General features: G+C 35.0%; 6 protein-coding genes and 1 long non-coding RNA gene across 15 annotated transcripts in view; all 7 read right to left on the bottom strand.

Annotated features, from left to right (window-relative positions):
* Positions 1–718: 718 nt before the first annotated feature.
* Positions 719–2,464, bottom strand: LOC123889026 (putative F-box protein PP2-B12). Its single transcript, XM_045938203.1, has 4 exons — positions 2,195–2,464; positions 1,989–2,101; positions 1,022–1,271; positions 719–973 (listed from the first exon to the last, which is right to left on the bottom strand). Exons 1-4 carry the CDS (start codon positions 2,462–2,464, stop codon positions 719–721), a joined length of 888 nt encoding a protein of 295 aa, XP_045794159.1.
* A 1,227-nt stretch (positions 2,465–3,691) lies between these two features.
* Positions 3,692–6,463, bottom strand: LOC123889016 (putative F-box protein PP2-B12). Its single transcript, XM_045938193.1, has 5 exons — positions 6,164–6,463; positions 5,793–5,914; positions 4,881–5,098; positions 4,542–4,835; positions 3,692–3,717 (listed from the first exon to the last, which is right to left on the bottom strand). Exons 1-5 carry the CDS (start codon positions 6,461–6,463, stop codon positions 3,692–3,694), a joined length of 960 nt encoding a protein of 319 aa, XP_045794149.1.
* A 4,881-nt stretch (positions 6,464–11,344) lies between these two features.
* On the bottom strand, positions 11,345–14,978 carry LOC123881372. Of its 3 annotated transcripts, none has more exons than XR_006808421.1 (7): positions 14,606–14,835; positions 13,836–13,956; positions 13,216–13,302; positions 12,981–13,124; positions 12,200–12,568; positions 11,922–12,040; positions 11,345–11,690 (listed from the first exon to the last, which is right to left on the bottom strand). It is a non-coding gene; the product is annotated as an uncharacterized LOC123881372 (long non-coding RNA). The 3 variants fall into 3 exon arrangements; XR_006807762.1 differs by having other exon boundaries at positions 11,346–11,690; positions 13,836–13,942; positions 14,606–14,978; XR_006809563.1 differs by having other exon boundaries at positions 11,346–11,683; positions 13,836–13,942.
* Positions 14,979–20,727: 5,749 nt separating this feature from the next.
* On the bottom strand, positions 20,728–30,742 carry LOC123902997 (putative F-box protein PP2-B12). The gene is made up of 4 exons (XM_045952846.1): positions 30,435–30,742; positions 30,225–30,349; positions 29,306–29,476; positions 20,728–21,130 (listed from the first exon to the last, which is right to left on the bottom strand). The coding sequence occupies exons 1-3, from the start codon at positions 30,726–30,728 to the stop codon at positions 29,308–29,310; spliced, it is 588 nt and encodes a 195-aa protein (XP_045808802.1). The 5' UTR covers positions 30,729–30,742; the 3' UTR covers positions 20,728–21,130; positions 29,306–29,307.
* Positions 30,743–31,084: 342 nt separating this feature from the next.
* Positions 31,085–32,069, bottom strand: LOC123889008. Its single transcript, XM_045938181.1, has 2 exons — positions 32,030–32,069; positions 31,085–31,800 (listed from the first exon to the last, which is right to left on the bottom strand). Exons 1-2 carry the CDS (start codon positions 32,067–32,069, stop codon positions 31,085–31,087), a joined length of 756 nt encoding a protein of 251 aa, XP_045794137.1.
* Positions 32,070–32,808: 739 nt separating this feature from the next.
* On the bottom strand, positions 32,809–36,396 carry LOC123902695. Of its 5 annotated transcripts, none has more exons than XR_006807701.1 (7): positions 35,848–36,396; positions 35,672–35,747; positions 35,335–35,450; positions 35,208–35,255; positions 34,998–35,103; positions 34,129–34,866; positions 32,809–33,922 (listed from the first exon to the last, which is right to left on the bottom strand). XR_006807701.1 is itself a non-coding variant. In XM_045952478.1 (7 exons), exons 1-5 carry the CDS (start codon positions 36,050–36,052, stop codon positions 34,999–35,001), a joined length of 558 nt encoding a protein of 185 aa, XP_045808434.1. In that variant the 5' UTR covers positions 36,053–36,381; the 3' UTR covers positions 32,809–33,922; positions 34,129–34,866; position 34,998. The 5 variants fall into 5 exon arrangements, 4 of the variants coding, with proteins under 4 accessions (XP_045808434.1, XP_045808436.1, XP_045808438.1 ...); XM_045952478.1 differs by having other exon boundaries at positions 35,335–35,458; positions 35,848–36,381; XM_045952480.1 differs by having other exon boundaries at positions 32,809–33,282; positions 35,335–35,458; positions 35,848–36,381.
* Positions 36,397–43,005: 6,609 nt separating this feature from the next.
* Positions 43,006–60,948, bottom strand: part of LOC123903203 (F-box protein PP2-B10-like) — a 23,778-nt gene continuing 5,835 nt past the window's right edge. Inside the window, exons 3-4 of one of the 3 annotated variants that reach the window (XM_045953130.1) lie at positions 43,926–44,115; positions 43,006–43,713 (exon numbers count right to left, since the gene is read on the bottom strand). In XM_045953130.1, coding sequence (XP_045809086.1) covers positions 43,311–43,713; positions 43,926–44,023 — 501 coding nt within the window. In that variant the 5' untranslated portion in view covers positions 44,024–44,115 and the 3' untranslated portion in view covers positions 43,006–43,310. The remainder of the gene's footprint in view (positions 43,714–43,925; positions 44,116–60,948) is intronic. The other 2 variants (XM_045953132.1, XM_045953129.1) reach the window with 2 other exon arrangements.

Raw genomic sequence — 60,948 nt, 5'->3', positions numbered from 1 at the left:
AAAAGGATGAGGCGAAACCTGCTTTGTTCCTTGATGTCTACATGTAAACAGCAGAAACACAAGAATACAAGAGCTTGTATAGTTCGGTGAATATTGTTGGTTTAATTACAATTTTAGTTCCTCTATTATATTTTGTGCTTGTATCTGATGTATTATTTTAATTTGAATTTGAATGAATGAATATTTTGTTTTAATAAAAAAATAAAATAAAGTGGTCTTCCTATCAATTTCCACCGGTTTTAGTTCCTCTCACATAATTATGATCACATGTGTCATATTTTTAATGATATGACAAAGAACTCGCAGACGTGTAAGTCCACGTGTACTAACTTTTACAATGTCACTAATTGCATATTTTGTAGAGCCGTGTATTGTAATCCGAACCTGTCTGAAGTTGGTGAGTCGTATGATAGGTAACTATCTCTTGCGGTTCGGAGAGGACTCAAGTGATAGTTAGTACCCCTTTCGGGGTGGACCTTTCACTCTATTTTTGTTTTGGTTAGGACCTTTCACTCTATTTTATTATATACGCTTAGCGAAAATAATATTTTTTGATACACCTAAGACATGGATTTTACATGAACCAATGGATCGTGACAAGTCGTTTTTTTTAATTTGTAAAAACACCAGAATAAAACTCAAAATTAAAATAACAAAATATGAATTATTATAAAAACAAAAATAAAATAGAAAAATTTGATTTAAACCTAATTTAGGGCTAAATTAGGAAGAAATCCCAAATCTTCTCCTTCTCCCTCAACATACTATGTGACATATATGCTTCTTTAGGCCTAACTTCTATTCCTTCAAGAAAGAAATTTTCCATCTTTCCATGACCCTTTTTCTGGATAACACTCATCCGTACTACTTTATCTTCAAGACTTGAATTGAAGAATTTTCCCATCTCAATCTCAAACCACCCATCACTTCTCACACTAGGACGTTGCAATCCAACTACTTTAGGCGTCGGCCGCTTCCCGCATTTGCATTTTTTATTTAGGACACAACCGCCGTAAATTACCGAAGCACGATGGGGGCGATGATTTGTTTCGTAGAGGAAGTATGGATCCAAACAAACAAATTTAGTGATGCAACGGCCATCTTCAACACCAACGGATAACTCCGCAGGTTCATTCTCAAATCCATGGGCACCGTTCATCTTGAACACGAGATAAGCCGCATAGTGAGTATTTGGGGACAAGGAGAGACTGTTAATAGTCCCACGAATCTCAAACCACGAAACATTACAAAGCTCGGCAACTTTAGGGAACCTGTCAAAATTAGTGCAAGAAGTTGCAAAGATAAGAATATAGGAACTGAGAAAAAATTGATGTCTTGATATGACTTTGTATAGATATAATATCTATTTTGTAACATTATAAATTTGTTTCATCAAATTTGATGTGTTTGATAATACTCATAATCTTTTTTGACTGTCTTATAGTTTTTTTCAGATGTTTTTTTAATTCCAATTCTAACCTTATTATTTTAATTTTATTATTTATTTCTTTATTTATTTTTTAACATGATCATGAGCGAATTTATTGATGTTGCACCCACAAAGAGGAAAACAATCATAAAAAATAAGATCGCTAACTAGGGGAAATATAACAACTAGTATGAAAGGGAAGCATTCGAAAATAGTTGCCCGCTCCCATCGATTAACATATATTTTTATGTCATTTTATACTTACAACAATTAAATTTACTAAATATTTAATTTCATTCTATTAGCTTTTCAACTATCATCGAAAAGCTAGCTTATCAGCTATTATAATTTAATTTTACAAAACATAGCCATAAACGAGAATGTTCCAAAGGTAACATAACCTTCTAATTAAACTCTGAAAAAATCGAACAGAAGAAAAAAATTAAAATAAGCATCAAAATCACTCCTTCACAAAAACAGTTCATATAACCAACGAAAAGAATATTGTTACGATAAAGAATTTAAGACATAAACTGAATAGAACTTAAGAGCTAATAACCTGGAATTAAGCTTAGTATTCCATTTTTTCACACGGGCACTGCAAGCAATGGTGAGTGATCTAGCAGAAAGCATGTAAAACATTTTTCCACTCTTTTTATCTAATTGAAAGCTCTACATATATAAACACATACAAAACTTAATTAACATTCTGAACTAATTAAACATCTTAAAAAATCAATGATAAGCCCTAATAAAGAAGAATACCTTTTTGCCGTTGTCGATGATTATAGGGGGATTAGGGAGAGCGAGAAACATAGCCTTTTTAGAAGGAAGGTTGGCAAGGTAAGGATACCATGAGAAGATAGCGTCGATGAGATTGGAATCGGAAGGGAGAAATCGATTCCAGACGTCATCGGAATTGGAGGCAGAATGGAATGTTTTAGAAACGACGGAGAGCCTACAAGTATCAATGGGAGTCGTATGAGAGAGTATTGTAGCGATACATGATTCTGGTAATTCTTCAAATTCTACCATTCTTTTGCTTTTCTTTGCCATTTTTTTTGCTGTTTCTTTTTTCCAGCTTAAGACTAATTGTCAATGTTGGTATTGGAGTATTTATACCAATGTTTTAAGAACCGGACCGGAGGTCGAACCGTTGTGACAACTGGTTCAAGGGTCAACCGGTCGGATCGGTTCAACCGTTATTGAACCGTTTATATTGAACCGTTCATATAATTTTTTCACGTGTTTGAGTCTATGGTTGGAAAGGAAAGATTTTTGATTTTTTAACCTTTCAATTTCAATCCATCGTGTTGTCAAAATAAAAAACCTTTCAATCCATCGTTTTTTTTTATTAAAAAATCAGTTTTTTTTTTTTTTTTTAAGTGAGAGAAAAACCGGCCGGTTTTTCCGGTTCACCGGTTCACCGGTTCACACCGGTTCACACCGGTTCATACCGGTTCTTGACCGGTTCCACTGACTAGCGGTTCTTGCTAGTCGTCCGGACCGCCGAGGGCACCGGTTCGCGGCCGAACCGGTCGGACCGGCCGGTCCGGTTCGGTTTTTAAAACATTGATTTATACTACGGGTTTAGATTTTCTTTTTTTACAAACATTAGGGTTTAGTTTTTTTTTTTTTTGACAAACTAAGGTTTAGATTTTTAAAACGAGTAAATTAATATATTATTTAGAGGAGAGCTTGTATAGATATTTCCTCATTAGCGGAGCAAATTATATACTTTTCGTGGTACTGGTTTATTGGCCGTATAGAGAACAATGTTAATTTGGTGTTCTCTAATTGGTGTAACAATCTTTTAGCCTGTTTACAATGTATCTAAGCTGACTTTTCCTGAATTGTAAGAGTTTAGTACCTTTGTACTCCTTATAATCCACTTTTTTGCTTATAAAAAATGATTTTTTTTACAAACATCAGGTTTTTTATTTTGTTACAAGAGAGAAAACAAAAATTTGGCGCGAGATTTTATCTCTGGCCTCACGAATACTCTATCCCTAATACTTTATTAAAATAATATTTATAAACGTATATTTATAAAAGTACATATATTTCTACACACTGCAACTATATATAGATTCGTCCATGACGGTTCTAGTCCCCTCCCAATTGCAATTACGGAGGATCGAATTATATTCCTCCCAACCAAGTTCAGTGTCAATCATCATAATCGAAATTAAATTGAGGTCTTCACGATTGGTTGTTGAGAACTTCTAAATAAATAGTCAAATCAATGAAATTTAATATTTATCACGAGTTGTTAAGTGGAGCAAACTCTGCACAAAAACACATCTAGAATAAGTTGACCCCTCTTCAAAAATAAAAGGTTAACCATATTTGGGTTAATAACGCTTTGTATAATATAATACAAGCTAATGCTACTGTACTAGAGTTCCACCGAGGTCAAGTAATTAAAACTATTATAACAAATGCAAATGTTACAAAATTTATTGTTATATTGAAAGTTCATATTATATAGATCATTCATAAGAAAATTTAGAAAAATTAAAAATCATTTAATATATTATTAACACCTATTAAAATTAAGTTATTTAAATAAAAACGTTAATAGTTTGCATAACTTATATGGTGGCAACATTTAGTATGCTGAAGTGAACAATTTGTTAATCATGGTCAAGTTGATTTTTGACCTTTAGATCAAATATAGAACACATTTTTATTAGTAGATTTTTTTAACCCATCTCCTTCTTTACTCAAACCCGAAACTCAAGATTCACATCACATTTTTCATGTTCAAACTCAAACTTATCTTTCCCAAAGTTGACCATCCTATTCATGTTTACTTAAGCTAATATTCCCCAAATTTCAGCATAAGTTAATTAATAATCAAATATGAAATAAAAAAAATTCTCTGTTCCAAATAACAACCACCAAAAGATTGTACCAAAAAAAAAAAAACACAACCACCAAAATAAATCATTAAATCTAAAAGAATTGGGAAATTGCTAGGAGAGTTTGATGGAAACGATAGAAAGCATGAAACCTAAATCTAACCATCAAGTAATAAACTAATCCATATCATCATCATCATCGTCGTCCTCATCATCATCATCATCATCATCATCATCATCATCATCGCCGTCGTTGTCATCGTCATCGTCATCGTCATCGTCGTCATCATCATCATCATCATCATCATCTTTAGGTCTAACTTCTATTCCTTCAAGAAAGAAACTTTCCATCTTTCCATCACCCTTTTTCTGGATAACACTCATCCGAACTTCTTTATTTTGGAGATTTGAATTGAAGAATATTCCCATCTCAATCTCGAACCACCTATCACTTCTCACACAAGGACGTTGCAATCCAACTACTTCGGGCGGCCTCAAAGAAATGCATTTGCAGTGTGTTTGCCTTCGACGGCCGTAACCACCTGAGACATGGCGATGATGATTGACATAACGGAAGTGCGCGCTACTGAGTATTTGGGGATCCAAACAAACAGATTTAGTTTTGTAACGGCCACCTTCAACACTAACGGATAACTTTGCAGGTTCATTCTTAAATACATAGGCACCATTCATCTTAAACACGAGATAAGCCGCATACTGAGTATTTGGGGACAAGGAAAGAGTGTTAATAGTCCCATGAATCTCAAACCGCGAAACATTACAAAGCTCAGCAACTTCTGGGAACCTGTCAAAATTGGTGCAAAAACTTAAATATACGAACTGAGAAAAAAGTTGAAAGTGATTCATTTTATAGCATCATATATGGAATATGGTATCATAAAATCTTCATCAAATGACTTTATTTGCAAAGAAAATTAATGAAGATCAGTTGCACATGACAATACAAATATACGATGAATCAATAAATGAATTAGTTTAATATAATCCAGATCATAAATGACTTTGTTTTTTACTTAAGAGCTGATAACCTGGAATTAAGCATAGAAATTCATTTTTGCTTACAAAGCTATTAGAATTTGGGAGGCTTATACTGAACCACAAAAATTAGCTTGAGAGTTGAGGTTTGCACTACACTTATAAAGACTATCTATGACATATCTCTAGCCGATGTGAGACTTCTAATAGACGCGCACCGGAAGCAATGGTGAGTGACCTAGCAGAAAGTATGTAACATATTTTTCCACTCTTTTTAAGCAGAGTTTTTTTTTTTGTTAGAAATTCCACTCTTAAATATATGAGTGAGATGTCTGAGATTCAAACCCCAGCCCAACTATCAAATATGTTAAGCAACAATGACTACACCAGTTAAGATTTGAGAGTTTAACGAAGACATGTTGGTAATAACAACACTGTAGAAAATAAAATAGTACACTATAATCAACTCAAAAAAATAAAATAGAAACTTAAGAGCTAATAACCTGGAATTAGGCTTAGAAATCCACATTTTCTTATGACTTGCACTGCTTTCGCAATCAATGGTGAGTGATCTAGCAGAAAGCATGTAACATATTTTTCCACTCTCTTTAAGCAATTGAAAGCTCTGCATTTCAACACATCCGAAACATATAATTAGCATTCTGAATTAAACATCTCAAAAAATCAATAGCTTTTGTTTTAAACAACAATCAATTTAATAAGAAGACCTAAACCTAATAAAGAATATCAGAGGTTACAAAGAAGAAATACAGCCTGTTTTCTAGGTAGCCCACTTGGTTGAGGAGTCACTTTGCAACTTAAAGGTACTTGGTTCGAAACTTGGCATCAGCAAAAAAATAAAAAGAAGAAGTACCTTTTTACCATCGTCAATGATGAAACGGCGATCAGAGAGAGCGAGAGCGAGAAACATAGCCTTTTTAGTAGAAGCATTAGCAAGGGAAGGATACTGTGAGATGATAGAGTTGATGAGATTGGAATCGGAAGGGAGAAAGTAATTCCAAACATCGTCGGAATCGGAGGCAGAATGGAGAGTTTTAGAAACGACGGAGAGCCTACAAGCATCAGTGGGAGTCGTATGAGAGAGTATTGTGGCAATACATGCTTCCGGTAATTCTTCTAATTCTCCCAATCTTTTGCTTTTTTTGGCCGCCATTCTTTTGGTTTTTTGTTTTGTTTTGCCAAGAAAGAATAAATGTGAAAAATGGTCTTGGAGTATTGAGTATTTATACTAATTTTATTTATTAGGGTTTAAATTGATTTTTTTTTTTTGACAATGGGTTTAGATTGAATTTTACAAACGTTAGGGTTTGGATTTTTAAAATGAATAAAGTGAGTAAATTAAGGACTTGATTGACAAAGAGAAAATGAAGGGTTTATTTTTAAAATACAGATTTTTAGTGAGTTTTGTGAGGGTAATTTGCCCATACGTGACATTATTATTTTACATAATTTCAATAAATCTTTTTTTATAACCAATTTCAATAATCTTATTAAAAAAATTATTAATTAAATAATAAAATACTAGAATAATGCTTAATCCTACGAATCCGAAACTACCATTCACGAAATACACAACCACTTTACCAAAAAAAAAAAAAATGACATTGGCTGGTGACGTGTCCCTCTCTCAACTAGTTAAATTTCTACAAAGAAAAATGCTATATGCAGCGAAAATTGGTTTCACAAAGTGCTCGCGAATGAAATGTCAAACAGTAACTGCGTGTTCTTCTATTTCTCTCTCCTGCGTGTTCTTCTTCCACAATTCCTTCACACCTTCCATGGTAGTAGAACATGGATCTCATCAAAGTAGAACATAAATCTCTTATTATCCTACCTTTTCGAGAAAGACAACAGAAGTTTCAAGTTTCAACAATCAACTTCCTCGTTTTATCTGTCATTAAACTCTGAATCTCTAATACCAGTATGGTACAGGGTTGAAAATTAAAAATTGAAGTGAAAGCCACAGTGTGTGCATACATGATTTTGCAGTACAATTCAAACTCATAAATTTCTATTTTTCCAGTTGCTAATTTTTTCCTCTTTCAATTTTCGATTTAACAAACATCCTATTCCTGGTAGCAAAGATCGACGATGGTGATGGCAATAGCGATGAACTGATAGTGTATTTATTTTGCATGAAATATTTTTATTCTATTAAAAGTTACCCATAAATTGTGGGTTTGTGAGTAAATAAAGTTAAGATAGTAACAAAGTTGTCAGGTCCATGTGTGCCACACGCTTCGTGAGACTTTCGTGATCAAAACCTTCGCACTATATAGCATAGCTCTTCTACAAAAATGTGAGCCCAAAATTCAACGTGCTTTCTTTCCTTCCTAGCGGCGCTGTGCTTCCCTGAGGTGTTGTGTAACTTGTGTTTCTTCATGACGACTCTATAACAGAGGTTTTCCATCAACCCCTCTCTCATCCTCTTGCAAAAGGAACACAACATATTAGGCTTTTTTTTTAATGAACACAACATATATTAGGCTTAATTTTTTTTTTTGTCAAAAAAGGTTTAGTTTAACTTTTTTTTTATATAGACAGTTTAACTTATTTAATTATTAGGGATCCATATATTTTATATTTTATTTTTGACGTACCATATATTTTAACTTATTTTATTATTTAATTGATAAAAATATTTTTTATAAGATTTATTGAAATTAAATTAAACAATAATGCACTTGTATCAGTTTTATCCATGTACCATTTGTGATATTATAAGTGAGTTTGTCACATCATCAAAATTGGCAAAGAGATCAAAAGTAAACAAAATTAAAATAGGATGACCAAAAACTAATTTTTAAAATAGGAAAACCAAAACTTTAAAAATAGAAAACCAAACCTACATTTATGTTTTTTTTTATAAGACCTGTTGTTGCGTCAAAAAGAAAAAATAAGAACCGTTTTTTTTTTTTTTTTACTTTTTTTCATGAGAGGAATATTATTATTTTTTGAATAAACCTTTTTTTACTTTAATAAACCTTTAATGTTGTTATTTTAATAAATACATAATGTACCTACAATATTTAATATTAATGTTCTTTTGATTGGCTGCATCTGGGTAAAACAACATGAACATTTGGGAAGAGAAGAGTCATCATGTACGTGGGACAAGATGCTCCAACATGAGTACATTATCTGGACTCGGTGTATTAAAACATATTACGTGCGCTACAAGAAGCCTTTTGTGAACTTTGTATATGTTTAAACTAGGTTGAAGTATACCGTTTTACCTTAGGAATATTTGTTAAAGCTTGTCCAATGACCAAATAATTTAATACGAGCTCGAATAAATTGAAGGAAATTTAATTCGGATTTAGATCAAATCTTTTTGGTGGACAGCTAAACAAATCTGCAACAAATAAAATTAGGTTTTCTCAATCATGCAGCTATTGGCAGGGACGGATCCAGGAATTTTAGTAAGTGAGGTCGAAATTATAACGTAAAAAAATATAAATTGTTATTTATATAATTTTAATATTTTCTTATACAAAATTACTTATTTTAGTTTATTAGTCAATACTCATAAGATACTCATTAGCAGTGTTTTAAAAACCGGACCGGACCGGCCGGTCGAACCGGTTGGACCGGGAACCGGAGGTGCAGCGGTTTGGTCTGATTGCTGGACCGGATAAGCAGTCAAACCGGACAGAACCGGAAAAAACCGGTAAAAACCGGTGAACCGACGGTTTTGAAAACCGGCGGTTTGATTGTATTTTTTTTTTTTTTACGTGTTTTGTGTTTTTTTTTAACGAGAAAAATTTCAAATTATAGCAGAATCAGAATAAAAAAAACGAAAATAGAAGTAGGAAGGACAAAGAGAAACAGAGATTGAGATCCGGTGAGTAAAAGAACTGAATATGACAAATTATTCCCAAATCCAATTTACAACAAGAAAAGAAGAAAAAGAAAAAAGGAGATGAAGAAGTTAAAAGAGAAAAGAAGATGATAAAGTTGTTTTGGTTCTCTCTTACATCTCTTTAGCACACAGTAAATCCGTCCCTGCCCATTGGAAAAAATCCAGCAGATAATTTACTATACAAGGGGACTCAACCCTAACAACAACGGACGAAGCAAGAATTGAAGATTTTGTTAAAGATTTTGGTGTTGGAATTTCTACTTTGCGTCCATTATTTGTGTTATTATTGTGTGCACCACTTTGCGCCCTTATTGAACATCAAAAGGCATAGAGTTGGTTCGTTAGTTAAGTTGTAATTCAACATTCTTTAAATTGTTGTTTGTTTTGGTCATTAGTGAGTGTAGACTATTGACTCAGTGTGAGTGGATTTCCTTTTCATGTTAAAAGCCCCCCAGAATAGGTGATATTGCATCGAATTGGATTACCAATTCTGTGTTTTCATTATTGCTTTATAGTTTATTTCCTACTGTATGTTAATTTGTTTTACACATTTTCTTGGACATTATGTCTAACATTTTTTTTGCGGAGAACGAAAATTTCATTTATTTTCATTTGATACTCTTAAATGAATGGCATGATAAATATGTTTTGTCTCTAAAAAAATTATCAATTTAATTTTGTTGCTAATCTCTAAAATTTTGTTGTTAATATGTTTTGGCTTGATAAATATTTTTAATTTTATTCATTCGTTATTTAAGCGACTGAATCGTTTTTGCACCGTTGCAATATTCTGCAACTTAAGTAGCGGACGATATTTATATATATAAGGCTTGTTTGGATTGACTTATTTTTTAGCTTAAGCGAAACAGCTTATGCTAATAAATAAGCTTTTATGTATTATTATAAATTTTTCAAGGTAGTTTATGAAGAAAAACAGCTTATAAAAATACAATTTTTGTTAGTAAAAACTTGTGAATTAACATAAAAATTTATTTATTTGCATAAGTTATTTTCATAAGCTCAAAAATAAGTCAAATTCAAACGACCTCATAGTCAATGACCTTTAGTCACAAACATTTCTTCTTCACACCAACTTTCGCAAACCCTTAAAAAAACTTCATTTCCACGAAATATGTGCTACTAACACACAACCAAAGCATCAAGGAACTCTAAAGAAACCCCACTAAGCTAAATACAAAGGTAATGTGTATCTTAAACTTTCCTCATTCAATTTCGCAAGCATTTCGTTTGGATCACGTAAAGTCACTATAAACTGGTCAGATGCGCTACTTAATAACGGATCACTCTGTAACTGAAACTAACTGTATTTATAGTTTAACTGTTTTATGGATCAACAAGCACTTCCATGGTTAATGCGAAGCCTTCTAAGGTTATGGAAAAAAGGCGATGGGAAATCGACCAACAAACCGATGATTGTGGAACCCGCGGTTGATTTTTGCCTACAATTCACCACGGCTAGAAAGTTTACCATGCAAAAAGAGATGCAAAAATGGCTTTGTGGTGAAGCAACGAAGTTGGGATTTGTTGCGGTGGTTGTGAAGTCCGACATTAATGGGGGGTAACAATAGAAAAGTTTATGTTATGATGGGTTGTCAATGATTTGACAGCCATAAGGCATACGTCAACAAGAAACAGGAAGTCACGAAAACATTAAAATGCAATTGTTCATTTAAGCTTAGAAGGTATTTGTGAGTGTCATCGACGGGACACACAATCACAAAATGACAAAAAGGTTTGAAGGTCATAAATATGGCGAGCTGCTAAAACCGGAGGAGTGGATATTGGCCACTACAAGGAAAAGAAAAAGCAGCGGCAGCTGACTTTGGCAAGCGGCGGCGGTTTTGAACTGCCGCTATTTGCGTTTGCGGCAGTTTCGCAGGCGTCGCAGATTTCGGCGTCGCTAGGTCATCCAGCGGCAGTTTTGGCAACTGCTAGAATAACCGCCAGTACGGTAGTTTCCGGCGGTTTGGTATGCTTTGTGGCGTTTTATTTTTACTGAAACTTTAAAAAATATTGAGAATATAGTGGCGGTTTTAAACCGCCGCAAAACTTAAATATGTTTTAAAAAAAAATTCCCAACAATAAATTGGGTATTTCCTCAATTCTTTTTCCTTTTTTATTTTATTTCTTATATTGGTATTTACTCAAATCTCACCAACTAAATGAGTCTTACTTTCCCATTATTAAAATAACTCATCTATATGTACAAGGATTACACATTGGAGAGTAAAGATACAACCTACATAAAAATGCAGGAACCAGAACTATCATCCGAAACAAAAAAACAAAATTAAGAAAAAGTCCTCCTAGAACAATAGGCCCTTTTAACAACACAGACTACAAACAACAAATAGAAAGAAGAAAGAAAAAAAAAACATAACACCATCAGGTAGGACCAAAAGGAAAGGCAAATAAAGAACAGCTTGAGCGCCAAAACAGAACAACAAACCACCACCCCCACTGCAGACCTGCCACGAACAAAAACACTACCTGTACCCTGAATAGAAAATACAGTAAATAGAGCACACACTACTGTCACAACAATTTCAAAAATTAATGCACAAAGCAGATAGACATATCAAAACAACAATGAATATAAAATGTGTTAAGCACAAGCATACAACTTGCGAATTAGTATCAACTAAGAAACAATTAAAATACAATAACAATGGATTATTCACTTATGAGATTAGTACTAGTAAATCTATAAAGAGGGATGATTGATTACCTTTTGACACATAAATCCATGAACCTTACATCTTCACCAAAGTCTCTATAATGCTCTTAATCAAACAAGTAACATCGAGACATAGGAAAAGGAAAACACCAAGTAAACTCTCGTACCACCTGGAAAAAAACCAAGTACCCTCAGGACATATGAAAACATTATACTTATAAAGACCTTTGATTCTCTACTTCTGATCTTATATATTGTTCCTAAGACATACCTTACTCAAGAAATCAACTACAATGTTATTAAAAGTCAGAAAAATCTTGAAGTCGTACCTCTGAGATATTTACCCCGACTTGCTTGAGCATCAGCTTCAGTGTTATGGCCCTTAAAACATTAAAAAACAGACATTTGTTAAAATCATGAAACAAGGAGGTAAAATTATATGGACTAATGCCATTGATGCTAGTGATTTTCTATTCAAAGTAGTGGAACTAGTATTTTTAATTTCAAATCATACAGGTTTTGACCATTCAAACATTTGAATCATATATGATTTTCAATAAAGATATATGCTAGTGATCTTTAGTAGTAGACAGATGTGCCAATTAAAACACAATTTGAATAAAGTTATCCCTCAGCTGCTGAGCCTCATTACACATGCCACTTAAATTCTGGTTGTTCACTTTCCAGGAACCCTCAAACTGATGCAAAACCAATAAAAAATGTGGTAAATTCGTTAGAAAAATACGGTTATTAATAAGTAATAAGCAGAATGATCAGTAGTAATAATCTTCTTCAACTAACCATTGGGAATGATATGAATTAAATGAATCCTTAAATTGTGTTTAATGTAGAAGAACAAAACTAATGAAATTTTTGTACATGATTTTTAACTTAACCACCTATGATTTCCTCAATCCTCTAATCCATAATTTTCTCTTGTCCAATGTAGAAACCATATAATTGCTTGTAATTTCAAATCAACATGCAATATTTTTGAAACAATTGGATTATGTTTTTCTTTTTATCATCATTCATTTCATTCAGATGCAAGTTAAGTAGTGAAATATAGACCAAGATTGGTTAATGCATACTCTCTCTAAGGGAACTAACCTGGTTGCAAACAAGCTGAGAGTCACCTCGAACATAAACACGATCATATCCTTGGTTGGCTACTTCTTTCAATCACAAAATTAAACCTTGATATTCAGCAGAATTATTTGTCTGAGTGCCCAGTCCTTGACTGAAGCGCTGAACCTGTAAAGTGACCCAAGGGTTATTACTACATTTGATATATAGCATATAGCTTTATAGTACAAATATGAATATTGATGCATAGAGTAGACACCTGGTTCCCATCACGCAGCACAACTCCTGCTCCAGACCTTCCAGGATTTCCACTATATGCTCCATCGAATTCAAGGATACAAGAACGCTGCAAGATTTAGTTGATGCTATGTTATCTCATAGATAAAATAGAGTCACGACTTAGGATATAAAACCCAAGAGTTGAACATGCATGTCAGCACCTTCTACTAGATTTCAATTTTGCAGAACTTATATATCCAAAACTATACATTACCACAACGTTTGAAGTGTAAAAAATATCATAACATAGACAAGCAAATTAACATCTAAAGTTAAAATATTAAAACTAAGCTTAAATTTAAAATTCACAAGTTTAACTAATTACAATCATCTAAGTCTAAATGCAAATAATCTAAGTCTAAATGCAAGTAAATAGATTAATTGTATAACATGTTTGAATGATAGTTTTCTATTTTCTAGTTTCTATTATCATGGAGCTTCAATGTAAATTTCAATAAGAGATTAAGTCTATAAAAACATACAACACAAATATCAATAAGAGATAAGGAATACGAGTGAAAATGCTTCTTTATAAAATTATTAGAAACTGGATGGAGCTCTTGTGAGCTTCCAAGGTATTGAGATGGGAGAACACTTTACCCCACGCCTAGAACACGTCCTGGATGTTCTTTTCCAAAAACTGTTGTGTATGCAGCATCAGTCAGAGAAGAATTTTCTTTGCGATGTGTTTCTAATTCTAACTCCTCCTGTATAATGAAAACTATAAATTGAAATAGAAATAAGCAAATAAGCACTTCATAGAAATTAGAAGAATATCTTTCCACATAATATCTTTCACCATTGTCCAATTAAAAACAACATATATATTCATCTCAGTCACTTGAGAATGTACAGAGGTTGTGGAAATGTTGTCCAATTTTGATTATAAGCCCTACATCTGCAAACTGGTTAATTACTGCAGTGTGGGTTCAATTTAGTGATGTTAATTTTTGATAAACCTTAACAGCTTAAATTGTGTAATTGCAGATCCATTAATATCAGGAATGAAACTCAAGTGGCAAGAATGGGTAGGTAATTTTACAACATAAACTAACATACAACAGATAAAGAACAAGAAAAAAAATACAAAGAAATATCAGCATTAACCATACCAGAACAACTTCAAGCAAAATCAAAAGGGAAAATTAACATTCCATCTTCAAAACTATCAAAACCCTAACAATCAAACAACAGAACAATCCAAGAAATTAAACCACTAAACTCAAAAACCCTAAAATCAAACTGTAAAGAATCCAAGAAATTAACAAATTAACAAATCAGAGTTAACAAACAATTAAGTAATCGCAGATAGAGAGAGATACAAAGAGTGATACAGAGAGAGAGAGAGAGGGAGAGGAGGAGATAGGAACCTGTGTTGAGAGAGAGTAATCGGAGCTACGACCGGAAAAGCGGCGGATGGCAAGGAAGTGCTAAATCCCTAAAACCTGCGTTGAGAGGGAAACGTGATTCAGATTTATGTTTTCTTAAAAGCAAACAGGGGCGGTTTGAACTGCCGGTTTGAACTGCGGTGAATGTTGAAAGCGGCGACGGATATTAGCCAACTGCAGCTAGTTGGCCGCCACTATATTCCTTTTTTCTTGTAGTGGGCGTCTGAGATGTCAAATAACAACCCATTCCCAATAAATATTCTATCGACGATGCTCGATGACAATCAAGCACATATACAATATAATGTGTGCCATAGATTGAGAAAGGTGGTCCGACGGGTAAGAATGGAGATGCAACAACGTTTGTTGGATATCCTTTAATTAAGTAGCGAATGACTCTATCTTAGTTTTCCAAAAAATCACAGACAGGCAGAATGCAAAAAATATGAAAAATATTATTAATTTTCATTACAATGCATTACAATATATTTGTTAGACACAAAAGTTACATCGCCGGTTTCTATAGTGGTTTGTTGGTCTTGAACACTTACTCAAAGAAAAGTTACATAAAAAAATACTATAACCTAATGACATATTCGTTCAAGATGTCACTGTAGGCACGCCCATATGAACCCATCGCCCTTTGACAAATGCAACAGGGGCAACAGGGTTGGCTTTGACTTTGGGCGCAATATTTCCATGTTGGCGAGGGCGCGCCATTGGCATCTCTATCCGAGAAGATAAGTTTACTCCAGTGCCAGTTTTTGCTTCAACAGTTAGGGACCTTTCAGCTAATCATATTGTACCCAATTGGAACACAAAAGTCCCTTGTTGATGAGTATAGCAATCCCAAATATTCTTTTTCAAGGAAACCAAATCAATCGTTATGTCTGACAAACGACGAACTTTGCGGCTTTACACACAAAACTACAAAAACTAAACAAACTAAATTTACGAGAAAAAAAAAAAGAAAAAGAAATAGAAGAAGATAAGGGAGAGGTGTGAGCCTTTAGTTTTCTGAAGATTACTATTTAGACAAACCTTGAACCGATGCAGAAAACTTGACCACCGTGAGAAACACGTAATGTCACAAAAGAAATTCTCTAAATTTTTTTTTTATGTGGGAGTTCTAGACTTTTAGGTACTTCTTGTACTATTCCCCCTTATTTCTTTTATTAATATGTTTTAGCCTTTCTCAAAATGTAACATAATATGTTGAACATCCACAAACATGTTCTGCCACCAAGGTGCATGACCCCTTGGTAGTTATTAATTCATGGAATGTTTTACTTATGCCTAACATCAAATCCTTCAAAAAAAAGAGACCACGTACCTCTTTAATATTCATCTCTACTTTTTCATCTTCAAGGCCTGAATTGTAGAACAAGGGTTTAAATTGCGTTCGCATCCTCAATTGCGGCCACAGTATTGTTGATGCGGTAGCCACCGCAACCGCATCACGCCGCAATTGCGGTGTGATCTTAATTCACGTGTACGGTGATAGGACTCGATCTCGATTACGATTAAACATTGATCAATAAAATAAAACAGTAGAATATAGTAGTGAATAGAAATTCTTATTGCTGGAAATAGCTAGAGTTCATGTAGGATCTAGCTCACAATACAAACAGAAGACTAAAATGTAAGGAAATAAGCTGTAAATGATAAATGAGGCACTTCGAGAGGCCTTAGCTCTCCTAGGGTAAAATTCACCACTCAAATCATGCATAAAAAACAATGGCAGGAAAACATTCTCCTATTTAATCAATCAGGTCTAGATTTACTTTCTCTTCCCTCGCTGAATAAGGAAACATTCCTATAAGGGAATGATTAGCTGTATCATTCTGCCCACGTTTCCTTTTATAAAATCTGTCATAACTATCAATACCTCCCCCTTCAAAATTCTCCTTGACCTCAAGGAGGAATCTGGGAAACTCTTCTCATCTTGTCAGCTATCTCCCAAGAGTTTTCAAATTCAGGCAATCCTTCCCATTTGACCAAAACTTCCACTTCTCCTTGGTCATTCCTTTGAGTATCTAATGCTTCTTCAGGTTCTGGTTCCAGCTGCGACTCTTCATTCAAACCAGTTGGTAAAGGTTGGAAATGATTCCTTCTTCCATAGACCCAATTAAGCAAACAATAGATTGAAAGAGAATTTCTCCAATAGCATTCACAAGCAACTTTAGCCATAAAAACATTGAATTTTCCTGGATCCCATGGTATTATCCTCACTGATGAATTTAATACCACCATTTTCACAATGGCTAAATGAAACAACCCCTCTAGGTAGCAAACACGGAGATTCCAAGTAAACATTAAGAATGTTGTCAGAAATTTGTCACTTGTTGTGGATTTCATGAACATGGCATGAACAACTTGCAAGAAATCAAGGAATTTAAGCACAAACTTATCCTTCCAAATTATGATTGAAGCTAGTGACCTTGGTACCTCCTTTGAAACCATGACTTGGGTAGTGTTCTTTGAAAATTTCAATATTGAACTGAATATTATTATTTCCAGAAATTTCTGGAGACAACTCTGATTGCAAAAGTTGACCCCTTCTTGGAATTCAAAGGTAGTGATCAACATGTCCCCTAACCCTCCAATTATCTTTGAGAACTTATAGTTTTCATGCTTTGAGAGCCTTAAAATATAACAAAGAACAAGTGCATATGCAATGCAGAAAGGCCACTGATCTATTCCATATTCACTTCCCAAAATTGGTTCCTTCCCAGGGTCCCACTGTTGAAAACTTGTCGAGTCAGCTTCAAACAATCGAATCTGTAGGACAACTTCACTCACTCTGTCTCTAGGTGACCTGCAGTTGCTTTCTTTCAAAATCACTGAAGCTCGGACATGATCAATCATAAGTCCAGCTAAGAAAATAAAAACCTCCATTGAAGTATCTAAAGGATCAAGGGCATATGCTATAGGCTTTTCCAACAACATAAGAAAACCACTTTCTGTATCTTCCATGTAACAATTCATTGTATGAATGAATAAGTGTACTGATATTGTTTCTTCTTTCATATTCCTTCCATTCAAAACAAGAATGATGAACTTCAAAAATTTGGTAGTATTCCTAGGATCCACAAATTCTTTAAGACTTCGAATGAATTCAAGCAGGTTATCAAAGAGAAATTGTTCATGGAGCATAACTTCAACCTCCTTTGTGTACCCTCTTACCAGATCACCGTCTACTTGGATAGTTAGCATAATCATGTATTCATACATTCTCTCAGCGTAGTGAGCATTCCCATGTAATTTTCCCCCACCTTGTAGCACCGAATAATCATCATTTGGTGGTAAAAGATGAGTCAAAATTGTCCAACACAAAGCCATACCATTACAAAACCTTTTCTCCTGAACACTAGTGATATGATAACATTGGACTAGGTCCATGAGATCAAGAGTTTGACCCAACTCACCTAAAACGAAGCACTGACCTGTTTCTATCCCCTTCAGATTCATATAATCAACTGTACCCACCCCCTCCTTTTTCATAATCCAATTGTTATCATTAAATTGAACTAAGCTCAATAACTCTATTCCTGCCCACATTGCTAATTCCTTCAAAATCAAACAAAATTTAATTTGGGTCTGACCCATTATGTTAAAAGAGATACCAACCTTGCCAATTGACCCATTTGCCCTTTGATCTTCTTTTCTAATCCAAGTCAAATCAACCGAGTTAAGATCTAGACCCACCATGTAAGATATCAAAACTACCCTTCTCTCTTTCTTCAACAAGACAAAACCTTCCACGTTCTCCATTAAAGAAATCTCTACTCCCATGTCCGGTGGTTCTCGCCATGGTGGAACCAACACAAGTCGATATAAGTCTGGCGGTTTCGGTGGTGGTTTGATAACAATCACCTGCTCTTTTCTTTCTTGAAAATCTGTGTTTGCAGAGATTCGTTCATGCAAATCATAGTTCGGCGAAGATTGCTGTGATAGTACTGTCACCGATCGGCCGGTGTCTAGAGGCTTTGACGGAAGTCGTGGCGTTTGACTGCGATGGTGGTTCAACTCTGCGTTTGGCGATTTCAGCGGTTTGAGCGGCAGAACTCGCTGCGGTGGTGCCGTCACAGGTCTAGTGGTATTCTGCCATGTTGGCGAAGGCTGCACCGCTGATCTATGTACACAATCGTTATCTGCCATCGTACTTAGCACCCTTATTTTCTCGGTCTCAACCTTAACTGTAGTTTCAGACACCTTCATCACTATTGTTTCCGGCTGAAACTCAGATTTGTTCAGGTGAGTTTCTTCTCTGACGTCGTAGAAATTATGGTTACCACCATCAGTTTGCGGTGGTTGAGGTGAGTCCCACAACCACGCACTATTATCGCTCCATTCCTCCTCTTCGTGATAGTGGTGCACTCTTCCCCGTGGTCGCCCACGAAGACGGTTACGACGAGCCCGTTCCTCTTGAATGAGCTCGCGAAACTGCTCCACCGTGACTGGCGGTCTTGATTGTTGTTCCAACAACATCTGATGAATTTGTTGCAACTTTGTTTCGATGTTTCCCAATTTTTGTTCCATTGAATCAAATCTCGCATCCATCGTTTTCTCTGGTGTGCAGCGCAAACCAAGGCTCTGGATACCAATTGATAGGACTCGATCTCGATTACGATTAAACATTGATCAATAAAATAAAACAGTAGAATATAGTAGTGAATAGAAATTCTTATTGCTGGAAATAGCTAGAGTTCATGTAGGATCTAGCTCACAATACAAACAGAAGACTAAAATGTAAGGAAATAAGCTGTAAATGATAAATGAGGCACTTCGAGAGGCCTTAGCTCTCCTAGGGTAAAATTCACCACTCAAATCATGCATAAAAAACAATGGCAGGAAAACATTCTCCTATTTAATCAATCAGGTCTAGATTTACTTTCTCTTCCCTCGCTGAATAAGGAAACATTCCTATAAGGGAATGATTAGCTGTATCATTCTGCCCACGTTTCCTTTTATAAAATCTGTCATAACTATCATACGGCTGCATCACAACCGCATCGGAAGCCGCATCAGATGTTTTCGGCGATGTTCGTTCAAATTTTCTCACCAAAAAATAAAATTTATGAACTTCAAATCCTAATTTGTGTCAAATTAATGAAAAATCTTACTTTTAACAATCTATCAACCGGGTATTTTCAATACATTCAAATTATTGTTTATGGAATAAACTAAGACTATGTAATGGTGGATAAATAGTGTAGTTACATACTAGTTTCATTTTATATAGCTTGTGAAATTTCAAAATGATTTCACGCTGCAACAACCGCATTGTTGTTGCAGCAACCGCAATGACCGCATTCGCAACAACTGCAACCGCAACCGCATCCACGACCGCAATTTAAAACCTGAACTCTCTGATTTCAATCTCCAACCACCCATCGCTTCTCACAATAGAACGTGGAAATTATACTACTCTGTTGTGCTGCCTACCATCCACATCTGAATCCAAATACACAATTTTGGTACTGTCATGGCCACCTTCGCAACCAATTGATAACTCCACAGGATAGTCCTGATTCTGAAATCCATAGGCATCAATCATCTTAAACACAAAATAAGCCCCATATTGAGTATTTGGGGACAAACACAATGCAAGCAAGTTTATCATCCCACATATATGAAACCAACAAACACTAAGAAGCACAGCGACTTCGGGAAACCTTTCCAAAAGTTGTAAAGGTTATAATATAGGAACCGAGAGGAAATCTGAAAGTGGTTAATTACATGTCTATTCTCTGTCCAGTGTCTACACATGTGGCCGAGTTAACTTCTGCATAAGCATGCAACTGCAAGTGTAAGAATGAAATTGCAGAAAATAGGAGACAATAGCCATGCATGCCTTTCAAATATCTTGAACAGATAATAGACTATATGAATATGAGATTGAGGAGTCTATTATCTGGACATTTTTTTAGATTTACAACTGATCTAGTACATTGCCGCACTGTATTGCTTGATTAAAGTATATATGGTTTAAAGTTTAAAAACATCCAAAACACAATTAAACTAGTGTATGTTGAACAATATTGATAATATAATAATTGTAATAAACAATAAATTATTCATATACTTAACAAAGAGACGTTTTTAAATAAGCATATATGTCACATAATATGTTGAAAAGTAGAGACTTCAAATCTTTAAGCAGTATTTAGTTATCCAAAACACAAGACCCTGCATAATATGTAGGCCTAACTTCTATTCCTTCAAGTAAGAAATTTATGATCGACAAACCACTGTTTTCCTGGATAAGACTCATCCGGACTTCCTTATCTTTGAGACTTGAATTGAAGAATGTTCCTATCTCAATCTCCAACCACCCATCGTTTCTCTCAAAAGGATGTTGCAGTCTTGCTATTCTCTTGGGCACCCTCTTGGGCGGCGGCCTCAATACACGACACTTGCATCTCCGTGTACGAGTATGGGTATGAGTATGACGACGCTCGACGTCGGGATCCAAACAGACAGATTTAGTGATGCAAGGGCCACCTTCTGTTGGAGTAAGCCCTAAGAGCCAATCTATTTTCATAGTATTTGCTTTAGGAGTTTGAATATAAATATGGCATTTCTTTATTATATTTGTAAGGTTGCAAAATAATGAAGTCCCTAGAATAGAAAGTCCGTTTAATAATTAAGTGTGACTTAATCATGAGATAATATTAAACATAAGGACACTATTCTTAAAGTATCTGTAGTCGAGCTTTAAGGTAAAGGGGATAACCTTAAAAGCATAAAGACTATTATGAAGATAGACTGATGATCACATCTCATGGATCATGGGATAAGGAGTTATCAAGTCTTGACGTAGGTATAAATATTAGGAGTAATATTTATACTGGATTGACCCGCTATGAGAGTACTACATGCAAAGTTATGCAAAGTGTCATAAGTTACTCTCATGGTGATAATGGTGTAAACCGCCCTTAGACCTGAAACCACTTTGTACCCTAGATGTGGAGTCAAGTACTTTGTTGCTGATCTAACGTTATCCGTAACAGGATAACCATAAAGGCAGTTGATGGGTACTTCACAAAGCATGCTGAGGGACAGTAGTGACCTAGATGGAATTTGCCAATCCTGCATAACAGGATAAATGTCATGGGCCCAATATTGAACTGGACAAAGATGACACCAAGTATGTTTTGTGTTCAATATAGACATAAAGGGCAAAGGGGTAATTATACACACTGATATTATCACAAGAGGTTATGTTTAGATCACATGTTAATTTCTCGTAACTTGAGTAGCAGTGATGTGTTGCTAGATACCGCTCACTGTTTATTGTAATAAATAGAGATTTATTATAATTGTCAATGTTACGGAAACCTACAGGGTCACACACATAAGAACAATCTAGTGAGATTGGAACACCGTAAGGTACGGTGCACCTTGGAGAAATAAGGAAATATGATAAGGGTATTATGGTAATTAAAATGAGCATTACATCATATGGTATGATGTAGCAAGAAGGGGGTGCAAATATGTACTAGACATATTTACATGAGAATGGCGCCCACTATAGCCCATTTAGTTAAAAGGGCTTTAGTGTAATTTTGCCATGGCAAGTGGTTCTATAAATAGAACCCTTGTGGTAAGGAGAAATAGTTACACACTTTTGTTACTCATTCTCATGAGCCTTTGTTCTCTCCTCTCTTGAGAAACCCTAATCACCTTTCTAGAGTTTTTGTGAAAAACCCTAATCCTTATTTTGTGCCTCCTTTCTCCTAACCCTTCAAACCATTGGAGCTAGCACTCCATTGAAGGTTGTTGTTCGTGTGGACTGGCTAGAGGCGTTATACCTTTAACGCTTGTGATCAAATTCGTTGGTGACTTGGTGGTGACCTTGTTCGTGACGATTCGAGGTTCTTGTTCGTGACCTTGTTCGTGATTCGAAGTGTTCGATAGCCGTTCGTGATTTAAAGGGAGTTTTCGAACCAAAAGGTAAAACTCTAAACACAATTCATGACCATTCGTAAGGATCACAAAAGGAAAATTTTAAAATTCCGCTGCTTTTATCGTATCAATTTTCCTTCAGTGGTATCAGAGCCACTTACGAAACCATGAATTGATGTTTGTTTAAATTCATGAATTCAGTTTTAATATGATTAAAACAGTTAATAAAAGATTAAAATCGAGTAATTAAAATTTGACGGTTGTTTGTGTATAAATTGGATGATTAACATTGAAACGGCTCCGGAATCCGACACTTGTATGGTGGAGCATGCGATATGTTGATTGTCCTAAGGTTACACGAACAAGAACGGTCAATACTTACATGTGATGTAAGTTTTGTGTATGAATTGGGTAATTAACATTGAAACGGCTTCGGAATCCGACACTTGTATGGTGAAGCATGCGATATGTTAATTGTCCTAAGGTTACACAATCAAGAACGGCCATAAACTTATATATGATATAAGTAACCGTAATGCAAAATGGTGTATGTGATATACCGTTAGTAATTTCGTTAAAATTATTATGAAAGTTATTCAATTAAAGCGAGCCGTGTTCATTTGTTTCGGAATCCGACATTTGTATGGTGAAACAATGACATGTTGATCAATTGGATTGAATTTGGTCATAAGGAATTTTGACGGCATGAAAGGGTTGCACAAATGTTGTGTCATTAAAATTAGGATTTGCAAAACGTATCAAGTGTTGATGCGAAAAGTAGATGATAAATATATTTAATTTTGAAATCGTTTCAAAATTCTAGAAATATCTTTTAAAATTGTTTTAAAAGATAATATCATCAATTTTGGAAATATTTTATTCAAAAGGGTTTTGATTAAATAATTTTCCATATTTGACAAATATATTTAATTATGAAATCGTTTCAAATCTCTAGAAATATCTTTTAAAATTGTTTTAAAAGATAATATTACCAATTTTGGAAATATTTTATTCAAAAAGGTTTTGATTAAATAATTTTCCATATTTGGAGAATTGTCAAAAGATTTAATTCTACTTTAAAATAATGTTATTTATTTTAGCAAATTTTGATTCGAAATATTTAATTGTGAATTAAATATTTGAATCAAACTTACCTGATTTGATCAATCGCCGGATTTAATTAATTATGAGACTTTAATAATAATAAAGTTTGTTTGTTATTATTATATTTGATGATCGGTTATGGCCTTAGTTTATTTATTTTATTGCATTTGGGTTTTAAATACGGCCTGCGTGTCGTGCCTTATCTCTATTCTCTATATTCTCTTCTCATCCACTCCCTCGTATGTAAAACGAGTATTCTTTTATATTATTATGTAATATTATGAAGAAGAAGAACAATGGAGGTCAACCTTGGAGATCATGCTTGGAGAAGTATAGATCGTTTTAGGTTAGATTAGGTTCTCTCATTGGCTTGGGAGAACAAATGCGCTATGGGCCATAACTGTTTCATTTTATTATATTATGTATGTTGATGCATGTTATGAATGGAGTGACGTCATTGTATGTAAGTCGTGGTAAGGTGAGATCAAATTAATTATAAAAGCCCTCAAAGGAATTAATATTAAGTTTTATTGCTTTCCAACGAATAGCGCCCTTCAAGATCAATATCGATCAATGTAGGTTTTGCCAACGCGAAGTGCATTGTCAATATTGATAAGTTGCGGTGAGGTAATTTATTTATCCGATCGCTATTTAATGGGTCTAACTTAACTAAAGAAAATATAATAAGATTATATGACTTTAGAAGCAAGTATTGGGTCATTCCATGTGATGGATTAGAATAAGTGTTATTCACCCAATAGAAAGGATATGAGAGTTGTATGAGATACAATTGGAAAGGAGTTTCCTACCTAAATAACTAAGTTTTGTGTAATCAGCCCAACGCTGACTTAAAACGAAGTGAAATATGGATCTCATTCTCACTAGAAAATCTTCCAACGGGATTTTCCGAATCAAATGTCGAGGGTCATTTGTTTTGAGTAAAATAGTGAGAGAGCGTATTTAATTAAAGACCAAATTAAATATGATTTAGTCATAATATCTTACATATCTTTGTAATTAGAATTTCGAAATGCAATACATATTAAGTTGTCCTTATGAAGGACAAGATTTTCAGAAAGGAGTTTCTGTATTGGTACAAATTGAGAATTGTTCTCAAATGCGAGAAAACTATAAGTCTTGAACTATAAACTGTGAACAACCTACCATAACTAGATTGAAAAGGGATACTTGTTAGAAGCATCAAGTTGACGTCTAGATATAGAATATATAATAAATGATGTGATCATTTAATCTCAAGTAAGATCCTTTTGAAAGAACTTTAGAGTATGATAAATTTCTCAATGGATCAAAAGTTGGTCATAGGATCAATCTAACAAATTATAATGGAATAGATATAGACAAAATTGTTTTGAATATCTACCGGAATTTGTTGAGTTGAATGAGAATTAATTTGCACTATCAAAGATTTGAGATATAATATAAATAAGATTTATATTCCTCTTATTTGAATAGTACAAAATGGTTGTCAAAGTAGAACGGCTATGGTTAGACCATTAAATAAAAATGACGTAAATAGTTCTTGGAAGAGTCAAACCAAAAGTATGAAGTGAGACTTCAATAATGCACATATTGTTATAGAAAGTCAAAATTTCTATTTCTACATCAAAAGTATATGATACAAGATGTTGAATCTCAATTTTTCGAAAATAGAGATGCTTAAAGAATTAGAACATTGGCTATAATTTTAAGTCAACCCATATCTAGAATGAAAATTGTTTCATTGATAATGAGAGCTTATGCAATGACTTAAAATCGAGTTTGAAATGGAACACAATAATTGTTATTGAATTCCATCTAGTAATAATAGAAGTAGCAATTGTATATCTTGTATTGACAATATATGAATTGTAGCCTTAAATGATAAGACAAGTAATGGTCCTATCATTTAAGCAAAGTTTTCTATACTATTACTCCAAGTCAAGTAATGGACTAGGGTTCCATGGTCTTGATAGGGTTATCTATAACAATCGTGATAAGAGCCAAATATGATTTGGACCTTAAATATATCAAGAGCATTGTTGTTTAGTACAAATATTCGATGTGTCAATAAAATAACGCATGACCTATTTGAACAATATACATGAGATGTATGTCGACCACTAAACATATTTTGTATATTGAGTTTATTTTACTTCATTAACATTGATGATTAAAATCATTAGATGTTGGTAGGTGTATGACACCAATTAGAAATCTTTGAATTTGTCAAAGAAATTCAACAATGAAGAAAATAGAACTCGACAAAAGTATTTAAGTTATATGAATGAGTCATATCAGTAAATACTTAATTAAAAGACTATAATAACTATTTTATCACATCATGTTTGACATGATTTAAGGATAGTTTAATTATATATTGACTCTTTCTATAAATCTCTTTACTTATAATTAATCTTCACCCACAATTAGTTCCCTTTTAAAATGATCATAAAGACACCATATGCGATATGGAGGTAAGAGTACCAAGTTTGTCTTTATGAGAATTTTGGATTAAAATTTATTAGATAAATCTAATTCCAAATGAATGAATGAATAAGTGGAAATATCCTAAAGAAAGGGATATTGGTCCTATATCACTCTTAAGGACAAAAGGTTGTTTTGTTGCTAGGTTTGAAACATTCCTCTAGTGGGAGTGTGTCTCTAAAAGAGACAGTGGGAGTGATATAGAACTTGAATAAATTCAAGTACCACAAAACATATTTATTTAAAAGGGAATGCAAACCGGTTCCTCAAGGTTGTTGAAGAACCATTGTTTTAAAGTTGCACAAATCCAAGATAAGTCTAACATATCACATATGGCTACAAGGTATGGTTTTATCATGACTCAGCAATGTGATATGATTCTCATGGAAGATGAGTCTTTGACTTTCTAAAAGGTCGTAAGACGATCTAGATTATGAGAAGTGGCTAAATGCCATGAAATCTCATACAGAATCCATATACACTAACCTTATGTAGATAATGGTTATGTCTTCAAGATGAGTAAGACTCATACGATGAAAGTGAGTATTCTTTTTGAACACTGATATGGATGGTATTAAGAATACCTTATAATATTTGATTGCTTCTGCTAAATGTTGTACTACATGTTTTGGTAGATGGATAACAAAGTTGCATTCCTTAATTGGAATGACCTCATATATATGCGTTGGACATATACGTAAGGGTTTTGTTGATCCAAATGATGCTAGAAAGGTATATAACTTGTAGCTATCTAATTTTGATTAGATAGAGTTCTCAGAAAATTAAATTATTGTTTGTTCCTTTTATGAAGTTTTATGAAAAACAAATTAACAAGGACAAACCTATCTAACTTTGATTAGATCGAATAAATTTGAATATTTGTTCCTTTTGAAAGTTTTGTGGAAAACAAATGAAGGACAAATATAAATCTTGTGCATACAAAGTTTTAGTGGGAGTGATAATATCTGATATCATATTAATCATCAAGACATTTTTCTTATACATGTGAGACATGACTAAGAAAATAACTCTTGATGAAACACTTAGGCAAGAATTCCTAAAGAGTTAGGAATAACCTATGTACCAAAATTGAAATTAGTGTTTGACACTAACTTACCTTCAAGAATATCCCTAAGGACCTTAAAGGAACTAAGGCCTATTTCTTGAAATAGATAGGTATGGGAAGGATCATTATAAGGAAGTTATAATGAAGGAAGTTTCCATACCAATGTATTGTATATCATGGCTGAATACAAGCATTGAAAGCTATAAGATAAGCTTCGTAATATGTTTGTTTCAGTTAAATAAGTTGAGTATTTAAGATTGGATCGTTTGGCTCATGATTGAGCTAAAGATATGTTTCCGGTGTTACAAGTCACATTAATCACATTAGTGATGGTAATAGTTTAATCTTGCAAGAACACTTGAAAATAGATCTCACCGACGATTCATGAATATACTTAGACACTTATATATTTCGATAGAGATCGAAATAGAACGTTGAAAGATACGTAAGATACCAACATAGGAAATAGTTCCTTATCCACTAACAAAGCCTCTTGCGCAGTTGAAGCGTGATGGGCATACTAAGTCTATAGGTATTAAGAGAAACCTAGATTGGCTTTAGTGCTAGTGGGAGATTGTTGGAGTAAGCCCTAAGAGCCAATCTATTTTCATAGTATTTGCTTTAGGAGTTTGAATATAAATATGGCATTTCTTTATTATATTTGTAAGGTTGCAAAATAATGAAGTCCCTAGAATAGAAAGTCCGTTTAATAATTAAGTGTGACTTAATCATGAGATAATATTAAACATAAGGACACTATTCTTAAAGTATCTGTAGTCGAGCTTTAAGGTAAAGGGGATAACCTTAAAAGCATAAAGACTATTATGAAGATAGACTGATGATCACATCTCATGGATCATGGGATAAGGAGTTATCAAGTCTTGACGTAGGTATAAATATTAGGAGTAATATTTATACTGGATTGACCCGCTATGAGAGTACTACATGCAAAGTTATGCAAAGTGTCATAAGTTACTCTCATGGTGATAATGGTGTAAACCGCCCTTAGACCTGAAACCACTTTGTACCCTAGATGTGGAGTCAAGTACTTTGTTGCTGATCTAACGTTATCCGTAACAGGATAACCATAAAGGCAGTTGATGGGTACTTCACAAAGCATGCTGAGGGACAGTAGTGACCTAGATGGAATTTGCCAATCCTGCATAACAGGATAAATGTCATGGGCCCAATATTGAACTGGACAAAGATGACACCAAGTATGTTTTGTGTTCAATATAGACATAAAGGGCAAAGGGGTAATTATACACACTGATATTATCACAAGAGGTTATGTTTAGATCACATGTTAATTTCTCGTAACTTGAGTAGCAGTGATGTGTTGCTAGATACCGCTCACTGTTTATTGTAATAAATAGAGATTTATTATAATTGTCAATGTTACGGAAACCTACAGGGTCACACACATAAGAACAATCTAGTGAGATTGGAACACCGTAAGGTACGGTGCACCTTGGAGAAATAAGGAAATATGATAAGGGTATTATGGTAATTAAAATGAGCATTACATCATATGGTATGATGTAGCAAGAAGGGGGTGCAAATATGTACTAGACATATTTACATGAGAATGGCGCCCACTATAGCCCATTTAGTTAAAAGGGCTTTAGTGTAATTTTGCCATGGCAAGTGGTTCTATAAATAGAACCCTTGTGGTAAGGAGAAATAGTTACACACTTTTGTTACTCATTCTCATGAGCCTTTGTTCTCTCCTCTCTTGAGAAACCCTAATCACCTTTCTAGAGTTTTTGTGAAAAACCCTAATCCTTATTTTGTGCCTCCTTTCTCCTAACCCTTCAAACCATTGGAGCTAGCACTCCATTGAAGGTTGTTGTTCGTGTGGACTGGCTAGAGGCGTTATACCTTTAACGCTTGTGATCAAATTCGTTGGTGACTTGGTGGTGACCTTGTTCGTGACGATTCGAGGTTCTTGTTCGTGACCTTGTTCGTGATTCGAAGTGTTCGATAGCCGTTCGTGATTTAAAGGGAGTTTTCGAACCAAAAGGTAAAACTCTAAACACAATTCATGACCATTCGTAAGGATCACAAAAGGAAAATTTTAAAATTCCGCTGCTTTTATCGTATCAATTTTCCTTCACCTTCAACACCAATGGATAACTTCGCAGGCTCTTTCTCTAATCCAGAGGCCACCACTCATCTTGAACACGAGATAAGCCACATATTCGGTATTTGGGGACAAGGATAGAGAGCTAATCATCCCATGAATCTCGAGTCGGGAAACAAGACCAAGCTTAAGAACTTTAGGGAACCTGTCAAAATTCGTGTAAAAAATTGAAAAGATAAGATCATAAGAATATTGGAACCGGAAAGAGATGTTAAAAAATAAATAAATAAAACTATCAAATTACAAATAAGAAAAGCGAGAAAAAGATTATCAATTCATATGGAAAAATTCGATATTAATATATTACTTCCACATGATCAAACTGTGATACTTACGGATTTTGAGCTTATATAGTTTATAAGCTCATATGACAAAAAAAAATCTGTTGGGTAAACATTTTTTAAAAAAGTTTATAGCTTATTTTACTAGCTTATAGCTAGCTTATTTTTCAAATGTTAGTTCAAGTAGCTTATAAGCTATGATATTTTCTTTTAATTTTAGCCATGCCATCTTACTTAAAAAAAATTTAATTAAACATATCTTTTTATGTTATTTCATACTTATAAAAATGCTAATTTTAACAAAACACTACAAATTCAAACAAATGACTTATTCCTTGTAAGTTAAAAGATAGTAGCTTATAAGTTATTCTAAGATAACTTACTTATCAGCTACGCACTAAATAAATAGCACACGGAGTCTTGATACATGTTTGTTAGAAAGATACTCCCTCCGTCCCAAAATATAAGAAAAATGAGTCAAAAAAAACTTGATATATTTCGTTAAAGATTTGGGTCAAATACATTTTTTTTTTTTGACTAACTTTTGCTTATATTTTGTGAAGGAGGGGGAGTAATTATTACTATTATTATAGAAACTTAAGAGCTAATAACCTGGACTCTCGCACAGAAATCCACTTTTTCTTACGACGTGCACTGCTTTTGCAATCAGTGGTGGTGAGTGATCTAGCAGAAAGCATGTAAAATATTTTTCCACTCTTCTTATCCAATTGAAAGCTCTACATTTCAACACATCCAAAAGTTAATTATTAGCATTCTGAACTAAACATCTTAAAGAGAATCGGCGGTTAGAAAGAAAAATACCTTTTTACCATCGTCAATGATCATAAGATCAGAATCAGAGAGAGCACGAAACAGAGCCTTTTTAGAAGGAGGGTTGGCAAGGTGAGGATACCGTGAGAAGATAGAGTCGATGAGATTGGAATCGGAAGGGAGAAATCGATTCCAGACGTCATCGGAATCGGAGGCAGAATGGAATGTTTTAGAAACAACGGAGAGCCTACAAGTGTCAATGGGAGTCGTGTGAGAGAGTATCGTAGCGATACATGGTTCTGGTAATTCTTCAAATTCTACCATTCTTTTGCTTTTCTTTGCCATTTTTTTTGCCGTTTCTTTTTTCCAACGAAGAATAAATGTGAATATTGTGGTCTTTGGAGTATGGGTTTAGATTTATTTATTTTTTACAAAAACTAGATGGCCACCCGTGCGTTGCACGGGTTTGGCGGAATACCATTCGTATATCAATCATGGACGCAACCTCGTAGTGAAATTAATCATAAGCACACGGAAATTATCAGAGAGAGTATCATTACACATACCAATCATGGATATTATCCGCAAATGAAATTATTCAAAAACTTATGGGAATTGCGTAATTTAACTGCCATTCAAATCAAAGTTTAATTGGATATTCATAAACACACGCGAATTACATAATTTAACTAACATTCAAATCAAAGTTCAATTGGAACATTGGAATTGGAACCAACTCGAATCTTCTTATTATTATCAACTATTATTTCCTTCATGAGTTTATCAAACTTGGCTTGTCGAGCAACAAAAAAAGACTCCCAAGCAATAGCATCCGGAGAACAATACCTCTTCCACTGAATACATGTTGGAGGTATGGGACAATTATCTTTCAACTTGACGTAGACATAATGACCGGGGATAGCCCCAATACAAACAATTAACGAAGAAGGATTAGATGGTGGTATGCCACGCAATGGAAAGAATGTCTCGGTCAATTTCACGACAACTTTCCCTAAAATAGTTGCTACAATATGCCCCATATCCGGAAATGTCAACCATTTTTCGATTAACGCAACACTATGTCTCCTGGATCTTCTCTTTGATGGCAAGAGTGCATTTGTGATATAAGCCAAACGATCTTCACCACCATACAATTCCAAATAGATGCTCTTATAGAGGTTCAACTCATTAACCATACTCTCTTTGATAAGCTCATAATCATCTTCATCGTTCTTGTCATCTAACGCAATGACACGATACCCACAATTACCGTCACGTTTTACGTCAACAATATGCTCAATATAAGGATGCATAAAATCAGGCATGTAGTTGATTTGAGGAATCGTAAACAAATTAGTCTTTGCGACCGGTTTTCGTACTCGCTTTTTCTCAATTTTCACATCAGCATTAAAAGCACCTATAGCAAATCAAATTAAACAAAAAAAAATAAAAATAAAGATTAGATGGTTTGAGTATTATATATGAAATGAATGGACTACATAGTTTAGATTGCAGAGCCCGAACAATCCATCAAAAAATAATCAACACAAAGAAAGATCAACAAATAAAGTGCTAAAAATTATGAAAAGGACAATTTCGAATAAACTGGTATAATCAAATATATACAATGAGTAATAGTTGCAGACCTTGCGAAGAACAACCATGGGTAACAAAATTTGAAGTCATGTGTATATCAATCATGGATGCAACGTGCCAATGAAATTAGTCATAAGCATGCGGAAATTATTTCGGGGGAGCATCATTATATATACCAATCATGGATACCATGAGCAAATGAAATTAGTCATAAACATATGAGAATTAAGTAATTTAATTGTAATATCATTACCAAACAAATCAAAGCTCAATTGGATCATTCGGGTTAGAACCAACCCGGACATTCTTTTTATTGTCGACTATCTTTCCTTATAGTAGAGCCTTCAAAGACCCGTGAATCACCCTATTGTTAGATGGCTCAGTCACATCAAATTTTATAGTTGAGCTTTCAATGACCCGTGAGTGACATTAATAAATTTTAATAGAAAGGTTCACACTTCAACCTCTACTTATAGAAAGGTTTATAACTTTTTCGAGAGATTCATAATTTTTACGCCCTACTTATAAAAAGGTCTACAATTTTTTAGGTAAAAATTATCAACACCAAATTATCAATGATTATATTGGAGCTTTCAAAGATCCGTGAGTGAGCCTTAAAAAAATATATATAACTTGGAAGGATTTTCAAACTTTAAGGTTGATCAAAACTATGGCCATTATTCCATGGATATTCTTATAATAATATTGTGTCATTAATTCCATGTTGTGAAAGTTGTATCATATTTTGAAATTCTCATCCAGCAAAAATAAAAATAAAATTGACAAAATTGATAATTCATAAGTGACTTTTAACCAAAGACTCAATGAATTTAAAAAATAAATCTTTACTTATATGATCCACTACTCATTATGAAAATCGGTTTCAATAGTCGATCCTTATGCAAAGATAAAGCTCCTTCTAAATAAACTACTAATATCTCTTCAAAGCCACAACTTCACTTGCTAACATTCTCATTTACACTAATTAAACTACCACTAAACTACCACCTAATACAGACTCAAAGCATACGAAAACACCTATAGTCTATTTCCTTTATTCAGGAGCACCACTTGTAACTCCAATTGGTGAAGCAAATTCTGGCCATATTTATGTAGTCTTCACCTTTGTTATGCTTGCCATTACACTCCAACAACAGTTATTTTCTTTGCTGCAAAGTCTATGCTTGGATGACAACTAATTTCATCTTCATAATATATCCATCCACCAAAAATTCGAGCCAACCTATTAAAGTAGGAATCTTTCAACATAATTTGAGCCACCAACATTCACAGAGTTTGCAATCTAATAAAGATCGAAAGCATTGTGAGATATAAGATCTTGGACTTCACATTGGTTGAAACATATCAATCTCTCCAAGTTCAAAACTTCATACTTATCCCTAATTTAAGTTGTTGAGAACTTTTTTTTTTTGAAGAAGAAGAAGATTGAGAACTTTTTTTTACTTAGTATCATAAGCAAAGATTGAAGCATTTAAGTACTGTATATTAAAGCATTCAAAATTACAACAAAGCATGTCATCATATCTCTGTTTTCAAAGCCAGCCATCTAAAGCAAGAAAGATAAGAGTGTGACTTTTTTTCTCTTTCCTAGATTGGGTTTTATAACAGTCGTTTAATTATGTGAGATAGGATGCCATATGGGAAATGAAGGGTTAGAGGAAGATGTTGTTGAAATAAGATAGACAAAACACATAGGAGATGAATAGAAAAGAAAATTAGAAGAGTGGTGTATTTGATCAATGAGAAAATATGTGTGGATTAGTGAAGGAGTTATGCAAAAATATAGGGTTGGATACTCAATACTTCCTAAAAAGTAGCAATGATGATGTAGTCATCCCTATAAAATAGTAATAACCATAAATACCTATCCCCCCTCCCCTACAAAGTAGCAGTTATGATTCACCAACATGTTCCAAATTTATCTGCATACGTAAAAAAAGGAATAAAAAGTTGCTTATTAAAAAAATAAAAATAAAAAGGAGGTATTGAATCAGCATTTCGAACTGCAAAATCAATGCATGGATTTTAAGCCATATGCTCCAGTACCAAAATGTGATTCTTCAAAAAAAAAAATGATCTATAACACAGAGCACAAAATAGCATAGTTTACTTTAGAGATTAAATCTACCTGAGTGCCCCAGTCACCAATATGATTTCGGCGGATCAGACATTCATGTCAGTAACATCTTTTGTAGGCTATGCAGGAGGAATGTTTTTTCTGTCAATGCATAATCGAAACAACACACGCTAGGAGTACACTACAATCCATTACAGACACTGGCCTACATATTTTGGAGACACACATACCCACAAGCTTGAAGTTATAAGCTTCAAATGCTTTCAAATTCTAAGCTTCAAACTCTATCCTAATAGCTTTCTTGAAAAGGGAAAAAGAAGTCCATGAAATTTCAATCTATTTTATTTAAAATTTCACTCTTATATATTACTCAATCATATAGAAAAGAAGTGGAAAAGAAAAAAGAGACTGAGAAAACATGGACATAAAGGAGATTTGTCCAATAGAATACTTCGATAGATGTAAAATATGTCATCCAAACCACAAAGATATAATGCATCAATAACAACTTCACAAAAAATTCACAATTCAAACTATTCAACAATACCAAAAGAGTGGAGACATTTTACCAATTATTCAACAACTTTAAAATTCTTCCTTATATAAGTTTATTGAAAGGGAGAAATCCCCTTTGAAATCAGGAGTATAAAATCCATCTGATGCAGCCACTCCAACAAAAGTTTGAGCATTGGGCATATACAATTCCGAACCAGATTTCCCATTAAAATTTAAGTTTCTCATTAACTTCAAAAGCCTCTGCTTCTCTTCAGCAGACTTTGCTCCATAACCCTACCCCAAATATCATACAAAATATATTCATATAAAGTCACCTCATACTATTAAAAAGAAAATATACACATCATAGGATAAAGTAACAATACATGATAATGAATGAATTTTAAATTAGTAAAAGACAATACCTTAGGCAGCAATATGGTTAACTTGTTGGGGGAAAAGGCTAATAATTTGCTTCATAAGTTCAGAGGGGATTTTGCTTCCATGATCAGGCTGTCTAGTAGGCTTCTCCTAAATAATAAAGGGAAAGTATTATTAGATTAGTGATCAATATTTATTCATGAAGGAACCAACCAAACCAACAAAATTTATCTAATTTTTTAAAATAATACTACCTGAGTTATGAGTGATGTTGACTCCCCATTATTTCTATCAGGTTGGATCTGAAAACATAAAATACAGTTGGAGTCAATAACTTTTCTAAAATCATAGCAAAATACAATGATCAAATATATATAGTACCTCCATCCCTTTCTCCTTGTCCATCTCAGTTGTGTGTGAAGCAATTACCACAAGATTATGTGGTAACTTTTCAACTAAATCTTTTGAAACATGACATTCTCCAACAACAGCTTTCTCTATATGTCTTTAAACAAACAAACCCCACAAAACATAAATCATTAAAAATCAAAGCTTTAACTTTGTTTTGCACAAAATAACACAAAATTCATATGAGGCTTGATTAATCTGAACCAATTGATAAAAATTCAATTTTATCACTGGAATGCATTCTGCAAAAATTAAAATAAAATAAAAAACGAAAAACAGTATGAAAGAGAGATGAGATTATTCTAGGTACCTGATTGACATCCAAAGATCCAATTTCAGGGAAGATTTCAAACATGCAAGATCAAAATTTGAGGAATTGAACCCACCTAAGACGAAGAAGAAATGAAGAAATCAAAATCAGTGAGAAGTAATGCAAGCAGCTTATGAAATCGGTGAGAAGAAAAAAGAATGAAATCGAAAGATTACCAGAGAGGCTTTTGAAATCGAAAGAATGAAATCGGCGAGGCGGAGGAATAGAGGCGGCGGACAATTTCGAGTGATTGTAGGTGTGATGGTGGTGGATGTGGCGGTGAAGGACGAGATGGTGTGGTGGCTCGCCGGAGTATGGGATTCGCGATGGCCAGCCGCCGGAATCTAGGGACGAGACGGTGATGTTCTTGCTGTTCTTCATGAAGAGGCGAAAGAGAGTAACAGAGAGAGAAAAGATAGAAGAGAGAGAAAGAAAGTTGAGAAATGAAAAATTTTTGAGAAAAAGCAGCTCCTAATGTAAGCTTTTATTAATCTGGTATCAAACTCATTCTTTGGGTAAACCATCAAACAGCCCATTGTTTTCATTAACCAGGAAATTGAGCACCAATGCATGTGTTTCTAGTTTTCCATTTGTCACCTCATCATTCAAATATGTCAAGTGCTAATTGGATTACCTATAGGCAAGTGGAACATGATCATTGGATGGAAATTGGCAACATATAAGTGGATGAAATTGGCATAACATGATTGGACATTATGCAAAGTTGTTGATCACCAATTGGCCAATTCAATTAGGGTTTCATTAGGGTTTTAGATTTGAGTCTCAAAGTCCACCATCTTTTAGTATAATATGAATATGATATGATTAGGGTTTAGATTTTATTTTTTTGGATACCAGGGTTTAGATTTTTAGAATGAGTAAAGTGGGTGTGGTTATGGTGCATAAGCCCAAACTTATGCACCATGCATAAACTTGTTTTCTACACCCATCATATTTGCTTCTTACACTAAAAGTCAACCAAAGGTCAGCTCAAGCCCAAAATTAGGCATCCATTACTCGCGCGCCCCCCATATACTACCCCATTACTTGCGCCCCCCCTTTTGCTTAACACACCCCCCAATTTTTTTTTCCTTTTTCTCCTAGATTTCTTGTGAGCCCCCAAATTTTTTTTCCTCCCCTAGATTTCTAGCGCGCCCCCAATTTTAGTTAAATGGGTGTGGTTATGGTGCATAAGCCCAAACTTATGCACCATGCATAAACTTGTTTCCTACACCCATCATATTTGCTTCTTACACTAAAAGTCAACCAAAGGTCAGCTCAAGCCCAAAATTAGGCATCCATTACTCGCGCGCCCCCCATATACTACCCCATTACTTGCGCCCCCGCCCTTTTGCTTAGCACACCCCCAATTTTTTTTCCTTTTTCTCCTAGATTTCTTGTGAGCCCCCCAATTTTTTTTTCCTCCCCTAGATTTCTAGCGCGCCCCCAATTTTTTTCCCTCCTCCAAACTTCTAGCACACCCCCCAAATTTCTAGCGCGCCCCCCGTTTCCAATTAAATAATAACTTTTGTTCATTTGAAGTATATGAAGGTGTGAAAACACAAGAAGGGGGGGTTGAATTGTGTTTTAGCCAAGTTAAAACTTTTCCCAAGTTCTTAACTTAACTAAGTTAGCAGCGGATAAGTAACACAAATAATAACAAGATAAGAGAGAGAGAAAGCACACAAGCAATTTATACTGGTTCCTCTCACAAAACGAGAGTAGTCCAGTCCCCTTGCACTTCCAAGGGATTTCACTATAATCACACAAGATTACAAATGCTCAAGCACACAAGCAAGAGACTTCACAACAATGCTCAAGCACACAAGCTTAAGACTTTTCACTTAAGCACACAAGCTTAAGTTTTCTCAAGTACCAGAGATAATAAAGTAGTTGAAAGTATACAACTGCTCTTAAAAGAACCTTAAAGAGCAAATACAATGAATACAAAGTATTTGGACTAAGAGTGCAAAAACACTAGTTCAGAGGTTCAGAGCTTGTATACAAAATTCAGAGTTTGTTCGAGCGCGTGTTTAATCCTTGATAATTTTGCAACTGATTCTTCTAGTATATATATAACCAGAAAAGAGTCGTTGCAGAGATGACCGTTGAAGTAGATAACCTTTTGTCTTCAAGCAGCTTGTCTTGATGCAGTTGGTTGTTTCTAAAACTGAGTAAGAGTTTCAGACACTTTGACCATGTGCAGAGAAGACTTTCCTTATTCAGCTAACAAGTCTGATGTCCCACGTTCTCAAGAGTGGACAGACAAAATGAGAGTAGCTGTTCTGATCAAGCTTGAAAGGTCCTTTTCTTCATTGGTAGAAGAGTTGACTTGCAAAAGAGAATCTTTACAAACTTCAAGAAGATCTTCAGAGTTTGATGAAGCTTAGACCTTAAGAAGTTCTGACGACTTCATCATCTGAAGAATGTAACCTCTGAAGTTCAACATCTTCTGAGCGCTTGTGAACTTCTGAATACATATCTTCTGAGCTTCATTCAGAGCTTATCTGAAGCTAATATCTGCACACTTAAATTAAATTTTTAGTCCTTCCAATTGTTTATTAATACTTTGTTATCATCAAAACCTTAATAGATTTAGGGGCAACATTTTTAAATCAATTTTGTTCCAACAGTATATATTATAAAAATCCATTTTTAATTAATTTTCGTCATACACCCCCTCGAAGCCCAACATAATAACGAATGGTTCATGTATATATAAAGCATACTTGTCAAACATACAATTTAATTTTAAGTTTTATCAATCATAATCACAATATAAATAAAATTTCATACATTAATTATATATATATATATATCGATTTTTCTTTACAATAAAAAAATGATCGAATCCAATATCTCATGCATACTATCCAATTTTTTTTCAACTAAACTAACCCTAATTGCTTTATATGATTTTTTGCTTTATGTAGCATGGTTTTGTAAAATGGTTATGTGATGTTTTACTTAATAACAATGGTTTCAGTGTATAACATCTTGGCACTAATGCCCATATGAAACCATTTAACTAAAATAATGGTTTCAGTGTATAACGCTATGAAACCATTTAACTAGACTAATGGTTTCAGTGTATAACATCTTGAAACCAAATAACAAGACTAATGGTTTCAGTGTATAACGCTATGAAACCATTTAACTAAAATAATGGTCTCAGTGTATAACAGTATGAAACCATTTAACTAGACAAATGGTTTCAGTGTATAACATCTTGAAACCAATTAAAAGGACTAATGGTTTCAATGTATAACATCTTGGCACTAATGATCATATAAAACCATTTAACTATAATAATGGTTTCAGTGTATAACAGTATCAAACCATTTAACTAGACAAATGGTTTCAGTGTATAACATCTTGAAACCAATTAACAAGACTAATGGTTTCAGTGTATAACATCTTGACACTAATGCTCATATAAACCCAAAATTCTCAGAAAATTATTTACTATTTTTATGTAAAAATAATAAAAAAAATTGGAGTCTCCTTGGCACCGCACGCGCCCCCACGCGCCACCAGTGAGAGTGGGTGTGGACGCGCGTCACTATTCATCATCTTCCTCACCCATTTTCTGCAGAAACGGGTCACGACGACCCGGTTCGTCGACCCGGTTCGTTCTCCCTCAATAATCAACGAAACTCGACGTTCTTTATACCGTTTTGATCGTCGTTCGATTTTATCAATGTTTTCGGTATTAGTTTTCGAAATCGGTGATCGAATCGCATGTAAAATGTGGCCGAAATTGAGGAAGCAAAAATAGAAAGTTCTTTAGTTATGATTATTACATGTGTAAAATCATCTGATGACTGTGAATGACTTATGCACCATACATAAGAAAAGGCTTATGCATATTAACTATTGCCGAGTAAAGTGAGTAAATTAAGGATTTTTTTTTTCTTTTTAGGATAAGGATTGTTTGTTGACAAACAAAATTTATGATTTTTTTTTGCCGTTTCTTTTTTCCAACGAAGAATAAATGTGAATATTGGTCTTTGGAGTATGGCTTTAGATTTATTTATTTTTTACAAAAATTAGGGTTTAGATTTTTTTATTTTTTTTGGATACCAGGGTTTAGATTTTTAAAATGAGTAAAGTGAGTAAATTAAGGATTTTTTTTCTTTTTAGGATAAGGATTGTTTGTTGACAAACAAAATTTATGATTTTTTGTACTTTATTTCTTATAACTAGGCATGGCAATAAAACTCATACTCGCGGGTACCCGCTCAAACTATACCCGCTTTGACGGGGAAAACTCGAGTTGATTGAGTTTGAGTTCGGGTTTGAGTTTTTTCCGATTTCAAAAGATGAGTTTGGGGCGGGTAATGGGTACATTGATACCCACCCGAATCCATCCCTGAACCCGCCCCGCTTATACTAAAAATTAGATTTCATCTCTTTTAAATTAGAAACGTTTAAGCAATCTCTTATATTACGTTCATATATTTATTTTTTATTTTTAATTAGAGTATTAAACAAACTATTTTCTCTATTTTTTTCTTTATTTTAAAAAATATTGTTGAGAGAAAATAATTTTGGACATTTAATTTTTTTTTAATAAAAAAATACTAAAATACAATCTAAATTCATGTGGAAAGAGGCGTAATGGGGATAACCGAAACCCGATGGGGATACCCGATCCCCGTTGGGTATGAGTTTGTGGTTATCATTTTTATCCCCACTAGAATTTGGGATGGGTTTGGGGAAACCCAAACTTTATGGGGTTGGGTTTGAGGAGGGCAAAACCCGTCCCCGCCCCGCCTCATTGCCATGCCTACTTATAACACGGGAATTTTAGTACTTTAGTGCTCATAATTAGGGTTTCTCTTTTATAAGAAAATATACATTATAAGGGAGCACTGGGTATTCAATCCCTTACATACAGTATAAAGTAAGTTATTATATATATATATGTTTTAGAGACATACAAGAGGATCAATACACCGATTAGAAAAAGTGATGGAGGACTTACGGCCAGAGTCACCACTAAACCAAAATCAAGAAAAAGCTTTAATATCATCTACTAATTGGGAAGCATTCGGTAAAGCCTCATCGATAACAACTTTAAATTTAAATCGTCTGAATACACGAGATAGTATTATTTCTCTTTTTCTCTCCTACATTCTAATCCTAGCTTCTCACTATTTTTTCTCTTCTTTTTAGTTTATCTTGACTCGAAATCACCCCCAAATTGTTTTTTCTTTCCACTTATATTAAATAAGTGTGATTTTTTCCCATATCAATTTAAATGAATAAATATCATTTATTTTTAGTCAAAAAAATAAAAATAAGCACACCACGTTGACAAAAGTTATTATGCATAAGTCTTTTCCTTACGCGTGAACCCTCAAATCCATTTACACGTGTAATAATCCTACAACAAATTCACGTGCGAAAACTCTTCTTCTCAGTTCTAAGCATCACGCATCATCTCGAACCCCCACCAAAAACGTAGCAGTACACATCATCTCGTTCAGCTACCTCTGCCACTCACTTCATCATCGCCGCCGTTCGCCGTCGTCGTCACTATTCATACTTCATCTCAAGGAACTGTGAGTTTAATCCTTCTTTAATCCTAAATTATAGTCAGATTGAGTTTAATCCTAATTTGTTCAAATATCATTGCTACTTGTTTCTGTTCCGATCGATTTCTGTTTCATTTTCATTCTGCGATTTCCTCTTAATTGCAATTCTTCATCCATTTCCCCAAATTCTAGGATTTGCGATTTCAATTTGGATTGCATTTCAGTTTCATTGCAATTGATGAGTTAGGAGAATGATTCTCTGTTCCGATTTCAATGTTCTCTACTGTTCAATTTTTTCCTTTTTTTGGCAATTTCTTCTTCATGCGCGTGTTTCGTCACTGTCGCGTGAATCCATACGGTTCATCATCGATGATGTATGAAGATTGTTGCCGAGATCACTGCTTCAATTCCGATTCATTTTCGATATCGTTGCAGAGAATAGTTGATTCGATGTTGGATTCTTGTGATTCCAGTTCCAGGATTTTGGATATGGTTCTTGTTCTGCATCATCGGTTTTAAATGGTTACCTGAACTCAAGACTGGTGTTTTGAATGCTCAGCTAGTTTGGAAATGGAAGCATGAGTCAGTTATTTTGGATTATTGCTTTCATGTTGCTTTGAGTTTATTACGGTAGTGGACGTGGGCCAGATTGGGTTGAGTTTAACCAAAACTAAAACCCGAATCACATAGGATACTCAAGATTTGGTCGAGGAAAATAACCATCCGTTATAACATTGGGCCGGATTGGGTAAATCAACTAATTTTCGGCTTGGGTTAGGTACTAGGTTACCCAAATTATTTTCCTATTTTTTTATATTAAATATCAATCATCATATATTTTTAATAAAAATAACTCAACCATTATATTTTCTTGAAAAATAGTGTATTTTTTTCACTATAAAATATAATCACCTATTTTTCGTGTAAACCAACTAATTTACGGGTTAGATAGTTTGTTATCCAAATAATTTTTTTTCTTCTTTTTTTTAATATCAAATGACTAAACGAAGAATTATAATATATGTTTATGAAAATTATTCAAGCTTTTCATTTTATTTTTTAAATAGTGCGATAAATTATCATATTTATTTTTAAAAATTATTCAATCTTTCTATTTTCTTAAAAAATAGTATAACTTATTTTCAATATAAAAATATTTAATGATCAAATGGAAAAATCTTTAGTATTTTCATAAAAAATATTTCAAAAAACATAACACTAATAGGTAAGTGGGGTTTTTGGGTTGGGTCTGGTTTTACCCGGAACCCGACTTTTTTTTTTATGGGTTTTTCATTTTTGAAATCTGTATTCACCCACTTGCCCGACCCAACCCACTTTTTTGGGTTGGATTCGGTGGGTTTGACCGGGTCAACCGGATTTGCCCGATTCATGTATACCCCTAGTTTATACCTTCATAATTATATTGTGTATTTGGAATGATTATGAAGTGTGATGTGTTACTGAAACCATTAGTATTGTTAAATGGTTTCAAGTTGTTATAGCTGAAACCATTAGTATTGTTAAATGGTTTTATATAATCATTAGTATTGTTAAACCATTAATATTGACCGTGAGGGTAAAATAGATTTCAATAATTAATTTTTTTTTTTTACTAATAATTGATTCATATCATTTAAATTCAAATTCATACCTCACCACAAAAAAAAAAAAAAAAAACTCTAATTCTTATATTTTGCATTGATTTAACTTCAACTTAAAGTATCAGACTAGCGAGGGCTGTGGAAGGAGAGTCATTCCCTCTTCATTTTATGTTCTCAGCAAATCAGAATTAATTCAGTCCCCAGCGTTCAGAGCTTGAGGGCTCCAAATCACAAATCAATAAACGGAAGCAAATTCGTATTACATCACAATCAGTAGTAAGCTCATACCCAAAACACAAATATAAACACAAATATCCCAATATAGGGAACCATGGCAAGTAATAAAACTAGTACATATACATCATACATTACGAAGAAACGGTTTGTTACACAAAAATATGTGTACTACCATATATAATATGTTGAAAATCCTCAAACATATTCTGCCATCAAGACGCAAGACCCCTTGCATAGTTCACGGAATGTTGCTTAATAGTTTTACTTAGGCCTAACTTCAATTCCTTCAATAAAGATACCCTTCTTCAATTTCCTTAGCTCCTTAACATTCATCTGGACTTCTTCAACTTCTAGGCCTGAATTGAAGAATTCCCCCATCTCAATCTCCAACCACCCATCACTTCGCACATTAGGACGTTGCAATCCTACTGTGTGGTACTGCCAACCTTCCATATTTGAATCCAAACAGACAATTTTAGTACTATTGCGGCCACCTTTGACACCAACAGATAACTCCACAGGAAGGTCCCGAAATCCCGACGCATTAATCATCTGAAACACAAAATAAGCTGCATATTGAGTATTTGGGGACAGCTGAATGGTGTTTATCATCCCATAAATATCAAACCACCACACTTCAAGAAGCTTAGCAACTTCAGGGAACCTGTCCAAAAGTAGTAGTTCTCCAAAGATTAGAATATACGAACAAACAGAAAAGCTGAAAGTGATGCATTATATGTCTATATTTTTATTTGGGATAGGCAAATATAAGTAACTAGTTGTTATATAGTATTTTCTTATTGACCTCTTTAGTAAGTGCTAAATTGAAAAATAAATAGGATTGGTTGTCGTAGCAATTAAGATCAAAAAGGGAACCTGTGCAGGTGAAGTGAAAATAACTGCAGTATTATAGATGAAGGCATTTGGTGCTTCAAGCTGAACTTTGATGGAAGAGACAGATAAGTGAAGAGCATGGATATGTGCTGTTGATACTTTGCTGAAGTGAAGTGTTATCAATGACGGATGGAAGAAAATCTCCACCATAAAATGCCATGTTACTGCTATCCTTCACAAATTAGCCATAGGGGTTGTCAAAAAATCCACCATAGTAGATATTTGATAAAACAGGAAGTGATTGATACAGAGGAACAGACTCCTAATTTTAAGCCACAATGTTAGGACCCAAATGCGGAAAATGATTTTTCTAATTTACCCCTTCATAATTTGAGGGTATATTCACTCATCACTCAATGAGAACAAACCATATGCAAATCCAAAAGTTTGTTACAAGTTAGTTGTGGGCACCACATGCAAATCCACTTATGTGGCTTGTTGTCATTAGGAATGTCAATGGGGCAGGGAATGTGCGAAGGCAGCTTCCCCGTCCCCCGCCCCGCCCCATTTTATTCCCCGTCCCCAGCCATGGGGCCGGAATATTTGTCCTCATCCCCATACGCACAGATCCCCAAGGTATCCGCGGAGATCCACATACATCGAATTTTAGCAAATTTTTATACTTTTCGGTAAAAAATTTATATGTCAGTTTTTTTTTTTTTTTTGTAAAATAAAAACAACAAATAATGCATCAATAACCAAGGAGTGAGGGTAGAGTTCACTAGAACAACGTACAGGAGTGGAAGAGTCTAGAGAAAGTAGGCACTTTTCTAGAGTTGGTAAGTCTTGGGACTTGACTAAGGTAACGAAATGAACTATCAAAATTCTTAACGAACAGTAGAGAAAATAATGGACATTGACTCCTCAGTTACTAAAATTATGTTATATTTATGTTAATATAGTAATAATATATATAGTTAAGTGTAATGGATGAATTCGGGGAATCCGCGGGGACGGATGGTTCTTCCTTAATCCCCGCCCCGAAGTTCCCGCGGAGGAGTTTTTGCCTCCATCCCTGTCCCACGGGAAAAAAATCCTTGTTTTCGAAGCTGTGTGTGAGAGAGGCCACGGTCCCCACTAATTTTTATTTTTATTTATTTTTTATACTAATATATTATTATATTATTGGTTTAATTTTTCTTTTGGCCCCTCTATTTTATCAAACTCATCACGAAAATGTTCCCTTTTTTAATTCAGCTTTTTAAACTCTATTTATACATTTGTTGTAAATTTGATTTCAGAGGATGATTTCTACCTTAAAAATCGTATTTTTTGTACCAATAAGGACACTAATATTGAATTTAAAGATAAAATATCTCTTTTAAAACTAAAATTGACCTTTTTTTATACGTAAAAGTCACAATTTTTATGAAAAATGCATGAGTTGAGATCAAAATTTCAATAAGTGTGAAAATAGATGGGCAAAAAGCTTAACTTAAAAAAAGTAGCCCATAAAAATGGAGATACACAAAAACAATATTAAATTTGAATTTATCTTATAATTTCTTATATATGTTATATGTTATCTTTTATATTATAAGCTTGTATACACAAGCAAATTCTAAACCCTAATTTGTTTTCCCTGTTTTCCCTCCATTTTGTCTTGAAATTTTTATTAAAAAATAATACAATTTTGTCTTGACTATGATTCGAACCCGCAACACTCCAGTACAAGACAATATTTCCAACCATTATGACAAGTATATCAATTGTTATTAAAATTATGTGCAATAATTGATAAGCACCATCAATTTTGAAAGTATATCATATCAAAATTATTGTTGACTATATTATTCATCACGAAATATTTTTATGTCTTTCCTGATCAATAATTTTTTTTTTCTACCGGATCATAAATTTAGAGAATAATTATCATGTGAGATTTGGAAAGTTATTATCACGTGTAATTTAGAAAGTTATTATCAAACTCAATTCTGCTAAATCAATTTTTTTTGCAATACAACCAAACACAACCATAGTCATGTCACTAATCACATTCATTATTTTGATTTTAACATTGCAGATTTAATATTAACCGATGATCAATTGATACAATATGCACTAGCAGACCAATTGTGATTTAAATTATGTCCACAAAGTGTTAAGCTCCATCAACTTTCATAGGAAAGATTTCATATAACAATTAAGCACCATCAATTTTCATTGCACAATTTAAACAATTAAAAACTGATAATCTCTTATATTATAAGCTTGCTAACATAAGCTAACCCTAAACCAAATTTTTTCCCCTCTCATTTTCTCTTTCTTTTTATTGCAGCTTTATATTAAAAAAATACATATTTGTCATCGAACCTGCATCCCTTACTTACAATAAAACCTTTCAACCGCTAAAACATGTGCTTCAATTATGAAAGAATTTAGGAATTCTAATATGTTAACCCTGTTTTCAATAAATTTGAACGGCGGAATTAATCACAATTTTTATTTATTTATGGATGTCTACTTAAGTTTATGTTTTTGATTATGTCTTTAATTTTTTTTTTTAACCTTTAATTATCATCAATTTTTTAACCTTTAGTTATCAGCAATTTTTTTTAATAAGTAAACAACACGATGGGGTTCCAAAATTATTTAAAAAATATATAAAATATAAAATAAGCACATAAACAAATATAGAATAATTAGTCCATGAAATTCCCTATACTACTCTTATTGAAAATGCTCTTAGAATTTTTGTATTTTATTTTTTATTATTACATATTACACCTAATTACTCATGCACAACATGGGTCAAAGTTCTAGTGTTTTTAAAATTTTAATTTTTATTTATTAAATAATACTTTTAACTCCGATCCCCCTAAACCTAATTCCTGCCTCGGTTCCTGGACTCTATGTTATCAAACAAGGACGTCAGAAACTTGTCCAAGTACTGGTTTGATAGAATGTGCTTTGAATTTTAGTATGAATCAAATGGGTAGCTATGGATGTGGATATATGATGTGGAGTCTAGAACACAACACAGGCACCTTCTAGTCAATCATTTTCACTAGTTTGGAATAGAAGATTCACCAACAGTCAGTTGAAAATATGATAGCAAAAGACAGTTGAATCTTAGCAGAAGTGGGAATAGCTTATTCAACGCATTTGTTTTTATTAGAAATAAAATATTTAGTTAGAGTTAGTATGATTTCATTTTTTGTCTGACAAATTCTCGATAATTATCTGTTAATGCATCGTGAGTTTGAGAGGAAATGTTAGATAATAATATTATTAGGGTTTTAAGTATTGGGCTTTATATATTAATAGTATAGTAGTCCATTAAGAATTATTATAAATTATCTTATAATCCTTATTTTGTTAAGTAATGTTATTGTTGTGAATTCGGATTGAATCACACCAATACCGTGTGTGGAGCAAATGGATTAAAGCAATCAACAAGCGAGAATAACAATAATAACAATAACAAAAGATAAACCGCGAAAACGTAAAGAACACGAGATATTGTTTACCCAGTTCGGTTATAACAACCTAGTCTGGGGGAGAGAGACTCTCCATTCCACTATCAATGAAAAACTTGATTACAAAGATTCAATACAAGAGTTGCAAGAATTTAGCCTTGATCCTAAATTCTACCATTTTCCCGAATCTCTCCCCATGACCAAGAGATTCAATCAATAAGTGTTTACAAGGTGATGAATCAATCCCCAACCCTAGAGTATGCCCAAGAGAAGTTCTCTAATAAACCCTAGTCTTTTGTTGGCTTTAGAAACTCTAAAATCACCTTAAAAAAGTCAGAAAACGCATAACATATATATAGGCCCGCAGGCACTACGCCTGGGCGCAGCCTCCCACGCCTGGGCGTGAGCAGGCAGTGTTCAGCCCAGTTTTTCACGCCTGGGCGTCAGCTCCCACGCCTGGGCGTGAGCAGGCAGAATCTACCAAAACATGATTTTCTGATTTTTACATTATTTCAAGGCAATATTCAACAGTTATCTTGATATTATTGAAACTTTAGCCGTCGTTGTGTTTATCTTTAAACTTTAACATGGTATCGAGAGCTTGTTTCGATCCGCCTTGAACCACATATGTTGGCTTCCGCTGTGAGTTCCCAAAAGTTTGGGAATATGTTTGCTCTGCTCTTTGATGATTAGTGATCTGGTTAGTCCTTTTGGTTTGTTTTATTTTTGTTAGTCATTTGGTTGATTCGATTAGAATCTTGTAGACTGTTTTGTTTTCGCATCCCATTGGTTCAAAGGTTCTTTTGGGATGGTGTTCTTCTCGGTTTGATTTGCTTTTGTTCGTGTTGGTACGTAATTGATATTAAGAACAATGATATCAATTATTGGTAAGTAATTGATTTGCTTTTTGTGTCCAATAAATTGATGTGGTAGAACACATGTTGGAACATTGTTGAACAAGTTAGCAACTTAGCTACTTGTATGATGAACTTGGCATAGATGTAAACACAAGTGAAAGAACTAAAGGTGTGAATTTGAAAAAGTTCACATTTAAGTCCCACATTGGATGGGTCACTACCTTTAGTAGTGTTTATATACCACAAAGTGGCAACCAAGGGTGTGCCCTTGGGGTACCCACTTTTGTAAGAAAGGGAGACCGCACACAATGTCGAATATCACACGCGCGCGCGCCGCCGCCGCCGTCCGTCCGTCCGGGCTTGGGCTTGGTGATATCTTAATTTTTAATACTCAGAAGTGAAAGAAAAAATTAATTAATTTTCACTAAGTGTGACCGGTTCAAAAACGCACATACCGTTATTAATTTGAACTCAGTCATAACTGAGATTCCTGAAATCGTGGCCACGTTTGCAACTCTCTCTTCTCTCTCTCAATATTCTTACTTCAAATTATTTTTTCTTGTTGTTTCAGAGAAAGTGGTTTACCACTTCGAATTGATATTTGCATATCAATCTAGACTGGTTCGTAGTAACCATCGGAGGTGTTTTTCTGGCCGTTTTCTACAGTGCAGTAGTTAACGGTATTTCGCTTGAATTGGTTGTTTTATCATGGGGACTTCACGGTTGATAGTCTACCTTGCACAATTTGGGTAGTGCCGTGAAACGTCTTAAAGAGAGCGTATCGAACCGCGACTCGGCCGATAAATTCACAGTTGCTATTATTTTCAAAAACGATTTTCAAAACCGAAAAATAACAATTTTAAGACGTTTCAAACTATCATGGCAACTGAAGAAGTTATCGGTAATTCTGCTGTTGGTAATACTGAGAAACCGTTTATTTTTGAAGGTCTTCATTTCAAACGTTGGCAACAAAAAATGTTTTTCTTTCTAACTTTGAAAAAATGTGCCTACGTTCTGAAAGAGCCTATTCCTGTTGTTCCTGAAATCCCTGCTGCTTCTGGTTCAGGAACAAAGGAACAAACGGTTACCAACGGTGAAAAATCTATGTCTGGTGAAAAAGATAGTGACACAGACCAGATAAGAGCCCAGGCTTTGCAAGCTGAAAAGGAAAAACAAATTTGGATCAGTCATGATTATGTTTGCAAAAACTACATAATTAATGGACTGGAAGATGACCTGTATGATTACTATAGAACATACAGTACTGCTCGTGATGTTTGGGAAGCATTGTCAAAGAAATATGATACTGAAGAGGCTGGTGTGAAAAAATATGCTGTGAGTCGGTACCTGAAGTACCAGATGGTGGATGAAAGGTCTGTAGAGGTGCAGTCTCATGAACTCCAGAAAATAGCTCATGAGATAATAACAGAAGGTATGCCTTTAGATGAACAATTTCAGATTGCTGTGATAATAGACAAGCTGCCCCCTGGTTGGAAAGATTTTAAAAATAAGCTTCGTCATAAAACAAAAGAATTTTCCATCGAGAGTCTGATTACTCGTCTTCGCATTGAAGAAGAGGCTCGAAAACAAGATCAGAAAGAAGAAGAAAAAATTCTCGTTGTCTCCAACAACAAAAAGAAATTCGGTGCGGCTCTGAAGCCTACGGGCAAACCTCTTAAGAATCAGAACCGCAATCAAAACCGGATTAAGAATGGGAACCCACCTAGGGCCCCATCTGTAAGGCAGCAACAGCCTCCACCTCCTCCTGTGAATGAATCTGGTGAATTCCTCTGTTTCAATTGCTGGAAACCAGGTCATGTAGCAAGAAAATGTAGAGGCAAGAAAAGGCCTAGACCTGCTGCTTTGAATGCTCAGGTAAATGCTACTGATGAAGCATATACTGCTATGATCACCGAAATTTATATGGTCGGTGTAACTGATGGATGGTGGATAGATACTGGCGCCACTCGCCATGTCTGTTATGAACGTGCTATGTTTAAAACATACACGAGTGCTGAGAACAAGAAAGTGCAGATGGGCAATGCCCACACTTCTGATGTTGCTGGTGTTGGAGAAGTTCAGCTGAATTTCACCTCAGGAAAGACTTTGATTCTGAAAGAAGTTTTACATGTTCCTGAGATGAAAAAGAATCTTGTTTCTGGTTTTCTTTTGAATAAGGCTGGGTTTAGTCAGACTATTGGGGCAGACTTGTATACCATCACTAAGAATGGTACTTTTATTGGGAAAGGGTACGCCACTGATGGCATGTTTAAATTGAATGTTGATTTGAATTTGAATAAAATTTCTACTTCCGTTTATTCCTTGTGTGATTTTAATGTTTGGCATTCTAGACTATGTCATGTTAATATTCGCTCTATTTCAAATTTAAGTCACTTAGGATTAATTCCAAAATTAAATTTTGATAATGTAGAAAAATGTCAATTTTGCAGTCAAGCTAAAATTACTAAAAGCTCACATAAATCAGTAATTAGACAATCTGAACCTATGGAACTTATACATTCTGATATATGTGAATTAGATGGAACTTTAACTAGAAATAACAAACGCTATTTTATCACTTTTATAGATGACTGTTCTGATTATACATTTGTTTATTTAATGAAGAATAAAAGTGATGCATTTGATATGTTTAAAGTGTTTGTTAACGAAGTTGAAAATCAATTTAATACAAAAATCAAAAGATTTCGAAGTGATAGGGGAACTGAATATAATTCTAGTTTATATAATGAATTTTATAAACAACATGGAATTATACATGAAACGACTGCACCATATTCCCCTGAAATGAATGGTAAAGCAGAAAGAAAGAATAGGACTCTTACTGAACTTGTCGTTGCTATTATGTTGAACTCTGGTGCCGCTGCCCATTGGTGGGGGGAAATTATTTTGACTGTTTGCTTTGTATTGAATAGAGTCCCCAAGTCTAAAGAAATGATCTCTCCATATGAGACATTAAAGAAAAGGCAACCAAACTTGTCTTATTTGAGAACTTGGGGATGTCTAGCATATGTCCGTATACCGGATCCGAAGCGAGTTAAACTTGCTAGTAGAGCCTATGAATGTGTATTCATTGGTTATGCGGCAAACAGTAAAGCATATAGGTTTTACGACCTGAATGCAAAAGTGGTCATAGAATCTGTTGACGCATATTTCTATGAAAATAAATTTCCCTTCAAATCGAGAAATAGTGGGGGCACCGAACAGAGTAATATTCCTAAACAGAATCACATTCCTGTGATACCGAATATGGATAGCAATGATGAAGTAGAAACAGAACTCCGAAGGAGTAAACGAGTAAGAGTTGCTAAAGATTATGGGCCGAACTATGCGGCCTATACATTAGATGAAGATCCTACAAATCTTCAAGAAGCCTTGTCATCGATGGATGCTGATCTTTGGCAAGAAGCTATAAATGATGAGATGGATTCTCTTGAATCCAACAAGACATGGCACTTAGTAGACTTGCCACCAGGCTGCAAACCAATTGGTTGTAAATGGATTTTGAAAAAGAAACTAAAACTTGATGGTACTGTTGATAAATACAAGGCTCGCCTTGTAGCCAAGGGTTTTAGACAAAGAGAAAATATAGATTTCTTCGACACTTTTTCTCCTGTCACGAGAATTACATCCATTCGAGTACTTATCTCAATTGCTGCGATTTATAACTTAGAAGTACATCAAATGGATGTTAAAACTGCTTTTTTAAATGGTGACTTGGAAGAAGAAATCTATATGGAACAACCTGAAGGGTTTGTAGTACATGGCCAAGAAACTAAGGTCTGTAAATTAGAAAAATCTCTTTATGGTCTCAAGCAAGCACCGAAGCAATGGCATGAAAAGTTTGATAATTTAATGGTATCAAATGGGTTTAAACTCAACGAAAGTGACAAATGTATTTATTACAAGTCAGATAACAACATTTGCACTATGATATGTCTCTATGTGGACGACATGCTCATCTTTGGATCAAACCTTTCTGCCGTAAATGCTGTGAAATCACTATTGTGCAACAACTTTGATATGAAAGACCTTGGTGAAGCGAGTGTGATTCTAGGAATCAAAATCACTCGTTCTGAAAAAGGGATTTCCTTAGACCAATCTCACTATGTGGAAAAGGTTCTAAAGAAATATGGATACTTCGACTGTAAAACTGCGAATACTCCTTGTGACGCCAGTGTAAAATTATTTAAGAACACTGGTGATAGTATTAGACAGTCTGAGTATGCGAGCGTCATTGGCAGTCTTAGATATGTCACTGATTGCACTAGACCCGACATTGCATATGCCGTGGGACAGCTTTGCCGGTTTACCAGTAGACCTGGTAATGAGCACTGGGAAGCTATAAATAGAGTCATGGGATATCTTAAAAAGACCATGAACCTCGGATTACATTATCTGAGATTTCCTGCTGTACTTGAAGGGTACAGTGATGCTGATTGGAACACCTTGTCAGATGATTCCAAAGCAACGAGTGGCTTCATTTTTAGTATAGCCGGAGGAGCTGTATCATGGAAGTCTAAGAAACAGACCATCTTGGCACAGTCCACTATAGAGTCTGAGATGATAGCACTAGCAACTGCTAGTGAAGAAGCAAGCTGGTTGAGATGCTTGCTATCCGAGATTCCCCTATGGGAAAAGCCAATGCCAGCTGTGTTGATCCATTGTGATAGTACCGCGGCTATCGCAAAAATTGAGAACCGTTTTTACAACGGTAAAAGACGTCAAATAAGACGAAAGCACAGCACCGTGAGAGACTTGCTCACTAAAGATGCTGTTAGAGTGGATCATGTACGCACTGATGATAACTTAGCCGATCCTTTGACGAAAGGACTAGCTAGAGAGAAAGTCTACAATACATCTGTTAAGATGGGACTAATGCCTACTGTGAATTACTTATGATGGTAACCCAACCTAAAAGACTGGAGATCCCAAGAATTAGGTTTCAATGGGTAAACAACAAGTCATGAGTAATAGGGAATGAACATGCAAGTATAAGAAGCATGTATCCTGAAGTGAAAAAGGATGAGTTAATAAAACTCTTAATGAAATCTATACTCTGTGTCAGAGGAGTACCACACTTCAGGGGTACTTTAGATAGACTCACCTATATGAATGTGGAACTGAGGCCGGTTCCTATGGAGTTTATGGGGCGAACTCCTAGAACGTTCATGAAACTGGGATATACGTGCAGGGCCAGAAATGCACGGGCTGAGAAAACACCTTAGGAAAAGGTTATGTGCGGGTTTGAGAAAAATCTGAGATAGAGTTCAAGACAAGCGTCACTCTTGTTAAATCAGGCTCTTACTCGCTATGTAAAGGTTCAAGACAAGCGTCACCTTTGCTTATGCATAATCTTAAAGAAACGTTTATCGTTACTTCTGAGACAACTTTTTTAAATTCAAGTGGGGGATTGTTGGAACATTGTTGAACAAGTTAGCAACTTAGCTACTTGTATGATGAACTTGGCATAGATGTAAACACAAGTGAAAGAACTAAAGGTGTGAATTTGAAAAAGTTCACATTTAAGTCCCACATTGGATGGGTCACTACCTTTAGTAGTGTTTATATACCACAAAGTGGCAACCAAGGGTGTGCCCTTGGGGTACCCACTTTTGTAAGAAAGGGAGACCGCACACAATGTCGAATATCGCGCGCGCCGCCGCCGTCCGTCCGGCCGGCTCGGCTCTGAAATTCTGGTATCACTAGAATGATGTTGTCTAAGATGTCCCAACAACTATTTTATGATTAACGTTGTTTCTATTGTTGGCACATCTTATATAACATATAAAAACTGACAGAAAATAAATAAATGACACAAGTAATTGTTAACCCAGTTCAGCCAACTGCCTACTCTGGGGGATACCAATCCAGGAAGGAAATCCACTAATAGCTCTAGTTACTAAGACCTCCAGCAAACCCTAGGATTTACGTCTTACACTAAGACCTCCAGCAAACCCCTAGTTTACGCCTTATAACCTCGACACTACTCATGCAACTTCTGCCTAGGAACTCCTAGACATGAGATCCCATCTCACTTTCACTCACACAACACACCCTGTGTTGATTATACAATGTTAAGAATGATGTGGCGACAACTTGCCAAGACAACACTTCACTCTTGCTTAAAAGCTTCAAGTGAATCACACACGGTAAACTCCGTACTTCAAAGCTTAGGAGTAACCTTAAAATACTAAACTTACTTCTTAACTCGTGTTATAGAATCCACAAGCAAGAATTACAATCAAACAATAAAAGACTCAACAAAGACTCAATATGTGAACTAATATTTTTCAATGAGATACTTAGTCTTGAGCTTGGTCTTCGTATATATAATGATTAGGCACGCTCCTCTTTCTTCACAAATGCTCAGACGCTCCTTGAGAATCATAAAGAATGATCTGATACTTTTTCAATCTTCATTAAGGATATATCAAGACTTTCCAAAAGTGTTTAAAGGACTTTATAAGATAGGATAAGTCATCCAGCTATTCCATTAAGTTTGTCTTATCCTTAAAGCTCCTGATCAGATCAAATCTCCATTAAGCGTGCTCTTTAAGTGGATTTCCATATATAGCAGATGCTCTCATAAATGCGCGAGATTTCCTTGAATAAATATGATGTTGTAACATGTTTTCCAACATCTTGTTAGTATATTTGTTTTAGCAAAATTAAGCCAATTCAAATATCCAACAATCTCCCCCTTTGGCAATTTTTGGCTAAAACAATTTCAGGCCATTACCTTTGAGAGATATAAAAAGCGCAATCCTTCAAATCACCATGATCACACAAAAGAAGGAATGTTAGAGCATCATTTAAACAAAATATATGCATCAGAGGCAGCAGCAGCGGAGTTATCATCAAATAGCCTCGAGCAAAATAAAACGTGGTTTTAGAGCAAATTATTAATCATATCATATGTCATATGTCATCAAAGTTGTTGTGACATATGGGAGCACATCTTCTAGCACATGTTCGTCCGATCAGGGCAGCATCCATTCAGCAGCAAACTCCCCCTGACTTTATCAGCTTGTGCATCATCTCAGGGTAACAAATTTTACTCCCCCTGAATACTTGCTTACTGCTACTTAAAACATGTCATAACAAAAGACAGAACAACATGTAGCAGAAACAAATAAACCAAACAAACCAAAATGCTACTCCCCCTTTTTAGCCACAAAATGTGCCAAAATAGGAAAGTAAAATATCCAAAGTGCAGAATTTAAAGTACAGACCATGCACTCAGAAGGTGCTAAATCCAGGGCTCAAAACAACCCACAAACCAAATAACAAAGTTCAGCAAAACATAAAAAAATTACAAGATCATTCATCATCACTGCTATCAGAAGCTTCATCCTCATATGTAGCAGTATCATATCCTTCATCCTCATCTGCATTGTTTTGTTCACCTGCAGCAGCCACATTTGCACTAGCTTTGACAGGTACTTCATCAGCTTCCAGTCCTTCAATCATCTTCAGGAACATTTTCTTTCTTTCCTCAAGCTCAGCCTGCTGTTTATCTATCTCCTGACATTGAACCTTTAAACCAGCAAGAATCGCCTTTTTGGTCATAACACCAGCTCCAGCAGCAGATGTCCCAACATGATCAGTAACATTATGATTACCAAAAAGCTTATGATGAAAAGTAAAACCAGATTCTCTCTTCTTTGGTGTGTCAGTCACAACCTTGATGTCTGGATATTGGGCTAAGATAATTCCACATAGCAAAGATGGAAATGCTATTGGCATCTTCACAGCAGTTGATCTAATATGCTTAATGGTTTGATAAAAAATAAAGGTCCCATAGTCATAGTCAAACTTGGTTCCTACAGCATATATAAATCTACCCAGGTTTGTAGCAACATTGGTTGCATGCTTGGTTGGCACCCAATTTGTTGACCCTATCCTATTGAGGATGACATACTTGACATTCAATTTACTAGTGGGTATCAGCTTCTTTGTGGGCCAGACCTTAACCTTACCAGCAGTTATTTCAGCACTCACAACATCATTAGCAACCTCTAATTCAGCCTTAGGTTCTACAGATCTTCCTAAGTAATTATTGATCACAACAGGAGAAAAATTGATACATTTACCTCTGACAAAAACTTTGTGGTAGTCCTTGCTCAGTGGATTATCACATTCTTCAGGGATGTTTACAAGAAACTCTTTCACCAGCAGCTCATAGCAGGGACTGAAGTCACAGACTGTCTTCATCAAACCAGCTTCCTTGATGTTGTCAAAGATGTCTTGACATTTTAGAGCATCTTTGCCCAATTCCCTCTCAACAGCCAATCTCCTTTGGTAGATGTAGTCCCATCTCAGTGCAAAGGCAGCACGATGGAAAGATATGTTATCACATGGGGCTTCTTCAATACCTTGAGGAACCTTCTTTGCAGTAGCCTTCTTAGGGTTTGGAGATGAGATGTTAGCAACATCTTCAGCAGCATCATAATCTGAGTCACTGGATGACTCCTTCTTTCTCTTCAGTGTCTCCTTCTTCTTGGCAGGAGGGGAGAGAACCTTACTCCAACTTTTTATAGGTCCAACACCTTTTGTTTTCACTCTTGGTGCAGGAGTCTTGCTTGCAGTGGCCACAGCCTTCCCTGTACAGCTTCTCAACCTTTTTGTTATTCCACCAGTTGGTTTTACAGCAGTCTTGGTGGTGACATAGTCATCAACATCTACTACATCCTTTTCTTTTTCCTTCTCAGCTTCTGCAGATTTGTCAGCTTCAATTTCTGGTTCTTCTGTGGGGATGGACTGGTTGCTCTCTTCAGATTGAGTGTCCCCTTCATCATCAGAAGTACCCTCATCAGCAGTTCCAGTTTCTTCATCTGTGGACTCAGATGTTGTGACAGTTGTCTCAACATCCTTTTCAGCAGCAGTTTCCTTCACAGGTTCTTCCTAAGCAGTTGCAGTTTCAACTTCTTCATTCACATTCAAGAATGTTTCAACATCCTTCATGACAACTTCTTCTGTAACAACAGGGGTTGATTTTTCAGCCACCATCTCAGCAATTGTTGGTGATTTATCAGCAATATTAGGTTCAACCTCTGTAGTAGTGTCTTCCATCTCAGTATCAACAGGCAAATCATTCAGATCTCTCTTCTCAGCATCAGATCCCAAATTATCTTGATTAGGGTTACCAGCAATTGAAATAAGTGTTTCAACAACTTCAGACACAGATTTAGGGTTCTGAGATTCTACTTCAGTTGTTTTCTCGGATGTGTTAACATTCGACTCAAAAACCAAATCAGACATAGAGAGAGCAAACTTAGATTTATAATCCATTCTATTCCTTTTAGAAGTTCCTTTTTCAGATTTATTATCAGATGGAGAGATAGCATCACTTACTTTTGAAGTTTTCTTCTTTTCAACCGATTTTCCCTTCCCTTTCTTCTCAGCAACACATGATTGAACTTTGGGTTTGGAAGCACGAACAGTTGTAACCGGTACAGCATCCTTGATGATTTTTGAGGGTTCGATCTTTGCTTTTGATCGAGTAGAACGACCGGACTTTGTAGTTTGGGAAGATTCAGACATGTTTGGATTATGTTTTTTGAGGTTCAGGAAGTTGAATGGATGAAAGTTGAAGTTGGAAGTGGAAGAATAGGGTTCACGATAAAAAATTAGGATTTGGGAGGAAGTGTATTGATTGCGTGTACAGACACATTTAAGGGAAGTTTGTAATGATTTCCCTAAATTAGCGTGCATTGATTGATGGGAGAGAAAACGGTTTCCTTTTGCACGCCTCAACTGCTGTAACTGCTATGCTTCTTCATGCAGGCAAATTCCCAATTTGCCCCTTAAAAATTCAAACTGATTAGCATCAAGCGCCTTTGTAAAAATGTCAGCTAGCTGTTCACTTGTACCAATGTGCTTGAGTTCCACACAATTTTCTTCAACAAGATCTCTGATGAAATGATGCCTGATGTCTATGTGTTTGGTTCTTGAGTGTTGAACTGGATTCTTTGATATATTGATCGCACTCAAGTTGTCACAATATAATGTCATGACATCTTGGTCGACATTATATTCTTTCAGCATCTGTTTCATCCACATCAGCTGGGAACAACTGCTTCCTACAGCTATGTATTCAGCCTCTGCAGTAGATAGAGACACACAATTCTGCTTCTTGCTGAACCATGAGATTAAATTATCACCCAAAAAGAAGCAACCTCCTGAAGTGCTCTTTCTATCATCAGCACTTCCTGCCCAATCTGCATCACAATACCCTACCAAAGTTGAATTCTTTGTCTGGAAGTACAGAATCCCATAATCACTGGTGCCCTTTATATACTTCAGAATCCTTTTGACTTGTACAAGATGGCTCATCTTTGGCTTGGCTTGATATCTTGCACAAACACCCACAGCAAAGGTGATGTCTGGTCTACTGGCTGTAAGATACAGTAGACTGCCAATCATGCTCCTGTATAGGCTTTGATCAACATCAATGCCATTTTCATCTTTGGTTAGCTTTAGATGAGTAGCAGCTGGTGTTCTCTTGTGTGCTGCAGTGTCCATTCCAAACTTTTTGATCATGTTCTTCGCATACTTGCTTTGAGAGACAAATATGGTGTCTTCCATTTGTTTGACTTGCAGACCAAGGAAGTATGTTAGCTCACCCACCAAACTCATTTCAAACTCTGATTGCATCTGTTGTACAAAATGTTGCACCATCTTTTCAGACATTCCTCCAAATACTATGTCATCAACATAAATTTGGGCAATCATCAACTTCTCTTCCTGTTCTTTGACAAACAAGGTTTTGTCATGGCCTCCTTTTCTGTATCCTTGACTAACAAGGAAATTTGTCAGCCTCTCATACCAAGCCCTTGGAGCTTGTTTCAGTCCATAAAGCGCCTTCTTCAGCTTGTACACATGATCAGGATTGGCAGGATCTACAAAACCTTTTGGCTGCTCCACATAAACCTCTTCATGCAAGTACCCATTTAGAAAGGCACTCTTGACATCCATTTGGTACAGCTTAAATTTGAAGATGCATGCTATACCAAGGAGTAGCCTAATAGATTCTAGTCTTGCTACAGGCGCAAATGTTTCATCAAAATCAAGTCCTTCAACCTGAGTGTACCCTTGAGCCACTAACCTTGCCTTGTTTCTTGTTACAACACCATTTTCATCTGACTTGTTCTTGTACACCCATTTTGTGCCTATGACATTAACATCATTGGGTCTAGGAACAAGATCCCACACATCACTTCTTCTAAACTGAGTTAATTCATCTTGCATGGCTTCTATCCAGAACTCATCAATGAGAGCCTCTTTTACATTTTTAGGCTCAACCTTTGAGACAAAACATGAATTAGTAACCACTTCATTTGTCCTTCTTGTAGCAATTCCCTGGTTAGGATTTCCTATGATGAGATCCTTGGGATGGTTCTTCTGTATTCTTATTGAAGGAACTTTACTCACAGGTCGAGGTGTAGGAATGGTTGATTCATCATCTGAATCTGATTCCTTTTCTGCTACAGCTTCTTCAGATGTTGGCAAAGTTGTTGCAACATCATCTTCAGTATCAGATGTTTTAGCAGGTGTCAAATCATCTATCACAACATTGATAGATTCTACTATTACCTTAGTTCTCTGGTTGTAAACTCTGTAGGCCCTGCTGTTTGTTGAGTACCCAAGAAACAATCCTTCTTCACTTTTAGGATCCATTTTTCTTCTGTGCTCTCTATCAGATAGGATATAGCACTTACTTCCAAACACATGAAAGTGTTTGACAGTTGGTTTTCTGCCTTTCCACAGTTCATATAGTGTAGTAGAAGTTCCAGTTCTGAGTGTGACACGATTGTGAATATAACAGGCAGTATGCATGGCCTCAGCCCAGAATTGATATGGAAGATGTTTTGCATGCAACATCACTCTGGCTGACTCTTGTATTGTCCTGTTCTTCCTCTCAACAACACCATTTTGTTGAGGTGTGATTGGAGCTGAGAATTCATGCTTGATTCCTTCAGAGATGCAGAATTCAAGAAAGCTTGCATTCTCAAACTCTTTACCATGATCACTTCGTATCCTTACAATAGCAGAGTTCTTTTCTCTTTGGAGTTGAAGACAAAGTTCTTTGAATGCATCAAAACTTTCAGATTTGTCTTTTAGGAATTCAATCTATGTGAACCTTGAAAAATCATCTACCATGACGAACGCGTACCTTTTTCCTCCAAGGCTCTCCACTTGCATTGGCCCCATCAGGTCTATGTGCAGCAATTCTAGTACCCTTGTTGTGGTAAGATGTTGCAACTTTGGATGCGACATCTTTGTCTGCTTCCCTATTTGACATTCTCCACATATACTTCCTTCCTCTATTTTGAGCTTTGGAAGTCCTCTGATAGCCTCTTTAGCTATTGCCTTCTTCATGTCTTTGAGGTGCAGGTGGCCAAGTTTTTGGTGCCACAACTTTACCTCATCTTCTTTGCTAATAAGACATGTTGGTACATCTTCTTCTTTAGGGATCCAGAGGTAGCAGTTGTCTCTTGACCTTACTCCTTTCATCAACAGCTCTCCTTGCTCATTTGTAACTAGGCATTCAGCTTTTGTGAAGTTAACTTTCATGCCTTGATCACAAAGTTGGCTTATGCTGATTAGATTTGCTTTAAGACCTTTTACAAGCAGCACATTATCTAGCTTTGGTAAGCCCTGGTTTGCAAGTTTACCAACTCCCTTGATCTCTCCTTTGGCTCCATC

This window comes from Trifolium pratense, linkage group LG1 (assembly GCF_020283565.1).
Source record: "Trifolium pratense cultivar HEN17-A07 linkage group LG1, ARS_RC_1.1, whole genome shotgun sequence".
Classification (NCBI taxonomy): Eukaryota; Viridiplantae; Streptophyta; class Magnoliopsida; order Fabales; family Fabaceae; genus Trifolium; species Trifolium pratense.
This window is presented reverse-complemented; position numbering and strand designations above follow the sequence as displayed.

What these genes read in the sequence shown, in the direction of transcription:
- LOC123902695 (XM_045952478.1), bottom strand. Translation starts at nt 36,052, where the DNA reads ATGAAGAACAGCAAGAACATCACCGTCTCGTCCCTAGATTCCGGCGGC. An exon ending in ACAAGGAGAAAGGGATGGAG is followed by an intron (nt 35,256 to 35,334) that starts GTACTATATATA and finishes TTATGTTTTCAG; the next exon opens with ATCCAACCTGATAGAAATAA. An exon ending in CAACATCACTCATAACTCAG is followed by an intron (nt 35,104 to 35,207) that starts GTAGTATTATTT and finishes TTTATTATTTAG; the next exon opens with GAGAAGCCTACTAGACAGCC.
- LOC123889016 (XM_045938193.1), bottom strand. Translation starts at nt 6,463, where the DNA reads ATGGCGGCCAAAAAAAGCAAAAGATTGGGAGAATTAGAAGAATTACCG. An exon ending in TCATTGACGATGGTAAAAAG is followed by an intron (nt 5,915 to 6,163) that starts GTACTTCTTCTT and finishes GTTGAAATGCAG; the next exon opens with AGCTTTCAATTGCTTAAAGA. An exon ending in TTTGGATCCCCAAATACTCA is followed by an intron (nt 4,836 to 4,880) that starts GTAGCGCGCACT and finishes GCCATGTCTCAG; the next exon opens with GTGGTTACGGCCGTCGAAGG.
- LOC123889008 (XM_045938181.1), bottom strand. Translation starts at nt 32,069, where the DNA reads ATGACTTCAAATTTTGTTACCCATGGTTGTTCTTCGCAAG. An exon ending in CCATGGTTGTTCTTCGCAAG is followed by an intron (nt 31,801 to 32,029) that starts GTCTGCAACTAT and finishes GATTTGCTATAG; the next exon opens with GTGCTTTTAATGCTGATGTG.
- LOC123889026 (XM_045938203.1), bottom strand. Translation starts at nt 2,464, where the DNA reads ATGGTAGAATTTGAAGAATTACCAGAATCATGTATCGCTACAATACTC. An exon ending in TCATCGACAACGGCAAAAAG is followed by an intron (nt 2,102 to 2,194) that starts GTATTCTTCTTT and finishes TTATATATGTAG; the next exon opens with AGCTTTCAATTAGATAAAAA. An exon ending in AATACTAAGCTTAATTCCAG is followed by an intron (nt 1,272 to 1,988) that starts GTTATTAGCTCT and finishes TAATTTTGACAG; the next exon opens with GTTCCCTAAAGTTGCCGAGC.
- LOC123902997 (XM_045952846.1), bottom strand. Translation starts at nt 30,728, where the DNA reads ATGGCAAAGAAAAGCAAAAGAATGGTAGAATTTGAAGAATTACCAGAA. An exon ending in TCATTGACGATGGTAAAAAG is followed by an intron (nt 30,350 to 30,434) that starts GTATTTTTCTTT and finishes GTTGAAATGTAG; the next exon opens with AGCTTTCAATTGGATAAGAA. An exon ending in ATTTCTGTGCGAGAGTCCAG is followed by an intron (nt 29,477 to 30,224) that starts GTTATTAGCTCT and finishes GAATTTTGACAG; the next exon opens with GTTCCCTAAAGTTCTTAAGC.